Below are 71,776 nucleotides of genomic sequence, written 5' to 3' on the forward strand. Positions count from 1 at the left end.
CTTGGAAACTCACCCAGGCTTTTAATTAGGGAATTCAATATTGTTTAAGCACACTTCAAAGGTTAAGTATGTGATTAAGTGTTTTCTTGAATCACTTACTGGAGACACTTCTCTCTTTCCATGAATACAGAGGCAATCAACTCAGCTTGGATACCTGCATGTAGAAGGCTAGAGCTGCCTGCTCTAATTTACTCCCCAGTGGGTATAGCTATAAAATAAGGTTGGAGAGTTTCCTATTTCCAGAATCCATATGACAAGCTCCGTTAGCCAGTGTCATCCCCTCTAGGTCCAAGTTGCAGGTAAGACCCATGTTCAAACTGTCATTAGATTCTCTTGAGCAGGTTTTGCTGCCCTTTATGTTACAGTTCTGAAGGCTGCAGCAGGCTTCTGCAGCAGGTGCCTTCTGCTTACAAGTCTGTCCCCAGCTAAATGTTGACTCTTAATGTTTGGAACAAAAGCAATTGTGAATGTATTCCCTGCCTGTTCAGAAACTTTCCTGTCTTTCAGAGGGACATACAAAGGCATAGATGAGATTTTCCTGCATTTTCCTACATTTTCTTACATTTTCCTAGACTTAGATTTTTCCTGCTTTACTTGGGCACAGGATGTGTAGTAAGAGCTGGGAGGATTTTCAGGTGGTTTTGTTTTTTATTTATGTGGGTTGGAGGTCTAATTTCCAGCCCTACCCACTCATGACTCCTTATCTTCTTCACCTTTGCTTGTGAACTTTTTATGTTTCTTCCTAGGAAAGGATATTCCTTAGAGTGAATAGTAGCCTTTCAAAGGGGTTTTATTTTGAATTGGGGGATCTAACAGAGGCAATCTGAATGACTTTTGACTTAGGAATAGCAGTTATGGACAAATGCATAGGCAGCCTGGGCTAATAACTAGATGTTAGTCCTTTGGTAGGTAAGAAATGAAACCCCCTGATGAGCAACATGGAATAAGTGCAGTCAAGCCCCTTGCTCCTCCCAATTCCTCCATCCCCATCCAAGCTGTACCATGGCTGCCAGAGTGAGGGTGTGCTTCAGGGCAAGCTCATAGAACAGCTCACATTTTGTTGCTCTACAGCAGGTATGTGATGAAAGAAGAGTGAATGGGATTTTCTGCTCCCCCCATCATGGAGTCGAAAGCTGTTGAGTGAATGCTGCTCATGCAGCCTTGGCAAAGAGGCAAACACCAGGCCAAAACCAAGCAGGTCTGATTTATATCTACCACATTATTCTGACAACTTTATAAGAAGAAATGAGAGGGTAGTACTAGAGCGATATAATATTGGTAATCACACATGAGCTTATGTGAGGTTTTATCTAGAAGCACCTTTGCACATAATATAGAGTAGTTCCAGATGAAAGTAGACCACACAACATAAAATGTTAAATGCACTTTTATTAATGATATTACTTCTTTATATTTATGTTGACTTCAGTTTCAGGTAATCTTTATAGGTTTCCATATTGGGCCCCTGATTTACTCTTCTGGTATATTGTCCAAACTGGAAGGATTTCTTGGCATTCTTTGTTTCCTCTTCCTGAACACTGCTAATTCATGGAACATTCTGCAGTATCACAATGTCAGGAAACCCTTACTGTACACCAGAAATTTGGCCTGGGATGACTAAAGAGTCTTTCTTGTGATTGTTGAGAAAGACTGATGCCTTTTTAAATGGAAAATAAGGTGTATTTTAAAATGCCCAAAACATACATGTAGACAGATTATTTTCAACTACATATAATACAGCTGAATAAAACTGAGCAGGTGTTCAGTTTCAGAAGTCTCTCAGGTGAATAGAAATTTACTAAGTAATTTATATTAAATGGCAGGTCGCATACACCTGATTCATTCTCCTACATTATTCAGCTTTTGTATATCAGGCGTTCAGCGATGTGATGTTACCCAATGGGACTCCTCCTGATTTGGACCTATGTGGCTCTTATGCTGAGCTGTTGAACATTTTATTGAATTGCTCAGGAAAATGCCTATAATCACAGTATCACAGTATCACAGTATGCTAGAGATTGGAAGGGACCTCAAAAGATCATCTAGTCCAATCCCCCTGCCGGAGCAGGAACACCTAGATAATGTTACACAAGAATGTGTCCAGGAGGGTTTTGAATGTCTCCAGGGAAGGAGACTCCACAACCTCCTTGGGCAGCCTGTTCCAGTGTTCTTAATATAGCACTCAATATGTTCAGTTGATGTTGCTGTCATTTTAAAGAGTGGGCTGAAATTTGACAACATAAATTCCTCATATCTTTTCCCAGGAAAGTAAAAATCTGTCTCAATTTCAGTGGTTCAGAATCTGGTCTATCAAAAAAGTCTTGTGGTTCCCAGGGGGCTTAGCCCATTCTCTGATTTATGGGGTTAACTCCCTTACAGTTTGATTTAAAATATTGTTAGAATGGGCTGCGTGAAGGTTTCAAATGATTCATTATTAGAGTAATACTGCTCTTTTTTTTTTGCAGAAAAATGGCCAACTGTTATTCCCATTCCTCTGAAGTTCTTAAGAGTTACAGCCTCTTCCTGGCATAATTTGGAAAACAGTGCTGATTCGCTCCATTTTAGAAGTAGCTTAAAGCACGATGGGAAAACGTTACATACCACATCTCCTTTCAGCGAAATTGTAATTGCTGCTTTGTAACACTTAAAAAGCACAAAACTAGTGAGAATCCTGCAATCATAGTCTTTGTTCTTGCATAGAAACACAATCAACTGTCTCAAGAGGAAAAAAGATGAAAGCAAAGTCTGGGAAAAATGCTGCCCTACCATACTGGTGTTTGTGTGTTTCTGATGATGGGAAAAATTCTCTGTTTTGAAACCAACAGCAAGTGGAGCACTACTATTCTCCTTCTACATTTGCTCCTGAAGTGTGATAAAAGAGTGCTCTTGAAGTGTGACAAAAGAGATCAGTAAAGGATTTTTCTGCTTCTCTTTGTATTTGTTTTATGTGTGCTCGATGCCTGTTTATCAGTATCATGCTGAATCCCAAATTTCTGACCATGAGCTGAACTGTATTTTTGCTCAAGAACAAAACAGCGCGTCAGTGCCTGAGAGTCTGGGTTACAGAAGGCTGCAAGCATTGCCTAGAATAAGAGGTTTAGGACTTGATGCATTGTTTTTAAGAGAGAAAATGGCATTTTTAGATGAGACACCATTGTAATATTTCTGGAATAAACTCTTTGGGGTAAATTTTTTGGTGGCTGCTGGGTGGTAGAAGACATCCTGGCACAGTCTCACCCTCCCGCCAGCTCCCTACTGCTTGCATCTGCCCATGGACCGGCTCCTGTAAAGCCCTTCCCTTTTTCTAGTCAACAGAGATGGACCTGGTCAACTTAATTGGTTTAAAGAGCAGATTTTTGTTAACCTGACCCATTCTCTGAGAAACAAATCATGGAGCAATGCCACAAGCAGCTGAGTGGAGAGAACAGAAACTGGTTTCCACATGGAGATGTGTGGAAGGAGCAGAGGAGATGGGAAGCTCTAAAAGCCAAGCTGCTATGATGCTAACTAACTCTGTCGCTCAGCAGGTCTTATTAGCCTGGGCACAATGCCATGCAGCTGAGGGGACAATGTGCAGTCAGCAGTGGCTCTGGGATCTCTGTAGCATGCCCTGCTGTGTAGTGTAGACGTCTACTTTATGTTTTCTTCAGATCATTCATGCTACAATTGTTTTTAAGAGGCCAAGAAAGCCTCAGACTTGACAAGATGCACAGAGCTGGAGTCCAAAATGAAATTATTAGCTCATCTAATGTGGGGTTCTGTATATCTCAGGATATTAAATTTCACCTATTTATTTTTTGCAAGCTGGAACTGATCCAAAGCCTACTTGCAGCCTCTGGACTTACTCCAGCAAATTCAATGGGTTCTGATTCAGGCTTTGAATCAAGCCTTAACTTTACACATTTTTGATTATTGAAAAGACTCTAATCCCCTCCTGCCTCCATGTGTGCTGATACAGAGACCTCATTTTCCATTGGTTAACGCTGGAATTTGTCACTCTGCAGGAAACATGCAACATTTTAAATCAAAGCAGTCACCCAGTGTATTTTTCTAATAGATTCTGTGGGTATGTGAGCGGAGCCATGTGGCACAGACCCAGGGTGCAGTTGACGTAAATTATTTCTGAAACTCAATGAGCTGTGAGCACAGAAACAGAAGTATCAAAACTTACACTTCAAAATACAGGTCTTTGCCACTGGAGTCACCGACAGTGCCCCAGAGGTGGAGGGTGACTCAGACAAGCACAGAGGTGGACCAGCACCCCTGTCCAGGTACGCAGTCCCAAAGCTTTGTGGAAAAAAATCTGTCTGATTGCTGAAGGAAAGCAGGTGCTTCCCTGACACCATTCACTAAAAGTAATGAGTGGAAAACAGAAAGTCTGGTCCAAGGCAAAATGTTTTTGTTTATGGAAGCAGCAGAGAAGTAGGGGAGAAGGAGAGATGACAAGGCAAACTCACAAAGCAAGGGTGGCATTTGCCCTGTGAGCCTGATCGAACAAGCAAATATTTCCCTCCACCTTGGGGAAATCTTCGTTCTCTGTCTCTCAGCAACCAAAAGGCAACAAGTATACACAAGTGAGAGGAGGTTGGCACAGCACCAGCCTCTATATACAATTATTTGAAGAAACTTGTGAGTGCTGAAGAGAGAGAACCCCCTGAGGGTAAGCAATGATGGCAGCTGTGTGCAGGGTTACTTAAGAAATACCCACAAACTTTGTTCCCTTCATAATTTCAAAAAGGAAATAGATCTGATGCGTTGAAAGAAGAGTGCAAGGGTTAATCATTTTACAGATATAAATAACATGAGGTCCAGATCACTCTGCAAATACAGCTTCCAACTATGCCATTCCTTCACTTGTGGTAGTGTAATAAGACAATTCAGTACATCGCCAAGGTATTTGAGATATGCTGTCATCTCCAGCCAGCTTCTGAAGGGTTCCGTGGTGAGAAGGAAGACTTCACAAACTGATGCACTAACAATGTGCTGAGCTGCTCTCAGAGGAGTGTGCCAGGTCTCAGTGAAGTTAACAGGTTGCAGTCTTGGCTCTGTTCCCAGTCTTTTTTCTGTCTCCTCTCTCAGCATTTTAACTCAATTCTGGTCATATCTACCAGCTGATAGCTGCAAGTTCCGGAAAAGAGAAATTTTTCTGATGACCTGACCAGTAACCTTACAAATCCTGAGCAATCACTGAGCTTCAAATAATCCAGTTAATGAACTATAAGTGCTATAAATCCTTTCTTTTTATTTAGGACCTTGAAACATCATAATAAAGAGATTTATTCCTTTCTGCACTGCAGTGGTTTGTGGGGTGTCATAATTCAGCACTAATTCTCAGCATGGGCAAATCTCTGCCTCTTCTCCACATCTAAAAGCTCTGGCAAATCAGACTGAAGCTGCTGCCACCACTAGCAAGGGAAGAATTGGTGTGTATATAGTGGAGGATACTGGTATAGGAGATGCCTCCTCCTCATGCCTCATATCTGGGGATGGGATATAGCACTTTTGAGGCCTCCTTGCCTTTGCTGTCCTATCCCTCTGGCAAAATACATGCTTTTCAGGATTATATGGAGCCTGCTCCTCTGAGACTAGAGCAATGAAAGGTCTTCCACCTCCCAGGTGAAGCTAGGCATAGCTCTGTCCTCACTGCTCTTGGGCTGCTGCAGGGCTCCTGGTGACCAGCCCACCATTTTGGAGGACTATTTCTAACCTCGTCCTGTTAACATGTGCTAAAAATCTGCTGAGGTACAAAGTGCAACTGGAAAAATTTAGAGACGTTGGGAGCTATTAAACATGAAGGAACTTCTTCTGAGATGCAAATCATTGCAGGCTAGACTGGTGATTTGAGAAAGTAACATTATGCATTTGCCTCTACTTCTGTGTTACTCATTACTGGCCATGGTCAGAGACAAGATAGGCTTGTGGTCTGACTCAGTACAGCTGTTCTGACAGCCTTATCTTGGACACAAATCCTAGATTTTTCCTTTTCTGATTTCTTTTTAATATAATGTTTTGAGAAACTTCTAATGTAACTGAAATATCTCCTCGTCAAACCCAGTGTGTCTGCTTGCAGAGTTCCCTGGTGCAGAACCAGCATCACTTTGCATGCAGAGCCCCACTCAGTGCTTGTGGTCCAGCGGCACTCACTGCTCAGTAGCTCCTCCATCTGAGCTGAAACTGGGCCAGAGCAGCTTCACCTCCACATGGCAGCTGAGCCAGAGCTGAGCTCTGCTGACTGCCTCTGAGACTGAGGTCTGAGAGAGGAGCTAGGAACAAGGACACAGCCACTGATGTTGTCTGTCACACTAGTGTGACTGCAGGCTCTGGGACAGGCTTTACATATATTTACATATATGGATGTATGTGTGTAAAAAGCATCCATCATGGCAGAGCCCTGATCTTGAATAGTACTTATTGACTAAAAAATAAATGACAAAATATTAAGAGCAAACAAACAAGTCTTGGAAATAAAACCAAGTGTGAAGGGAAAATGTAGAGAAATTAAGAAAGTTGCCAGAAAAAAGTACACTGGCATATACAAGTGCATAAAAAAAGTGCATTAATAAATTGCTTCTGTACGTAGCTTACTCATACGGTTCCCCATGGTTTATTTTTCTATTAAGTTATTCTAGACAGTAAATCAAGTTGTTTTTGACAGTTCCTGGATTAGTTAGAGAAGGAAATAACAGATTATGGTAATCTTTCTCTAGAAGAGGTGCCTTTTAAAGTTATGTATGGTGCTCCAGAAATGCTGCAATGCCCTTCTGTTATGAGAAAAAAGAGCTATGCTTTACGATGAAAACACTGGAGGAGCATTGCACAACTTTGCTGGTTTATAGGAATCTGTCAGGTCATGTTAATGTAGCAGTATTCTTGAAACTGAAGCTTAAGGTGACACTGCCAACTTGAACCTGTGCCTGTGCCTGCAAATCGGGTAATTATCAAAGTGGCAAGTAATATGCAATATGCTAAACAAACCTGGCATATTTTTTCTTCTTCTGAGCTATTCAGATTTTTTTTTTTTTTTTTGCTAAAAAGACCTTTGTGACAATATAAAACTGAAAGATTAGCAAAACAAGCTAGTAAGAACAAATAATGTGACAAAACCAGTTCAAAGGCAGTTCAAAAGGAATGCTAGAGATAGCATTTCAAAACTGTGCTATTTGGACTTGACTTCTTTTAGAGTTTTTCTCAACTAGAAATCATAACAACCTGATAGGGATCAAAGTTTGTAATGAAGCAAACGTTATGCTGTGATACAACTTTTTGATCTACAGCACCACATCCTTTAGAAAAATGAGTGACCTCTGCGCCTCAAAATCCTTTTGATATGAGTATAGGAGATGAAAAATCTTTCAAAAAGGCTGTTTTTTTGTTCAAAGCAGTTTTCAAGTGAAGTAAAAATCAGCCTAAATACTCTGTGTAGTCACATTTTTCTAAGTTTTTCTTGTATGTTGTGTTGTGTTACTGCAAAACCCACATCACTCATTTTCTTGAGGCAGCATCCCATGCACTTATCAATATTTTCATAAAATTAGGCATTTTTTCAAACTCTCCTGTCTTTTGATGTACCATAGGGACACTTAGGATGACAGTCACTGTGCCTGTTGAACTCATACCCATCCACATCATCTCTAACCAGATGGTACTCATGGAAAAAAGGGAGGAGCTGGAAAGGAGCTGTTTACATTTCGATGGTCCTGTTACTGTTTTTCACTACTGTTTGTTCTCAAAATCATTTAGAGAAATATTGGATCCTTAAATTGACCAAACCCATCACAATTTCATTCCCCTTCAAGCATATACATAGCATATATATATATATCTTCTGACTTAGTCCAGAACTGCAGCAACCACATGCTCTGCTTATGCCACCAACACAGCTCAAGCCTCAGCACTGGTTTTGTCACAAAGGGGTAAGCATTGCCCTTTTCTTTCTCTTGACTCAATTTTTGTTTGTCCCTGGTCCAGTAAATGGGAATGTGTTTCTGTCTGAAAACAGACAAACGGAGGAAGTCTCAGATGTGGCTGTCTGTTGCAATCGTTTGAAAGCGAGTCAGAACAACTGCATCACTGCACAAAGTAGTAAACAAGCGCAACCGGAGTAGGAGTTGAGATAACCCTGGTGTTTGGTGTCAGCTCTTGAGCTGGGGAGAGTCACCATACAGCAGGGACATTTGTCATCATTCTCTCTTTTTGCTTTGAGAAAAAAAATGGAAAAAGGAAACTCATAAAGAGACATGGGAGATAAGAACCTGTCAGTGTTTTAAATAGATTTTTCTAGTTTACAATTTGGGTCTTCTTAATTTTTTCAAAAAATAAGAGTTTTCTTGGAGAAAATTAAAACAACTCCCACAAGCTCCTGTTACAATTTTCCAATAAAAAGCAGTGACTTGTTTTGGCTGGCTGAAGCTTTTTCATTTATGTTAGCAGCTGCCAGAAGCCCATTTAGAGAACATGTTTTGCACTGTTAACCAGAGAGGGATTTTGGATGAAAGACGCCTTACTGAGCTACATCCACCATCCTGAGTTTCTTCTATAGTGATGCTGAAAGCGAACTTCTGATATGAGGTGATGTAAATACAGTTATAGCACGTTGAAGTTTTTTAACCACCTTAAAATGAGTTTTGGGAACACGGATCTTCACCAAGGCTCCAGGTAGTATGGCCAAGCAAAAAGATGTTTTTATATATGATATCCAGAGGTATGGGTTTTGACCAAATGCCTACGGAGTCTCTGATTAATTCTCATGTAGTTAGTACAATGATTCATATTTTTTTATGTCTGGGAAAGAGCAATGCTTGCCAAAACATGCTATTATGTCTAATTATTTTTCAATATTAAAAGTTACTGTAGTAATGTCACTAGTGAGTAGTTACTCACTACTTACTTTAGTTATCTTAAACCAGTGTAAACCAAGAGAAACCCCACACACTTCAGCATGCTTGACTACTCTGCTGCACCATCCCTGTGCTTCTGGGATGTTATCATCATCAGAATTTGCTGACAGGAGGGAGAAGAAGGCATGGTGGTGGATTACCTGCCTACAGCAGGCATAGGCATTCTGATGAATTTAAGATTTTTATTGACCCAGTTGTCCTCAGGACCTCTAAATTCTGATAGCTGTCTGGTGATTGCAGAAGATTCTTTATCTGTATCCTTCCTCCACATGATAGCAGCAAATCCAGTGTGTCCTCCAGATGCAGTGTACAACCTCTTTGAAGAGCACCAGATGTTGCTACTGTGATGCACTTTGTACTTGGAGAGCATCAGTCCAGTTGCTCTGCACGGAGCAAGGGATTGGCTCAGTCCACCAGTTCAGAAGCAGGGGCCAGGGAATTTCTGCACTTTTTTTGGAGTATGTTTGCCTCTGCCCATGGCAGGGGGGTTGGAACTAGATGATCTTAAGGTCCTTTCCAACCCTAACTGTTCTATGATGCTATGATTCTATGCGTGTTAGGCAGATACCCACTGCCTGTGAAAAGAAAGTAGAATAATAGAAGACACTATGGAAAAGAAGGAAAGAAGCAGTAACTGAAGGCAGCCCTTGCAGGGCTGTGGAATGATTTCATGAAGCTCTGAATCTACTTTCTGAAATCCACACCCCTTCAGGGTCGTGAGCTGGCACATTTGGTTGGCTTCAGACAGCAAAGGATCTCCTGGCCCCACCACTCTGTGCATTGCCACTGAGGGGCAGCCTGTGTGTCCTAGCAGCTCTGAACCACCAGCTCTGCACACAGTGCAATCCCGTTGTGTTTCTTCCAGAGGCGCCTCTAACTCCACAGGGACAGGAGTTAATTTTGGACAGCATGCAAGAGTGCTTGAAATGCCTGTGTAGATCCTGCTGCTCTGTTGTGAGAGGTTGAGGAATCTAAGGGAATGGTCAACTTCTTGAGATTTAGGAAACAGTCTGGCATTTAAACTAGAGTAAAAACAAATGTTCCCTGCAAGAGCAGATGAGGATGCTGTGTTTCACTTCCTGGAATTTAGGGCTGGCAAAGACGGAAGCCTTTTAATTCATATCATATCAAGGTCTTCTGCACATTCCTTCTGAATGGGAGATGCTGGAAGTGGAAAGTTGGCTCTGGTTTTTATGTTTTTTCCAAAACAAAGGCCTTTCGGTGGTATTCTTAACATAGATTGAATGGGTGAAACAAAACCACCAGAAATTTTTCTTAGAACCTCACCTGAAGGACACTGATTTTCCTGAGAGACATCTAACAGAACTGTGTATATACAGCTTGTTACATATAACATTGTCTTCAGAGGTTTTCTGTTTTACCATTTAAATTTTCCAAAAGTGAAGAACGTCATTGGTGATCACTGTGACTCCAAAGAAAACAGGCTGCTCCTCTTGGTCCTGTTCTTTGCTCAGTGTAACTTTGTGGATTTCAACAGCTATCCCTCATTTACACCAGCGAAGTCACTCCATCTGCGAAATGACTGATCCTTTTCGCCTATACAACTGGCACTAAACATGAGCTCATCCATTTAATTTACTTGGTCAAACCCAGTCTCCTGGACTATAACTTTAACAGGTATTTCATGTGTGATATGCATAGTCTCAAAAGGTTTCCAGGCTAATACGAATGGAAATGGTATGCAGTCTAAACTTACTTATACCTTTGTAGCCTTGTAGCTGCTTAAGGTGAATTGCTAACGAACAGGGACAAAACAGTCACTTTTGGAACATTTTAACATCTGTAGAGATCTGAAAGCTTTTCTCCCTGAAGAATACTTCACCACAGCCTACTTTTCGTTTGATTTCTGTGGTTTCTGCTTTCTGCTGTGGCTCCTGGAGATGATGCAGGAGTCACAGAGCCAGCAAAGCTGTGGAGCTGGGCAGAAGGAGCCTGTGGTGTCTGTGCTTATAGCTGCTGCTCACTTTATTTTTGCTTCTGGGTGGGAAGCCAATAGTTGGTTTTAATCCCAATTTGAATGTGTCTCAGGGTCTGGCTCTCTTCTTGTGTAACACTGCAAAGCTGAGGTATTCTGGGACACTTTTACTAACCATGGCAGAGATGCATTCCTGAAGACTGAAGCAAGGGTGTTTTTCAGTGCAGGGCCACATGTTTGAATGATTCCAGCTGGGAAACCCAGTCTCTCTGGTGGTCTGATGGAGCCCAGGTTTACTGACCTTCATATAACTGCCACCCACTGCAGTAAGACCCCCCCTCCATGCCACACACATCCCCCTTGCTCTGTGTACCCCAGTGATCTAGGACTTCATACTTGCTTCTCCTGGGTTTGGGCAGGCAGAGCAGTTTAGATGCAAGGATGGCAGTGAGAAGCAGGAAGGAAATGAAGCTACCGACTAATGACAGTTTTCTTCACTCAAACTCCAGTAGATCTTTGAGAAATCCAACATGTTTTTTTGAAAGCAAATTTGTTACATCCTTAATTCCAAATAATTCCCGCTGCTGAAATCCTCTGATGTGATCCTGCTTCTCTCCTACTCTTCAGAATAATTGAGGGGTGATGCTTACACAAGGTGACTGCCTACCCTAGGTCCTCTTGTCCCCCTTATCTCCATTCAGGTGCTAATGATGGTTTAAACCAATGTTTGTTATTCACAAGCCTAAAGCAAAGCTAGGCAGAAGGTCTGTAGACAGTACAGGAGCTAGCTATTTTCAACTCCCCTTCTCTCCTAAGTCAACATTGGGATAGGCAGCAGTGAAAAAACCCAACATACGGAGAAGGAATTTGAAGGCGGGAGAGCTTCAGAAGCCATCAGAACAAGCAGCCCCACAGGGCAAAGGGCAGCGGGAGAGGCATTGGCAGGTGCTAAGTGGGCTGGGGACCATTTGTCTCCCAGAAAAAAGAAAGGCGCTGGACTCATCAGATGTTTACAATGGCTTCTGTCCACTCAAACTGTCTAACTACCTATAAATTTTCACCTCCTGTAAGCAGAACTGTGTGTCTCCAACTTCCCTGTTAACAGCAGAGTGCACGGTTATACATCCAATAACTGTTTTGATCAGCCCTCATCTGTACAGCTGCTGATGTTTCTGTAGTAAAGCTTTCCCTCAAACCCTTCTTGTCAAGTTGACTAAATCCTACTTATGTTTTGGTAAAGAATAATCAGAACAGGCTTTGCAGGTTCATCCAGACCACCAGAGACTCTGCTTGCAGCTTTCTGAATGAAAGTTTCCCAGTAAAATTTCATAGAGGCAAGGATTTAAATAATACCTTTTTCTTAGGGTAGTGTAAAGCACATTGGGAGAAAAATAACTGAGAAGAGAAAACATAAGTTTGGTGATGGATAGGAATTGCAAGAATTTATTTGGATTTACTTTGGCTCTGCAAATGTTTTCTCCCATCACAAAGAAAGAGGGGAAAGAAATTCTGTATTCTTTTGACAATGAGGAGAGCACATTTGTATTCCATTTGATTATGAAAATAGAAAATAGGGATGAACTGACTTGTTCCTACTCTATTCCTTCCTTGTGGTGTCCTTGACTGATGGACAAAGAGAACCTGCAAAGAGCACTGTTCTGGTTTGGCTGGCTTTGTATCTTTGCCAGTATTCTTTCAGCCCTTAGCCTGTTAACGTGGGACAAAGGAAGCAAAACATGAAAGGGAATAAGGATGAGGAAGGTGAGCGATTATCCCACGATTCCCTTTCTCTGAAAGGAACTCCAAATGGGTAAAATCAGAATGGGCCCCACCTTCCAAGCTCTTGCAGTACAGGTCCTTCAAGTGTCGTAAGTGTGGGCTCTCCCCTGTTTGCTTCCTGAATCTCTTTGATGCACCTGCACAGGGCAGAGGAAGGATGGTGGATAAGCTCAGCAAGGCAGGAGGTTAGGGCATGATGTGTATCTCACTGCTCCCTAACTCTACAAACCTGCTGACAAACAGCTTAAAAGATTGCTCTGTGAAAGAGTCAGCTGTACCGTGATGTCTTTCTTCACTGATTCAGCAAGGAGTCCTCCAGCAAAAAGAAGGCGGACAAGGTTTAATTTTTCTGTACTTTTGAAATAAAAAACAAGTTTTGACTCCTCTTACATCCCAATACCGCGTAAAAGGAGCAAAACACATTTTCCGAGTGTATATTCTCCATACACGACAAGGAATCAAAGACAGCTGTTTCTCCCCTCCTTTTCGCCCTACCCTAAAGAAAGATCCGTTTAACCTGTGATGAAAGTCTGGGACCACTCAAGACAATGACAAACATCCTTCTGATTTTGTTAGGGTTGAATGCCAAACCTGGGAAAATTGGCCAACATCTTCTTACCAATTGCAATCAAATTATGGTGAAACAGTTTCTGTCAGAGACATGGGCCTAACAAATAAAGTGAAATCAGACACAGAAGCTATCAAAGGACATCTTGCCCTCTGATTCATGGGAGCTAGAAAAATGTGCAGTAATTTATGGATCTTCAGTTTTCAGCATTTCTTTAGGGACTCCTTTCATAGTTTGCTTCCCAGGCATACTAAGCAACTGCCTTTTGAAAATTGCTCCCTCTTAGCGTGCTGAGTTTAGTAGTCAGATAACAAGATTTGCACCATGAAAAAAAATCTTGACAAGAAAGATATAAATCCAGGTTCATTGCAACGCCTGTGTTGTGGCTAGGACAGTGAAATTCCCCAGCAAGAGGAAGCTTGCTACTGCCACAGAAGAAGTAGTACCATTTTAATGGATATTTTGTTTGTTCTTTGGACAATGTCCTGCAAAATGATAAGTTTCTGCGCATAACGTATGTTAAACACAGTTGGTTATCAAGGGTTAACTTGCTGAGTGGAACCAAAGTGAAAGTTTTAAAATACTGCTGCCATGGAGAACAAATGCCTTCAAAGCCCCTATAGCATATGTTATTTAAAAGAGCACTGAAACAATGTCCTGGTTTTAATTATTTTTCTTCACAGTACTTCTCTAACTTTACTGCCAAAGAAAAGACTCTCAGAGCCAATTTTTAATCTTAATTATACCAGGCTGAATCTGGAATATTTCTAAATTAGTTACACCAGATTTACACAAATCAGGATCTGGCCCAGTTTCCACATTAGTCTCTTTCTCAAAATATAATTTAGCTTGAAAAACAAGGTACCTGACTAAACCAGCCAGCACTCCAAGGTTCAAAACCTACCTACATGCTGCCGTATGCCCTGTTCTGGAGCTACACCAGAGCTTCTTTGTCTGAGCTAAGTCTCAGCTGTAGGTTCACATCCATGGCTGCAGGGAAGGCTCCTATATCTGCATTTTCCTCTTATCTCAGTTTCTCATTTCTCCCTCTGCAACCTCCTTGCTCAAATGAAGTGCGTATAACGGAGTTCTCTAAAGGACTGTCAACAGCAGAAGGCAAATAAACACGTAACTGAAGCAGAAAGGGCTCCCTGCAGAATTAGATGATGTGCAGACTGGGACCTGGCGACCCCAGACAAAAGGAAAAGCACAAACAGTCTTTTGTAGAAGCGACAGAAAAGAGGAACAGTTTCCCCTGGCTTCTCAGTGGGTCAGTCCCTCCTGTCTCTCAGTGAAAGAAAGAAAACTGAACACGTGGACTTCACGCACTGGCACTCTTGGTATGGCTCTAGGTGTGACTGGTGCCTGCTTGATTCCTTTCATCACAGATTAGGGTTGCAGAAATAACTTCAGGCTCATGTTTGCATACAGGAAGCACGAAGCGCCACAAGAAGAATGACAATGTGATTCACACCTCCTGCCAAAGCACCTCCAGGACAACCTTGGTAAATAAAAGTAAAATGAATGACTGACTGCAGTAACTAAGAGGAACAACTAAACCTTTTTCCAGGTCTGGAGCTTTTTGCTGACTGTGCCAACATGGATGCTGGTTCTTGGAATCCCTAGTGGTGGATTAGGGCTGGACCTGTTTTGGAAAGTATTGGGTGAAACATGTAACCTACAATGTCTCCACACAACCCCCTGTTCTGCAGGCTCTTAGGAGGCATTGAAGGCTTTCCCTCTTCTTTATCCTTGGGCTATTTGTAATCTCTTCATGCCACAGGAATAGAGGGATAGTGGTTTTATTTTTGATGGCAGTTTGGAGCATGAAACATCCAGGGAGGAGGGTCATCATTCTAGAAAGTCAATTACCATTCAGAACCCTTGGGCACAGCTCCAGTTATTCTCTAGAAAACCATCCGGAAGGGATGTGTTGTTGATCACCAAGCATCAGAAGAAAACCTGTTGTGGTGGAGCTCAGGAATTCAGGGTAGTCAGTGAGCAGACATGTTGAGTCTCTCCTGAGTTTGGGACTTTGCCATGATCAGCCTACCTTGGCCTTTCTGCCCCCATGGGAGGGATGTATGGTGAAGACGCTCAGCCCAGGCACTTGTGTGAGACTGACACTGACACAGACTAGGGATGGCCCATGCCCGTCATGTCCAGGGTGGGCTCCACATCAGCCAGTTGCCCTGTGCAGAACTGAGGGCAGGATCCCCAAGCACAGCAGCCTGAGGGGACAAAGCTGGTACTAAAAGTAAATAGACGCAGAACCGAAGCAGCCTGGTCTGGCTCTGTTTTTGTCCTGCTGTAATCCATTAATTGCTGCAGCTTGAAAGAACAAAGGCAGAGATAATGGTCTCGGGAGTTATGAGCCGAAATCAAACCTGGGCTGAATCAGCAGAGGAGGTCCTTTGATTTCAGAGGGAAAACTCCTTTGTGGCACGGGAGGAATCGCTCTCTTTGGTTTACTTACAGCACGCCACATCCCCCTAGCTGCTGAGCCCTGCCCACGGCAGCCCGGGAGGGCTGGACCTGCGGGGATGGAGCCTGGAGCAGTCGGATTCTGGGGGACGGCAGGAGGTCCCCGCTTCACCACCCTCCCCGGACCCGGTAGATGCCTTAATTAACCACGTTGACACCGAAGGATGGCGAGCCGCGCCGCTCCCGCGGGCTCCGGTGCCCTCTAGCGTCGCGGGCGGCGTCGGCGCTGCCCTGGCACCCCAATCCGCAGCGAGGGGCACTCCGAGGCCTCCCTGTCCCGTCGGTGCCGTGGCGCACCAGGGATCTCCCTCCGGGGACTGGGGGCGGGGGCATAGCGCCTAAGGCGCCGGTGAAGGGTTACCGGAAGGAGCCACCCGTTATCCCCTTGCCTTACCTCACCCCTAACTACTTCTGGACCAGAGCAGCCTGTTTATTCTGCTCCAGTCAAAAAGTCCGGGTGGGAACACAAGGGAAAACAAAGCCTGTTTTTCAAAAACTAAGGCTTCCGCGGCTGTTCTGGCATCTTTTAATGTCAAGAGCCAAACGCAACAATGAAAGCAAAACAGCCCGACGTCGTGGCAGCAGCGGCCTCAGCAGGAAAAACGACGGGCAAAGGAAACTACCTTAACCAAACATGTGGGAATCAAAATAGAGCTTAGTGAGGGCAGGCTGGGCAACGTTAATTTCTTTTGTCTGGCTCCCTGTTCTCCCGCTGACACGGGATCCCTGCTATTCAGAGCCAAATTCTGTTGAACAAACAAAATGAGAGAATCTGGTGTTGTGGAAGGAGGGAAAGGGAAAAAAAACTGGTAGGACTGCAGATGCACACAGGACCCTCCTGCGGGCAGCGCACATCTCTCTGAGGGGCTGCGGGGCTTCGCGGTCCCCTGACTTGCTCCCCTTCTGCCTCAGGAAGCCTCACCACTGTGCTCTTCTCCCTTCGGAATAGATGGGAGCACAGATTTATAGCACCACATGACGAGAGGCCTCTCTGCTTTCTCTCTCTAGCAGGGGTTTGAGGGGTATCTGTTCCAGGTTGTAGCTGCTCTTTACCATATAAGAGGAGTTCTAGGTTTGCAGGTAGAAAGCGTGAGCAGGCGGCAGCCGGCCCCCGCACAGTGCATCGCTGCTGCAACGTGGGCAACCTAATCAAACACAGACCTGCCTTCTCACTGAGACAAAAGGCTGCGGCCCCACGGCGGGGCTTCTCGAGGGCCAGAGCCGGGCACCCCCTCTCGCAGGCCCCCGCCCCTCATCAGGCCGCTCGGGGGTCCTTATGAACCACCTATTAGGCTGCTGAATAGCCTGAGCCAGCAGAAAGCTGCCCGGGTTACCCCTGGGAGAGAGCCGCAGGAAAGGGCTCGTTACTAGCAGCAAATTGGGGCTCCTCCGGGGGAGGGAAGGGTCCGGGAGCTGGGCGAACAGGCCTGCAAAAACCCTCCCCGTCGGATCCTGCTGCCCGGACCCTGGAGGCGCTGAGGGACCGGGGAGGGACTCCTGTTGGGGGGTTAGGGGAGAAGGTCGGGAGCATTAACAGGCGAGAGCGGCTCTATCCCGGGCGCTGCAGTGTTTCTTAAGATGTGCAGCTTCCATCTGTTGCCGCGTAAACAAGCGCTAGTGGGATGCCTTGTGCTCCAGCCCTTCGGGGGAGGGGAAGGCGGGAGGAGAGGGGGCCGCAGTGGTAGAACTCCCCCCACCCCCAGCCTGTCCTCTAGCTAACCCCAAGTCCCCCGCGCCTCCCTGGACGGGACCCCCAGCGCCACACGGGGCGGGGGGCAGGGCTCAGCAGCCGTCCTGGAGGGTTTATTTTAACTACCACCTCCTCTGAGCGGGACCAATCCACAGGCACCGCCGGCTCTGCGGAGGTAGATCTGGCAGGCGGCTCCCCGGATCCGGGCCCTTAGCGCGGGGAAATCACGTCGGGGAAGGTGTCACTAGTCCCTGGCCCTAGGGACACCGCCGTCCCGGTGCCCGCAACGCCAGCCTGGCCTGGCCGGGCAGGAAGCTTTGCCAGTGTCCCAGTGTGCAATTTTTATATTTTCGCTGGCTCCTGTGAGATCCCACGTGGAAGCCGTTAACGACAGCTCGATAATGATCACGACAAAGGCATTATTCAAATGAGGCAGGTAATTGTAACCAGAAAGCGCTTCCTCCCCTTCCCTTTTGCTCCTTTCTTTTGTCAAGAGTAACTCCCGCATTGCATCCCAACCCGACGGTGCTTCGCCAGAAATCACCTCCACCGCCCCGCACGTTAAACCAGACATGATCACGCCGGTAAATCGCGGCCCGAGACCGGCAGGATCCTCTCGGAGCTCGCAGGCAGTCGCTGCCGCCGGTCTGAACCGCACGTCTTAGTGGGGTTTTAATCTGCCAGAGCCCACAGCTCCGACCCAAGTCACGACAGGGCTTCTCCTTCCACAAACTCGGGGGTTCAGGCTGGGTAGGCTAGCTCGCCCCCCAGGTAGAGAGCTCCAGTGTGCGGTGGTGGGTGGGTTGTGTTTTTTCCCTCCTTTTTTTTTTTGCCATGCTTTTGATTCACTGGGAGCCTGTTGTTTATTCACAAGCATTACGGTATCCTGTTAGCATTCCGACCAGGGGCTGCTCACAGATCTGACTCCAATGATTTCCTGGACGAACATGTGGAAGCAATAGCGGGGCTGAGAACTCACCCGAGCCGAGGATGCACTAGCGGAGGGTGCGCAAAGGGCCGGGGCCGCCGCCGGGACCCGGCCAGCCCAGCCTAGCCCTCTGCTCACGGGAGTAGGTTCTCCTTTATGCCCCCATTTCCTTCGGGGCATCTTTTCTTCAGAGATTTAATTCTCTTAGGAAAGAGAAAACCCATCAGATACTGCCGCTTGACTTCGAGAACAAACTTTTCTTTTGTTTAATACTAAAAATTAAAAAAGAGGTGCGGGGGGTGGGTGCCAGACTGGGGAGGGGAGGAAGTGGGAGCAGCCGGGGAGCAGCTCCCGGGCCGGTGCCCTCCCCAGGAGGCAGGCGAGCAGCGTATCCCTCCCTGCTCCTTTCCTGGGGCTGCACTGCCCCCTCTCCCGCGGCCGCCGCATAGCCCCGCCGGCCGCGCTCGCCCTTCCGCACCGAGCATGCAGCAGCAGGGCTGCCAGGGCAGCTGCTCCGGCCACCCCTTATCGCCAGCTGATAGCGAGGGCCAACAAAGCAGAGATACCCGGTGCTGGCTCCCCTGCGGGGATCAAAGCTCCGTCTGGAGCGCTTCAAATCGGAGGGACTCGGACGTGCGCTGCCCTCGCTTCCTCAGGCATCGCCGGCACTCGCCCTGTACTGGATGGGACATCCAAGGGGTTTCTTTGCTCTGGGCAAAGCAAAAGTAGAACGAAAAGAGAGAGCTTTCTCGATCCCGTCGGAGCAGCGGGGTTTGGGAGGGTTGGCTCCTGACGAAGGTTACCTTTCGTTGTATCTTTCATTCATAAGTGTTAGTGAATCGTCTCTCACCCTCTCCCTCAGTGCCTCCTGCTCCTGGCGGGCTCACGGCCGTCCATCCAGTTCTCTAGCCCAAGCCCAAGCTCAGTGTTGTACAAAGGACACGAGGAAGCCGCAAATTCGTTTCCAGATCAAACTCCCCATCCATAACCTCACACTGTGCCCGTGGACACCGAGCCCTGCGCCCCAGACCCCGTCCTGGAGGGTCTGAGGAGGGAAGGCTCATTCATGAAATTGGGAGCACTCGGAGTTTTCATGGAAGTTTTGGGGGTTGGTTCTATTTTTTATTATTATTTTGTATTTTCTCCCCTGCAGAGCAAGCCCCTCCGCTCCCCCCTGCCTCCCCCTCGCCCCTGCCATATGGCCAGCCTCCCCCTCCCCTGCGAGGCTGGTGAAATCTGGAGGCAGAGACTGCCCCCCCCTGCCTGCGTAAGAGCCTCCCGTCGGCGCGCCCGCCTCCGGCCGCCGGGCTGGGGGCGCCGGGAGAGCCAGGGCGGCTCTTATTCTGAAGGGGCAGGAGGGGGGCTTCATTTCCTGACAGCTATTTACTTAAAGCAAATGATTAGTTTTGGAAGGATGGACTATAACATTGAATCAATTACGGGACGCGGTTTGTGAGACCATTACAGTCGGATCGGGAGGGAGGGCGAGCGGGAGGGAAAGAGCGCGGCTGAGCGGGGAAAGTCACAAAAGACGTGGACATATTTTGGATATTTTACAATCTGCAGGATTGGGGTTGAGGATTATAAAGGAGAAGGTAAGAGGTGAGGGGCAGTTTCCCCACCTTTTCCTTTCTTTCTTTCACGTTTTCTCCCGCTTTTTTCCTCTCCTCATTTATTCCTTTCCCCTTTATTTACTTGTTGCTGTTTCTTTCGGTTTGTGCTTATTCTTTTTCTTTCATTTCCCCCCTTTTTCCCTGTGTTATGAGCCGGGCGGGGGGCTCCTTCCCGCGGGACGGAGGGGAGCTGGGAGCCGGGAGCGGGCGCTGCGCGGGCCGTCGGGGCGCGGCGGCGAGCAGCGCGGGCAGCACTAATGACAAACACATTGGAGCGGCGGGGCCACCGCGCCGCATTCCCGCCGCGGGGGCGGGAGCGACTCGCCGGGGCTCCGCGGGCAGCGGCAGTGCCTGCCCGAGGGGGATCCGGGGGGATGCGCACCGACAGAGTGAGTGGCTCCCCTTCTTCCCGCATCCCTCGCTTCCTTCACCCCGCTGTTTGCCCCCGTCCCTTCCCCCACCCTTTGTTTTTCACCACCTTGCCCTCCCCACTTCATTTCCCCTGACCCGGTGGGAGCTGAAAATGCCCCTATATCCCAGGTGGGGATATGCACTCAACCCCCCAAGGCAAGCCGATCTCTATCCCTGCGTGTCCCGTCTTTTTTACACGTCTCGGTGGAAGGGAAGATGCTGAATTTAGGCAGGACGGGTACCTGGAGCTTTTCCAGTTTACAGCCTCTTCTCGCCACCGGAACGGCAGCCCTGCCGCAGCCCCGCCGGACTGCCCGAGCCCACTGCCTCCTGTCCCAGGGAGGGCAAAAGCTTCGCTGCCGCCGTTTGGACTTTGTCAAGCGCGGCAAACTTGCCAGCCCCTGCCAGGCTGGAGTCCCCTGGAAAAGTCCTAGGAGCAAGTAGGAAATGGTTTTTTGGCTGTCCGCGGCATTGCTCAACATTTTTGGACGCGGATCCGCAGCCCAGGAGCCGTTCCAGAGAACAGGACTTGGACAGCTTTTTCTGGAGCCAGCAGCGACAAATCAAGCGAGGCAGCAGCAGCAGGAGCTCCGGGGTGCAGCCGCCGGAGACGTGGCTTGTCCACATCCCCGTGGGAGGCGGCTGCGGCGCAGCGGAGGGGCGATGCCCTGGTACCCCCCGCGCCAGGGGCACGTTTCCAACTCCCTTCGAGGGCATTTTCGGAGCGTATCTTGCAAATGTTCCAGCTCCCGGACACTCCTCCGGTGCCCAGGGCTGCACGCCCGGGGCGGACAGGGCATCGCCTCAGCTCGCATGGGGCCCGGCGGACCCGTCCTTAGCGCTTCGGGCACGTCGCTCTTCCTCGGTCCAAGCAGCTGCCAGCAGGGGCACACCGTTTGTTCGCTGCCGAGACTCCCGCCCCTCTCCGGACCCTGCGCCTTAGGGGTCCGTGCCTCACCTGACGGAAAAAGCTGCAGAAGGAGCACCGGGTGGCAGCTCCAGCAGAATTAGCCAGCCCCGGAGGGAAACACGGCTTCGCTCTGCATCTCCCCTACCCCGCTTTTCAGTTTTCTGGCTACTTCGCATTAAAACAAAAAAAAAAAGAAAAGAAAAGAAAAAAAAGAAAAAAAATATCGCTCCTTGGCAAGGGCTTTCCTATTGTTTCCCAGACAAGCAGCGAGGTGGCCAGGAGTTGCCATCTCTGCCAGGTTTGCTCGTTGTCCCGGGCAGCCTTTCGTTCTCAGCAGCTACAACCGCCGGGCTCTGCCTCGGGGACCTGGACCAAGGAGGAGCCTCTCCCCAGGGGGTTCCTTTCGGGCTCCCCGCAGACAGAACGGGTTTGGCAAGCGCCTGCAGCCTGATGAGGGCTAGAGAGTGTAAACGTAACCCCCCCAGCCCCATCCCACCCTGGTCCCGCTGGTTATAAGCTACCCGCTCTCTCCCCGACGGGGTGCACCGGGAAAGGGAGGTGGCTTGTTATGCTCTTGGCATCTCCCGGGGCTGATGCAGAGCCCAGTTGGGGTCCCGGCTCGGCTGCCTTAACTCTGTGTCTCTAGATGGGGCAAGAGAACGGATCAAAGCAAGGAGACAGGCATCAAAGGTTCTTCTGTCATCGGCTGATCAAAATCCGAACTGTGGCGGTCCGACTTTTAACTCTGGATCTGGAAACGCTAGGGAAAGATCTCCCAGCAAGGGACTTCGGGTTTAGCTTCTAGTTAACAAAGACCATTTTAGAAAGGCTCTCAGCTAAACAGCGGTTTAGCCAACCTCAAAGCTTGGGGGGGGGGGGGGGGGAAGTTTGGAGAAAAATGAGACTGCACAAAGCAGTGGGATTTGGGATTCCACAAGCAAACCAGCTCTCCCAGCCTGCAGGGGCTCTCATACTGTTTCAAAATGACACCCCTTGTTGTGGTACCCTTATCCAGGCACCAAGGGGCAGGAGGTGTGCCAGTCTGGCTGCCGCTGGGCACTGAGGCCATCCTCAGTGTTATTTGCTTGTTGATGTATGGGAAATCATGCGGCTGTGAGAGCAATATATAGGTATTAGGTTTCAAGAAAGCAGGAAGTAATAAATATTTTAATAAAATACCTCTCAGCAGTACTACAGTATCAAGCTAGTTTTCGAGGACAATGTACATAGGCAGAAAAAGCCTTGCACACTCCAGACTTTGCTGGTTACTTCCAGCAGTACCAGTTCATCTAAAAAAGGGTGAAAAATATAACCTTAGACAATCCTCTCCTCAATTGCATCCTTAGATTATTATGGCCATAATGGCACTATTTCTACATCTGAACTCTGAAAATTTTGATAAAAGATGTTTGTTTTGCTTATTTTAAAGACCAAGGAATGAATTCTGAGAGGCTGTTTCTTCTGGTGGAGAAACAATCCTTTCTCTCCTTTCTCTCCCTCTTGCCTTGCCCTCCTGCTTGACTCATCTCTCTCGAGCCAATAAAGCTTTGCAAAGGCACCCAAGGGAAAGGCTTGCAGCAGCTATGCTTCCTAACTCTTGCGATCAACAGAGGTAGATTGTTTTTTTCATGCAATGCTTCTGAGCATTGAGTTGACATCTGAAGTGCTCTTTGATTTGATCCTGAGAACCTAAGCGAGATGTATTCCTTACAAGTGCTAGTCTGTTTGTTTGCTTAGACAGCCTGGAAAATCCTTTTTGGACTAAGTGGGAAAATTTAGGCTTTGCAAATTTCCTCCCACATTAGCTCCTAGACTGGTGGAGTCTGTCCTTGACGGTTAGGCTGAAGAATGGGGCTGACTAGAAGGCTCATTGGGTATCAGCCATCAATGTGTGTCCTGCAGAGCATGAAGCACTATGCAAGACCCCAGCACAGGGCTAACCTTGGTCCTGGTGTGTAATTTTTCCTGCTTGTAGCCTGTGGTGGATGCAAATAATTGCAAAGTGATGTGGAACAAGCCCCGCTTTAGGAGGGTATTTAAGCCATGAAGACATTTTCTTTTGTTGTTTGAGCCCTTCTCCAGGAGGGAGAGGAAACCTTCGGACTGATCTGTTAGTGCTGCAGGGCAGCCCTGCTTTTGCAGAGAACTGAGTTTGCAGTTTTGGAACTGAGAACCAAGAAGTGTTCATGAGGTCCTGTCTGAACATTGACATTCAGCTGGTGACAACCACCACAAAGAGGGAATGTTCACCTCTTTTCTTGGGCTGGCCTTAGCTCTTCCTGGAAAAGATCAGTCTTCCCAGAAGGACAGGCTGCCACTCTGACAAAATCACCACTGAAATTATCCAGCCCTTTCATAACAAGGATAATCACATCATTACGTGCCAAGATTTGCAATCTAACCACAGTCCTATCACTTATGTAAATATAGAGTAATAGGGACCAGTTCGGTTTTATTATTATTTCTAAAATGGTGAACTGGCATGAAGTTAAAATATGAGAAATTCGAATTTTAAGTTGATCCAGGAGACCCAGTTTGGATTCCATCTGATACGTTGGAGAGTAGCGCTGCCTTCTGCTCAACGTTGGTTCATTGCTGTGGATCAACATTGCCATCCTGTGGCCAAGAGGGTGAACTGCTGGGTAGCTGGCCGGGAAACAGTCTGGTAGTCTCCATTCTGGTGGTAGGTGGGCTAGTTTTCCGTCTTGAAAGCGGTCTTTGATTGATTTACAGCAGTATGAAAAGAATATATGCAGTTTACTCTTCATGTTGCATCGCCGTGCTTTCTCTCTAGATCACGTAGAACAATCACCCAGGAATATCTAGTTTTTTGTTTCTAAACCTATATGTCCCTTGGTTTTCTGGATATTGATTTTGTATTCTGTGGTGTGGTCAATGGTAGGAGGCCAGCGCTTGGCAGTGAGTGCTTGAGATTGACTCCTTACTGATAACAGTTCTTCAGATGTTATTTGCCTGTTTTTTTTTATCACTTAACTGCCCAAGAAAGATACTAGGATTTCAGACAGATCCTTTCAAAACCCAGCAGTTAAAGTAGATGCAATGACTGTTTTACCCTGGACAATCAGCATTCCCTGTAGAGAGTTTGGCAAACCCCTCATAGCATCATCTAGCTTTCGCTATACAGGACTGTTTCTATTTAGCTAGCAATGTTTAAGGTATGCAAGGAATTCAGGTTGGCTCGATCTTACACTGTATATGTGCTGTTACTACTGTGCTTCAGCTTGCATAGATCTACTGGCTTCAGTGAGGCTACACCAATTTATGAGTTGATAGAGTGGTGTTAGGAACTGATCTTGATGTATTTATTCAGGGCTGAGATTTGTGTCCTGTAGAACAAAGAGGGCTGCTCTGCCATAATGAAGGTAAAGAAGACATGTAAGTACATACAAAAAATTAGATGATCATAAACAAATAAAGCCATGATAAGTGTGCCTGTTTGATGGTGTGGGAAAGAGTAAAGTCTCTTTTGCCCAGAAGTATGGACTTGTACGTGTGTTAAACCTTGATTCCAGCACTGGCATGTGAGGATATGCTGGTGATGGAACTCCAGCAAGTTTAACTCAGATGTAACTAAATCCATTTCAAATAGTTTTTTAATATGGATGATGGTGAATCCTTAGTACATTATTCTGTCTTTCACAGTGAGGAAGAGTTGCTCTGGGGCTTGATGAGATTAACAGGTCATTAAGGAAAGACCAAAGCTCAGGGTTGTGAAAGAACAGTGAAACCAGAACAAATAGCCAGATGGAAAAAGCAAATTTAGTTAAGTTCTTGTGTTTTGAAACTGCAAGTTTCAAATTGCCTGACCAGTTTGGTGGCCTTCTATAATGGGGCTACAGAACTGATGGATAGGGGCAAAAAAACCCCCTACCTGGACTAGTGCAAAGCATTTGAGACAGTCCGAATGACATCCTTGTCTCTAAACTGGAGAGACATCAATTTGATGGATGGACCACCTGGTGGATAAAGAGTTGGCTGGATGGCTGCATGCAGAGAGTTGTGGTCAATGGTTCAATGTCCAACAGGAGACCAGTAACAAGTGGTGTCCCTCAGGGATCGGTGTTGTTCAAGATCTTTGTCGGTGACATGGACAGTGGGATTGAGTGCGCCCTCAGCAAGTTTGCCGATGACACCAAGCTGTGTGGTTTGATTGGTACACTGGAGGGAAGGAATGCCATCCAGAGGGACCTCGACAGGCTTGTGAGGTGGGCTGATGCCAACCTCATGAAGTTTAACCATGCCAAGTGCAAGGTCCTACATCTGGGTTGGAGCAATCCCAGGCACAGCTACAGGTTGGGCAGAGAAGAGATTCAGAGCAGCCCTGTGGAGAAGGACTTGGGGGTGTTGGTCGATGAGAAAATGAACATGAGCCGGCAGTGTGTGCTCGCAGCCCAGAAAGCCAACGGTATGCTGGGCTGCATCAAAAGGAGCGTGACCAGCAGGTTGAAGGAGGTGATCCTGCCCCTCTACTCTGCTCTCGTGAGACCTCACTTGGAGTATTGTGTGCAGTTCTGGTGTCCTCAACATCAAAAGGACATGGAACAAGTCCAGAGAAGGGCCAGGAGGATGATCAGGGGACTGGAGCACCTCCCGTGTGAAGACAGGCTGAGGAAGTTGAGGCTGTTCAGCCTGGAGAAGAGAAGGCTGCGTGGAGACCTCATAGCAGCCTTCCAGTATCTGAAAGGGGCCTATAGGGATGCTGGGGAGGGACTCTTCATTAGGGACTGTAGTGACAGGACAAGGGGTAATGGGTTTAAACTTAAACAGGGGAAGTTTAGGTTAGACATAAGGAAGAAGTTCTTTACTGTGAGGATGGTGAGGCACTGGAACTGCTTGCCCAAAGACATGGTGAATGCTCCATCCCTGGCTGTGTTCAAGGACAGGTTGGACAGAGCCTTTGACAACATAGTCTAGGGTGAGGTGTCCCTGCCCATGGCAGGGGGTTTGGAACTGGAGGATCTTAGGGTCCTTTCCAACATAAACCATTCTACGACTGAGGCACCCAGCTCTTATTGATTTCTATGGCAGCCCACGCAAGACAGCAAATTCAAAGCAGCACTTTGGAAATGTCATCACCTATACTTACACCAGTATCAGACTGAAGCGAGCTTCAGTCCTCACTTACACAGAGCTCTGCAACAGTGCAGGTCCACTTCAGCAGAACTTCTGCAGACTGGTCTGCAAGATAGGAACTGGCTTTGTTTTTAGTCCGTCTGTGCTGCATCACTTGTTCTGAATAGTCTGGAAAAACAACACAAAAAAAGGGGGAGAGATCTGCCTTTCAGAGAGAAAGGGCAGAAGGAAACTTGGCAGACAGTGAGGTAGCATTGTCTTGCAGACCTTAGGAGTCTAGGAGTCAGATCAATAAAGCAAACCATAGTAAGTCGTTAAAGATGTACAGTGGGTTACTTTATCAGAAAGAAATGCAGGAAATAAATGTGATAAAAATGAGCAAGGAGGCTGAGGGACTGCTTTGATATTCGAGAGTCTGTTATCAATGAGAGACAGATACATAAAAACATGGTAATTATGGCAAATTGAAGAATCAGGCAAAATGCCTTGTCTCTGCTAGAATGCTGTCAGCTGAATTTCTGAAGTTGTTTGTACGTGTTTTTGAGGCTGGTAGTTTGTAAATCTTCTAATCCTGTTTCTGAGACCTTTATGTTTGATTTGAGTATCAAATACTTTTCACTTTGCAAAGGTCCACTGTCTGCTCCACATATTGTGGAAGGAAAGCAGGACTAGTTCAGAAACACTCCTTGGCATGTTGTAAGCATTTATTTCCCATATGTCACTGGCATAGTTGTAATATCTAGATGCACCTACGTGCTTTCCTATCTCAGCATCAGGAGCTGAACACCAGAGGGTGAATAGAAACCCTCCAGAACCTTTGAAAAGAGGTCCCTGTCTTGGCACATCATCCTTTATTTTACTCCTCAATCTGTGTTTCAGATTAGGGTCTCTTATGTGCAGTCTTTTTCCAATCTATATCGGCTTTGGGCCAGGCCCAGTTACTATTAAAGTCACCAACAAAACATCCATTGATTTCAGTGGGAGCAGCTGTTGCAGGAGCTTCTCCTTTGAAAATTATCTAGCAGGCTGCTCTAGGGTTTTCAGTAGAAATGCTGTTAGGTGGCACAAAAATTACATAGATGCTTATTGCAATTGTTGCCTCTTCAAGACTGATGATTTAGGATTATGTGTTTGAAAGCTGAAATTATCGAGTATGATCTATGAGTCTCAGCACTGTTAGGGAGAAGAGATGCTCTGTGACTGGCAGTGCTAGCCTATAGTCTGTCATGGATTTATTTCATTAGAAAAAATTGGCATATGTTTTAAATAGCATGCCTCTCAATCAAGTGAATTCTTGCTAAATAAGCAATAAACACTATTGTAGTGCATTGTGTTCAGTAAGCTATATATATACATATGTACAATGGCAAAACAAAAATATCACTCGGGATTGTACTATTTGTAATGAAAGCAGCTTTAAAATATGCTTTTTCTCCCATAAAAGCTGCTTGCAGCTAAAAGGTCAGAACCCACTGTATGTAAAGCCACTGCATCCTCACTGGTTCCTGTGAGGGTGCTGCCTTTGTGCAGGGGTCTTTCTGTGGGCTCAGTCCTGGACACTGGAGCAGACATCAGAGCTGCCTACAGGCTGTTTGGAAGAGGGGTGCACCAGGGCTTGGCTTCTGACACTGCCAGCAGACAGAAGGGGTTATGGTGCTTTAGGTGCATTCCTCATGCTGGTGATATGTCTGTGGCCACACATACCTCATGGGAGGTGGTGGCATGAGTCTCAACAGGCTGTGGGTGTGAGAAAGGGTCCTCAGGCTGTTTCTGTCTGCTGCACCATGCAGAATGACAGGAACCTGTGCTAAGGGCACTGTGGAAGAGGGGTCCTGCAAACTCTTGTACCATAATCAATTTGTTAACTGCCCCTCTCTTGCCTTCTCCTTTCTGTTTCAGTTGTTGGTAGCTATGGGTACTTACCCTCGGATGCTCCTGATCCTAGGATGTTTTCTCACAGGTAATGGTACTCAGTCCTCTAAGCTTCTTCACCCCTATTCCTTCATAAATTCAGATTTAAGCTTGCTTTCATTGTGTCCGCAATAACAAGTGCCAAATGGTGTCCAGCTGGCTACAGAGTCGATTTTTCTGCCTTCCCCTTCAGTAGGCTAAGACAAGACCTATCAAGAAAGCAGTACTTCTGCTAGCCCATGCCTGACACTGTGGCACCCTGACAGCTGCTCTAACCTCCCTCCTGTAAGGAAAGTGAGCCTGTCTTTCTCCAGCTGCACCAACCCTGCCCCACTGGGGTTTCTCCAGCATTGTGGTGCAGACAAGGCTGCCTGTGTGGGCTCTCCGCATCCTCCTACGCCACACCACCTAGCCACACTCACTGGGGCTGCCTGATGAGGCTCCCAACATCTGCCAAGTGAATGGTGCTGGGAGGGAAGTGCAGGGTTTGCCACAGGGAGCCAAATATAGAAAGGGCCTGGAGACTGAGATAACATGTGCAGGAGTAAGAAACTGGTTTCAAAGACAGTCTGGGTTCCTGCTGCTGGTTTATTGCACAGAGCCCACTTTCACACAGTGGGTCTAAGTGGCTGTTTATTGTGGACTACCCTATCTGTTTTGTTCAGGCCATTTGACAGACTGAAACAACAAATCTTGTTCTTGGGTGAACTCCCTATTTTTTTTAGGGTGTGGATTCTTTGATTTTCCTTCTGGGAGTTGGACCCACACCAGCCCACATACAAATTATGCAGGCTTGCAAATCTGAGCCTGTAACTGGAGATTGCCTCTGAAAACTAGTGCTGTCTACAACATCTAGTTCAGTGAATTACAGTTTTATTTGGCTATAAACCTGCACATTTTTGGCTAGAGGTAGACCTGATGGACAAATTTTCAGTGTAAGGCCCTGCTCTGGCCCTTTGCAGGAATAGAAGCCAGATGTAAAATGCTGGTGTTGGTCTAGGGAAGGGCTTTCTAACTTTCAGTTGTGAGCTTACTCTAATGCTGACAGAACTGCTGTTTTCCTGACCACTGCTGTAAGGAGTTGTAAGACGCTGGTGGCCCAGCAGCCAGGGTGTGGGATCACTGGTCTGCAGCAGATCCCTGCTCACATCTGGGGCTGGGAAGATGAGGTGTGGATTTTGAGCCATCTCTAACTTTACCTCTGTCTTACACCTCCTGATTTGACAAACAGAAGTCAGCAAGCAAACACTTAGCATTTCAAAAGGGAAGCCTTTTGCCATCCATTGAGCAAAGCTCAGGCTTTTAACAAGGGTAAATTTCCTTCGGCATGTCTGAAACGGTCAGAAAAACAGCTGTCCTGGATCTGCTCTGCTTTACTTCACATCCCTGTGCTGGGACTATTCTGTGTGTTCATATGTTATTTATTCGTGTCTTTTTGCAGGACCATCCCTAACATTTTGCCAGCTTCCTCTGCCGACTATTGTTCCCAATTGGAATGAAATGGTTGTACAATTGAATTCCAATTTCACACTCAAATGCTCTGGAGACAGTGAAGTGAGCTGGCAGTACCCAGTGACTGAGGGAAGCCACAAGATAGACATTAGACATGAAGAAAACAACAGTGGCCTCTTTGTGACGGTGCTTGAAGTAGGAAATGCCTCGGCTGCTCATACGGGCTTGTATGTTTGCTATTATAACCACACTCAAGTGGAGGATGGGGAAGTGGAAGGGAAGGACATCTACATCTATGTGCCTGGTAAGTGGAGTATGTCACAGCTGTACCCCAAGGTTTGGATGGGAGAACTGAACATGGATGCCTAAAAGAGACCTATTGCTGATGGCAATTAGCTGTCAGAGGAAATAAATGACCCCAGGGCCATTTCCTAACGTGTAAATCAAAACCAGTCTCCGTGAATCTATGGACCTGTTCCTTTTTCTGTTGGTTTTCACTTGTTTGGTAACAGTTTTAGTTCTGAAGAAGAGGGGTGAATTCACACTTAACAGCTGAGGTCTTTTGCCAACCAGGGGCTGGGTAGTAGACACTGGTGTCCAGGTCAGCTCAGCTGTGAGAGCATGTCCAGCCTTCAGGTTTGTCTGGCCTCTACGTGGAGATTAATGTCAATGCCAGTCCTTTCAGAGGTGACTTGGGTGGATGTTTTGAGACTGTACTGACCGAACCAGTGCCATGTCTGACACTGAAGCAGTTGTGTGAACTGAGACTGGAAAAGCTCATGTGTGCACAGGGCCTGGGAAGTGTAAAGCAAACGAGATGTCTTGGGGGTGGCTGTCACAAGAGAGGGAGAAACACAAAGGAGGGAGAAACAAGAAGTGTTGTTATTGCTGGTCAGTCTGATGCAACATTAAAAACATGGTGCTACCATGCAGTGCCCTGTAATTTTCAAAGCGAACATTGCCTTCCCAGGCCCTGTGCTGCCTTTCTCTTTAGTGGTGGAAAACCTTTTGGACCTGAAAGAAATGCCATCCCTTCTTTTTGGAAGTGCTTATCCCAAGCTGTGCTTTCCAACCCCCTTGTTCTGACTGGAAATCTGTTTAAAGGCATTCCATGCTATCCGTGGAATGAATTGTCATAGCTGAGATGAGCACCATAGGCTGAGCCACAAACAACTGCCTTTGTAAAGCCCTTTCTCAGCATTGGCTGGGGTTCAGGGGATGAGTGGCACAACTGCAAGGCCATGAAGATCGAGCCAGTAGATTTGCAGTAAATATTTTGAACAGGAATAAAAGAGAGATGAAGACATTCAAATTCATCCTGCAAAATAGCTGTATGTTGTGAAGGAGATAATGTCTGCAACTACAAGGAAAACTGTGGGAGAGGAAAAAGTCAGGAAGCAATAACAGAACTTGTTTTAAAGGCTATTTTGCAGTGGCATGAAGTTTTTGCAGTTTACAGTATGTGATTCAAGGACAGTGATTCTTCCAAGACTACTTCTCCATTTCCCACAAGAAATGTAAAAGCATTTGAATTCATTCTTGAAGCAAAAAGTTTCAGTAGAGGCTGCAGGCCTTGGCACATGTATCTGAATTTCCAAACAGCGCTAAGCAAATCACCAGAAGATGTTATTGGTGTTACTCAGTCTTGTAATTCTCTCAGTGAAGGAATATAAAGGCAAGAGATGGAAGATTTATTCTAGAGGGCATTTTGGTTTGGTTTTCAAAAGCCTCTAGACATCAGGCTACCAGATTTGCAGGGCAGAGACACCCTGTAATTTTTTCCACTCGCTAACTATCAAGCTGTCATAAATGCAGAAACATATCCTTTTCTTCAAATTATAGAGAATGTTTCTGTTTCCACTATAAACTTCGTCTCTGCAATTGTTTTTCCTGCAATGAATTAGGAGGGCAATGGGTGGCAGCAACCCACTTTATCCAAGGAGGATTACATTGAGACTTCATACAATATCCTATTTTCACTAACAGCACACAGAAGACCAAACTAGGTGAATCCTGTTTCTGTTTTAAATTACAGTGGGAAAACGAATACATGGAGTTGGCAGCATCTTTGGGACAGAACACTGTGTTTGGAATATTGCTACAAAGAGCCTGCCAGTGCAGCAGAAAGACTATTGTTGGAGGGATTTGAATTGCTATTTATTAATTTTTATTATAAAGCTTTGCACAGAAGCTCCAGGCTAGCAGGGATTATTTGTTTATTCTGAATGGCCAAATGGAGACAATTTGAGGGCTATGCTTTCTAAGTTGGCTATGTTATCCAATTATGTTTCTAACTCAGACTTTAGATTGGCTGGGTAGGAAAGTTGGCATGTATTTTTGTTGACTTTAAAAGAAGTAAAACTACCAGGTGTTTGTTTGCTTTTTTTCTGGTTGAATACCATGTTTTGAAAACCACATGCTGTGACCATAATTAACTATGTTTCATAACTGTGGTGCTGGACATGTTAGAAATGAGTGAAGATAAGTACCTTAAACTATCTAATTGAGATGTGGTTTTAATGGTGTTCAGCATAAACATGAAGTTGATTTCTACTTTTTGACGTGAAAGTGTTTGGATTTTTTCCTTAATTTTATTTTTTCCCCCAATTACGTATTGGTCAGGAGACACCTACTATTACTAAAGGGAAAAAAAACCCAAACCCTTAACTGAAGAAGATGAGTGATTTGTGCCAATAATTGGCAGGATCTGTAATGATTTTTTTTTGCGTGTGCAGTGAATGTTGCGCCTAAGTGCAAAATAATGTGTTGTAAAAATAACATGTTTAAATCTGAATTTTTCCCTGAAATCTTTGCTGTACATATATCTTGATAGAGTTATCTATGATAAAGTGAATTCATTTTTACATTAGTCCCCAGAAATTGCATGGAAGTTTTCATACTTAGAAGTGATTTTCTTGCTTTGTTTGTCACTTGAAATCCTTTTGCCTTTATTGTCAGAATACGTCAGAAGCAGGTCTGAGGGGATTAATAATATTTAGCACTTTGGGGGGGAGGGATCTTTTCTGTTTTTCATTCTGCATCCTGAATTGTCACAACAGAGCCCAATCCCTTTCCTGCTTTGTGCTTAGGTCAAATGTCTCTCTGCATGTCATATCAAAGAGCAAAAATGAGATACTGCATGGAATCACCATGCCCTACACTTAATCTCTGAAAAAGTGGGCTAATGAACTATTATTTTCAATTCTGATCTGTAAGTGGTCATTGATACTCAATTCTTGCACATGGACTTACTACAAACAAGACAGTGTAAAATTTCCTCTTGTTTTTTTACAGACCCAGACATGCCTTTTGTCCCTTCTATACCAGAAGACCAGTTCATCTTAGTAGAAGAAGGTGATCCCACCGTTATCCCCTGTCGGACAAGTGCCCCAAATGCTGAAGTGACTTTAATTAACAGTTTAGACAAGGCTGTCTATGCTTTCTATGACAGCAAACAAGGCTTCATAGGGAATTTCCCTGCAGGCTCATATACATGCAAAACAACAGTTAAAGGTGTGGAGTTCAAGTCCGATGAGTTCCTCATCTATATTTTAAGAGGTATTTATTTTTGTTCTTTTTTTAAAAAAAAGAAGTAATGTGTTCAGCCCACTTCTTTCCTCACACTGTAAGAGCCATATTAACATAAGCATCACAGGGTTATATTGAACATTTCCCCAGTGATGAGCTCCTTGCTCCTCCAGCAGCATTCCCAGTTACTTGGCTGCTAATTTGCTTAGAGGTTACACAATGTTGATGAGAATAAACTGTCCTTAGCTTTATCTCCTCTCCTAAATGGTTATAAGAAAAGTCTTCTGTAATGCATGTATTTTCATCTTGTTTGCTGAAATGTAATTTAAAAGACTGGTGTTTCCCAGGGGCTTCAAATCATAGGACTTTGGGTAGTCTGAAAACCAGTGTGATTCAAGTATTTTGAAAACAAGGTTTTTATTGGCCAGCAAGGCAGTCACTGATTTGCAAAATGGGAAATTGTTTTTATACTGAATGACTTTTCACAGGGGAATTTGAGTTAGGAACTTCTAATTGAAATTTTATGCATGGATCCTTTCTTTGTGAGATTGAACTCAATGCCCGTACATTTCATGCTTTAAGCACAAATTGTTTAAATGAGTATAAATAAGCAGAACTTTCACTGAGTTTTCCAGGTAATTCCTCAGTAGGGGAAGTGAAATGGAGCTCTCACCCTTGAAATTGCACCATGTGAAAACTGCATAATTTATAAAACCAAATCTGCTCTCCTCTTCTTCTAGCTACTTCACAGTTGCCGGTTGAAATTGAAGCGCTTAAAACTGTCTACAAAACAGGCGAGACCATTGTGGTAACTTGTGTGGTCTTTGACAATGAGGTGGTTAATTTGCAGTGGAATTATCCTGGGAAAGTGGTAAATATCTCTTTTTATCTATCTATCTATCTATCTATCTATCTATCTATCTATCTATCTATCTATCTATCTATGTACCTAATCTACTTCTTTTTCTTTGAATGTTTGTAGCTACTTATTGGGAAAGAAGGTGGTGGTGTAAAATATTCTTATTTTCTCTGAATGAGAACAGCTGAGGAGAGAAAACAAAACAATTTACTCTACTTTTAGGTTGCCACAAAAGAAATACAGTCCCAAAAGTTAGTTTTTGTTGTTGGCAAGTATGCAAACCATGAGAGGATGGTGAGGTATCACCAGGAGTCCATCCTCTGAGGGAAGAATGCTGTCTCTCACGTCTTGTGCTCTTTCAAAAAAAAAAGAAATGTGGAAATAGAAAGGCCTAGGAATGTGGGACATCTGCATACAGCTCTGCTGCTGAAGGTCTGAACCTCTAAAACAGCTCTCTTAAAACCTGGTTCTTGGGCTTAAAAAGGAACGAAGATGAATCAAGTCCATAGTCTTAATTGTTCCTCATTATGCAGGTGTAAATTAAAATTACTCTTACAGTCAGTGTAGTTACTCACTAATGAGAACTGTCTAGCAAGAAAACCTTAAAACTTTTGGAAATTTTCAAACTGGTTTAATGTGCTTCTGCACTGAGAATTTTTATTCAGTGAAACTTGGTTAGTTCTGGTCAATGGAGAATTTCAGAGTATCCATGTAAAAAGTCTTGTCGTTACTGAAGGAATACGATAGTTGAAGTGTACCTACTTGTGAACCCAAACCCCAGCTGTTATTTAAGTAGGTTAAGAGACAAAGACGAAAAATTATATGAGAAGGTTTATTTTTCTATTTTTCATGTTACACATCATAATCTCTGCTATGCGCCACCTTTCAAAACTAGCCCTGGTGTATTTTTTGTTCCAACCTCTCATGATAACATGGTCAACAATTCTCACCATCCTTTTACTTGCAGAAGTCTTCTCCTTGCCAGTAAATTACTCTTGTTTTCAGAGCAGGCAGAACATAGAATCAAGCATTGATAATTTTTTTTTGGGGGGGGGGGGGATAAAAATTCACCTGACTTCATGGGAACTGACTGATGAAAAGCCAAGTGGATTTTGTGTTTGAGGAGAAGGTAGCGCATAAACAGTAAAATGCTCTTTCAAGCTGCTCATGCACATTCAAAAATAATTAGTTTTGAGTGCGCAAAATACGAGATCTCAGCCTCCTCACCCTTCTGTGCCTGCTCACGAAAGGATGTATTTTTATAGTGCACTTTTTGTGCCTGTGGCTCAAAAATTCATCTCTGACAGAGTAAACAAGCTTCTGCCATACAGAGTGTATGTAGATCGTTACTTTCACTCATATCATCATAGATCCTCAATGGTGTCCTTTCAGCTCATTTATTTAGGTAATTTTTTTTCCCTTCTCCGAACTACAGAAAGAAAAAGGTCTGATAAAACTTGACGATATCAAAGTCCCATCGCAGAAACTGGTTTACACCTTGACCATTCCTGAGGCATCAGTGAAAGACACAGGGGATTATGAATGCACTGCTCGGCATGCAACCAAGGAGGTTAAGGAAAATAAGAAAGTAGTCATTACAGTTCATGGTACAGTCTGAATTTAATGTCCAAAAATTATTAACACATCGGAAAACACTGTTTTTGATAAATGCTGCAGTGTTGCTTTACACAAGGCTTTTTCATTTGCAGACAAAGGCTTTGTTCATCTGGACCCTCAGTTTAGCCCTCTGGAAGCTGTCAATCTACATGAAGTCAAAAACTTTGTTGTTGATGTGCAGGCATACCCAGCACCAAAAATGTACTGGTTGAAGGATAACGTGACTCTGATTGAAAATCTCACTGAGATTGTTACTAGTTCCAACAGAGTCCAGGAAACAAGGTAAAAATAATCTTCTGACTCTTACTTTTCTATGTTGACTTGAGTTTCTTCCCCAGAAACCTGGGCACTGCTCCTTCTCTCTTCTTTCCATCTGTCTGTCTCTTCTTCCTCGGGTAATGTCTTTGTTTTCTTCTCAAACAGGTGATGCCTAATCTGCCTCTGCCTTCATAACATCAACCTCTCCAAACCATAGATATCTTCATTTTTGAGTACTAAGCCTTTTCAGTTCCTCCAACATGTCTCCACATCAACAATTTGTAGCTGTTTCCAGTAATATCAGAGGCTTTGTCAGATCCCTGCATAAATAACTGTGCCCACTTGTTTCTCAGTTGTATGTTAGTAGTTATTTACTGCTTGAGTAGTGACTTCAGTTAAAGGCGTGCTGGAAATGCTGAATGTCACTACATTATAGTCTTTACATACCCAGATTACATATTGCACTAAAGTGATTTTTTTCTTGTGCCTGCTTTAAAAATACAAACAAAAACTTTTGTTTCTGCAGATTTCAGAGTATATTAAAATTGATCCGGGCCAAGGAAGAAGACAGTGGATACTATACTTTGGTTGCCGAAAATGAAGATGAGATTAAAAGATATACCTTCTCCTTGCTGATACAAGGTAAGGACCCCCAGACCCTTGCCCATCAGAATTTATGGCACAGAGCAAAGACTTGATCTACTTACACAGTGGATTGCCTAGAGCATGGAGATAAGAAGGTGTGAAATAAGAAGGGGTGTCTGGAGGAGTGCATGTGGTGCTGAGGCACTGGAGCTCTCCTACCCCCATCCTGGCTTTCACTTCTGCACTGGCCTTGAGCCAAAAAGAAACTTTATCCTCCCGCCTAAGTTATTCCAGCTGACAGTGGGGATGATAGCTCATTTAGTATGACATGAAGACGTGGCATAACCGCAGCACTTCCTTTCCATGGCTCTAGGCTAGGATGCACTCTGTCCTACAGGAGATATGGACCTCCTGGACGAGTCTGGGACTCTAGCTGCTCCTAAGCTGTTCTGCTTTATTTGAAATTTCAGGCTGGTTTTTTTTAGACCCTGACAAATATTCTAACAAATTCCTGACTCCTTCCCAGTTCCAGCCCTGATCTTAGACCTCGTGGATGATCACCATGGCTCTGCGGGTGGGCAGACGGTGAGGTGCTTGGCAGAGGGGACCCCGCTTCCTGATGTGGAATGGCTGGTTTGCAAGGACATTAAAAAGTAAGAGGAGCAGGTGCTTTCTTATCTAAAATATGACTTGTGGTGTCCTCAATTAGTGTAATGTTACAGTTACAGTACCGTGCCTTCCTCATCAAGCACCAGTAAGCTCTAAATATTTTTTTCTCTTTAGACATATGCTGTTCACATTTCAAGAGAAGCTGTCAGTGCCCTTCTATTGCTTCCTGTAGGAAAAGACATAATGCATTAATTCAGGAGGTTTCTCTCATATAAGCTTTGTATTCAATAAGGGAACTCAGCAGATTTCACAGTCCCAGTCTGAGTAAGGATCCTGAGATGTAGCTATCCCTCCCTTCAGGGAGTTCTTATCATTTCACAGATAGCTCAGTCTGCCTCATTAACACTCTTGCATGCTTCTATTTTTTTTTTTTTCCACTTGTAATTATCTCTTTATTAATTATAATCTTCACCTTCAAAGTATTTTAAACGTGGAGTAATTGCTCCAATTCTTGCTAGTTCTAGGCTGTCTCTTTCAGCTGCTACTGGGAGGCTGCTTTTTACCTGGGAGGTTATCCACCAGGGAGAGGGAGACCATGCACGGAAAAAGGCTAGGAACCACGGACACCTTCCAGCTATGTTCTGCTCTCATTGTGATAAAATCTCTTATTGCCTGGTGGGACGGTTGTACTCCTAGCCCTGCCTCAGGGAGTCTTGTACAGCATTAAGGATCCAGTACTATAACTCTATGGGATACATAAAGGCATCAATATCTGCCTAAACCAGGTCTTCTGGTCTGCAGTCAAGCCCTCAAAGTGGCAGCAGTAATGAGGATCAGAAGGCAAATTATTCTGAGGGAAGAAAGGTGCAGGCTTTACACAAAAGTTGTCTTAAGCATTTCTGGTCTTTAAAAAGATTGCTGTCAGAAGGTAGTTATAGGGAAAGGTGATTCTTGCTCTTGACTCTATCTGTACTGATGCCCAACACTCGTTTCCTTTGTTATTCTTCTCTACAGGTGCAGCAATGATACCTCATGGGCTCTTTTGACTAACAATATCTCCGATATACATATGGAAGCCCACCTGGATGAGAAAAACATGGTGGAAAGCCAGGTGACCTTCCAGAAGGTAGAGGAGACCCTGGCTGTGCGATGCGTGGCAAGGAACGACCTTGGTGCTGTTACTCGGGAACTGAAGCTTGTGGCTCCCAGTGAGTTCACTTTGTCCTTCTGTGAAGTTACAGCAGCCAGTTTGACCCCTCTCTAACACATCCTAGTTCAGCCTTAGCAGATAAAAATACAAATTGTTGCAGATAAAAGTAACTGGAAATGGATTTTTTTCCACCCTGGGGCATCTGAGTATGAGGCATTCTACAGGTCTCTAAAGTGCATCTGTTGTTCACTTGTTCTGTGGTTCCATGATCCATTTTATCATTTTATGGCCACTGGCTACGGGGCATTCTTCTGGATGATCTCTTCATTTGATTTTGAAACAGGAAGGCAGAGCAGCTCTGGGCTTGGGAAGACTTCACAGTCACCAGCCTCAGGAACTGCTCCTGTCACATTTGCAGAACATGGGAACTGCAGTGGTAGGGGAGGTGGGTGCCTTATGTGTGTGCCACGTTCCCTGTGGCTCAGGAGAAAAATGTGGTCTGTCTTTTCCTCCACAGCCTTGCGATCAGAACTGACAGTGGCTGCTGCAGTCTTAGTGCTGTTAGTGATTGTGATTATTTCGCTGATTGTCTTGGTCATCATATGGAAACAGGTAATGTAGAAAAAATTTTTTAGTTCAGCACTTGAGTTCTGCTGGGTTTTGATCTGCTCTGAGGTCAGGCACAGGACTAACGGTTGGTTTTGCATTCGAATGTGCTTTGCAGAAGCCGAGGTATGAGATAAGATGGAGAGTCATTGAGTCTATCAGCCCTGATGGCCATGAATACATTTATGTGGATCCAATGCAACTGCCTTATGACTCCAGATGGGAGTTTCCTCGAGATGGGTTAGTGCTTGGTAAGTTTCCTCTACAGGCCTAATATCATCCTACTCCAGGAAGAAAGACAATTCAGGACAACTCTGAGGTCTCTGCTACTAGGATTTGCGATGTTAGATACGACCATGAAGTCCAGAGCCTCTCTGTACCTGTCTGTTCTCAGTCCTTCTCCTGCATCCTCTTCTCCTATACAGTGGTGTCAGCCTTGAGCTCCCTGCGCTAGTGTCTCCCATTCCTCAGTTCCAGCTCTCCTCCACGTACTTTGTGTGCAGCGCCCACCCCCACATGGCTCTGGGGGCCTCTCCCAGCATTAAATGCCCTCTTCAGCATTCACTTCTGCTAAGGCACTCACAGGAAGTGCATCAGCATTTTTAATTTGCAAGACATTTATATACTTGTGTGCAGAGGCCGAGGGAAATCTGCAGGAAGTTATGTAGTTTTATTAAAAGTAAGTTTTAAATTATTACTCAGCACTGTGCCCATAGGAGTGCTGAGTAACTGCATAACTTATTTTTGTGGGTACTGTCCTTCTTCCTTCCCCTTCTGTTTTCTTGCTTTGTTATTCCTCCTTTGGAGTTCATACAGAATTCGGTTACAATTGTTTCTTCAGGGCCAGCCCAATCTGTCACTTGTATCAATCGAAAGTGTAATGGTTATAAACAATTTTAAGGTTCCATCCAGTCACTGCTTTAAACATACAAGCTTTCCCTCTCTTGGAGGTATCTGTGCACCAAGTTATATCATCAAACACAGAAAAAGAAGACAAAATATATTTGCTATTTGATATATTTTAAGGAAAATAGTCTCCTGGTGTAGTTCCCCTTCCCCATTACAGAGAAAGAATTGATGTTAATTCTTGAAAAAAGCAGCACAAAAAAATCTGGTTCAGGAATGATGTCCTTTAATTAAATTCATATTGCTAACTGAAAACTAGAGAAGGGTGAATATTTAATGGAAATATTTTATGACCCGGACTTTAATTATATGCCTAAATAGAATTTGTCATATCTGAGTTGTTAACAGACCACCACTGTGACTTTATCTCCCTCTGACTCATTAGCACCAGACTGCCCCTATGCCTTCCTGTTTACAAGTATATTCAGGATAGTCAGTGCTTTAAAAACTAATGCTACATGTCCTTTTGACAACCTGGATTGTACAACCATTCTTCATGACACAGTTTACATTTACCCACTGTCAGTTTTGCCATGTGAAATGTTTGCTGGTGTTTTTTTGTTTGTGGGGCTGATAATTCTGGTTTGTGTGGGTTTTCTCTTGTCAAAGTGGGAGATTACACCAAAGTAATTACACCTTCAGCTCAGGGAGGCTCGGAAGCAGGATACAAACCCATTTGGCTCAGCCAGACAAGCATTTCCCATCCTTGCTGTGTAAGCCAGCTGGCATTTATTTGTTTTTCTATCTAGTAGTGCCTGGAGTGCAATGCTGTGTTGAATGCCAACTTTGAACATTGGCTGGATGGAGTTTCAATTGGTAAATTTGGGTTACACTGCAAATTTTCCTTTGCTATCGCCCCTCCCCAATGCATGTAGTGTACTGCAGTTGAAAGCACTCATCAGCCAGTGCAAGACTAGGGGATGAGTAACAGAGTGAAAAATGTGATAACAGTGCGCTGTTTGAACGCCACTGCTTTCTCCTGGCTCTGCTGAGAAGTGGTTTGGTCCCAGCAGGACCTGGACCTCCTCCTTTGGCTGAGATGGCAGAGGGCACAGCCTTTTGAGGAGCAGAGTCCAAGTGCTGGTGTTTTTCAGGATCTTGGGGTGGCTGTAGAGAGAGGGCAGAAATGCTCCCATAAGGCACCCATTTGTTCTGACAGATGTAAGAAAATGGAATGCTGGTCTGACACAGAATCAGATTCATCCGTGTTTGCAAAAGGCGAGTTAAGATTCAAGATGCACAGCATTTAGGGACGTGATACGTAATTTCTCATGAGTCTAGACACTGGACGGAGATTTTGAGGCTTGTCACTTGTTTGGCTTTCAAAATAGACCAAGAAAGTTATAGTTTAATTTGGGCTAGCCTAATCATCCCAGTTCAACTTTAGTCAAAGAAACACCCGGTTGAAGAGGCTGTGTCTGGAACAAATTGACAGGCTTCACCTTTGTATTTGTGTCCCCTCGAGCAGAATAGCTCCTCTCTGACAGGCTCAGCAGATGGGTACAGAGGCTGAAATAGTTCTCACACCCAGGTGCTGTTTCCCTACTAGTTGGAGCAGCCTTGAGCTGCTGCTGTTGTTTGCACAGTCCCTCTGTGGCAGAGAAGCAGCTCCGCTCCTCTGGTGAACAGATCACAGTGGTGCCATTAGACTAAGAAAAGTAAACACACGCTATCATTCTGGGCTCTATTGAGGACATCAAGAATGCTGTGGCATTACAGATGCCTCCAGCTCTTGAACAGTCAGCTCCCACCTGACTCCAAATTTCAAGTGTAAAACATATGAGGCTTAAGCTATGTCTGTGGAGAGGGGTGAAAAGGGGAAATAGCAGTGACTGTTCCCTGCCATACCGGAAGCGCTCTCACTGCCTCCGTGTGCAACCCGGCTCAGCAGAGGTGATGGAGAGGGAGATGTGTGCCTTGTGCTCAGCTGACAATATGGTTTGGGGAGGAATTGGCTTGTGAAGACAAGAAGATCAAGGAGCATCAGCAAATGCCATTGCATTCTGAAGGGCTGCATCCTGCCATATGGCTCCCAGACCTTTGGTCTGAAAAATTTCTGGGGCCAAATTTCAGTCTCAGGTTGTTTGAATTAGTCTGAAATTTAGAGGGCAGCTTTCTCACATCCTGATTGGGAAGAAAAATGTTTGGAGCACAGGAATCTTGAAAAGAAATCGCATAGTTTTTATGTGCATGACAAACTACACTGTCATAGCCTTGGAGAGGCTTGGAGAGGTTCCTCAGTGGTAACCCAGCTAAGCACTTTTAACCATTTCTTGTGCTTGTTAATGATGTAGATATTGTTTGGCTGAAAATATTTTAAAAAGCATATATACAATAAAAGTGGGGGCTGTAACTAGAGGATAACACAAACATACAACCTTGCATGTCAGATAACACCTTCAGAAGCATAAAATATGGCCAGTTCAAGCTGCAAATGAACATCAAAGACAAAAAGCCATCTATTTCCATAGTAAAAGTCACTACTTATTTTTTTTCTGTTCTGGAAGTTAAAAAGTAACATAGCATAAGATAGAGAGCTTATGAGGAATATGGAGATATCCTGGCATCTGGAGCTCATATATGGGTTTGTTCACTGAGTAAGTGTTGCCTTCATGAACTTGCTTTTCAATACAGAAACTATGAAACATAATATTTTTGAGTATGGGTGTGCAGCTCATATTTCTCTAAAGGCTAACTCAATCTGCATGCAGTTCTTCTGCACAGTGTATCCATATCAGGAGACAGGAAATGATAATCCCAAATTTTTGTCTAAATTGATCTGTGGGAAGAATAAGCTGTGTATAAACATTAGCCGTTTCATTACAGCCCTTGGAAATTCACAATAAAATTTATTCCAGCATATGAAGCACACTTGCACATTAAACTTCAGAGAAGTTTCCCCTCATATGTGATCAACATGTATTTCAGCTTCTTGCAGATTACTGAGGGTGCCTCTTGCCTATTTCTACATGTGCTGTTGATGTGATTTACTCTATCTTACTGCTAGATGCATCCAGGCTTGATATAACAGCCCAAAACTACAGCTAAGGAGTCCAATTCAGATTTCTAAGTAAAGGACACAACTGTATTGCAGTCTGGTGCTGACTGAGGCAGAGAGGTCAACTTAAACCTAGAAGAGTCAATGATTAGAAAGGATAAAGCGAGTGTGGCAGGACACAGTACAAGATTAATTTAAATGAGTTGTGCTCTCATGTACAGGCAGATGTACTCCTGATGTTTGCTTGCTTGCTTTTATTTAAGACTTGTACTTAATGATAGCGTTTCATATTTGCTTTTTCTGCTTAACAATGGTAATAACAGTAATACCAGTCTGGCTAAGTGTGTGTGCTCTTTCCAGAGTACATTTGTATTTCTCTACAACCAGTAGCAGGAAACGAGGTGAATTGCTGTTACCTTCTGAAATAAATAATGGTTTCCCTTGTGTTCAGGTCGAATCCTTGGTTCTGGTGCATTTGGAAAAGTAGTCGAGGGGACTGCATATGGATTGAGTCGCTCTCAACCAGTGATGAAAGTAGCTGTGAAAATGCTGAAACGTAAGTTGTCACAGTTCCATTTCCCAAGGTAGGTAGGGCACGTTTCCACAGGGTTATTGAAGCATTGCTTGTGTATAAATAGGTTCCCCATATCTGAAGTTGAAAATGAACTATGGAATGACTAAAGTTTAAAATTATACTTTAGATTGCTTCATGGTATTTCAACATTGAAAGTGCCCGGGCTTCTGAAAACATCCAAAGTTTGGTTTTAGCTGTATGGACCATAGCAGACATAAAAACTCAGCAAGTTCAGAAAACGATAAAATAAACATGGATATTTGTGAACAAATGGAAGCTACACAATAAGGGAGCAATAGGCAGGTCTTGTGTGAGGATCTTCAGCTGACTGAAGATTCCCCGGTTCATGACAGCAGAGAATCTGATGCAGTGATTTCTTGAGAAACCTTGAGGAGCTTGCTTGTGTTGAAATGAGCACCTTGTAAAGTGCCTCTGTGCCACCTGGGCAACCCACTGTACCCCTGCAAAGGGACAAACAGAGTGGTTCAGCTACTGAGCTGCATCAAGTGATTAGTGATTTGTGACTCCTCTCCAAGCCTAAGAAAGCCTTCTGTCGAGTAAAAGACAGTCTTCTTCAAGAAACCATGGTAGCAATGTTCTAATGAGGCAAGCAAGGAGAAATCGTTTGTTACTGTGAAAAAGGTGGTTGCTCTCACTGAGTGGCTGGTGTGTTTTATTTCTACAGCTACAGCTAGATCCAGTGAGAAACAGGCACTCATGTCTGAACTGAAGATAATGACACATCTTGGCCCTCACCTGAATATTGTGAATCTGCTTGGAGCTTGTACAAAATCAGGTGGGTTTGGCTGACAGAATGGAGGTGTGCTGTGGAGCCATCATTCACTGTTGAACAAGCACACACATTTCAAGTAAAGGATTTAACAATAAATATAAACAAATAAAAGGTTTCACAAACCTGCTTGATATTTGGCAGTAGGTGCAGTCATAACTTAGTAAATAAAAATGTACTAGCCCACAATACTTTTTATGTTTTATATTTTATTTTCTACTGGGTTTAGAGTTTTTTTTTATTATTATTTTAATGCATTATTTTGCTTTATTTCATCAGGTCCTATTTACATCATTACTGAATACTGCTTTTATGGTGATTTGGTGAACTATCTGCATAAGAACAGGGACAATTTCCTGAACCGACACCCAGAGAAGCCAAAGAAAGATTTGGATATCTTTGGGATGAACTCAGCTGATGAAAGCACAAGAAGGTGGGGAAAAAAAAGTATGAACTACAACACAAGGAAATGTCATTACTAACACTTAACTCCATTTGTTTCATTCATTGTTTCAAAGCCCTCCATAATTATTCTCATTAGGCTTTTATTTACCAGGTTTCATAGACCTAGAAAGATTTCAACACTTTTTTTTCAGTCTCCCTGACATGTGTCTTGGATCCATGTTTCCCCTGTGTAGAATGCCTTCAATCCCAGGATTGCCATTGGTTCTCCATTGACATCCTGAGGTCCCAAAAACAAATCCTATTAATAAAGCATGGCCCAAAGGTTTTACAGAAAAGAGGAACCTTTTGCCCTTACCCAATTTTAAAAAGTAAAGTGCAACTATCTGTTTTCCTTGTTTCCCTGCTTGGGGAATCTCTACTGTCTAAAACTCCTTCCCTTCAAGCAACCTGACAGAGCTTGTTCTCCAAGCTCAAGTACTCTCCTTTATCTATCAATGGCTTTGCCAGTCTGAAGAGTTTCCTTCTGGTTAATGTTCATCCCACAGCTTTTTCCAGATGATGAAGGAAGCTTGTCATCATACATTCAGCAATAAAGCAATGTCATAAAATTAGCCAGGATTTAGAAAGTGAATGGAGATTCCTTCAAAAAATCACTCAGGCAAATAGCTCAACTGACTCAGTAGCTCAGTACAGCCAGGACAATTCACCTGAGTGTGGGTTTGTGCAGAAGGACTGGATTAGATGCAAACTGTCTGGGTGAATAAATTACATCTATCATTTGGAATACCTTTAACTAAAAGCCCAAGTAATAGTAATACTTGAATTCAGTGGGATTTTCAGATGTTAGACAATATATGCTTGCATACCTGACTCTTTTCAAAAGGGCAGGTCAAAACACTTGACTACGGTAATACCTGGTGACATGTACTAATATGTGATAATACACAGTTATGTTACAGTACACGATCATCATGTATTCCCTACCAGGAAACCAGCTCTTGTATTTCACAGCAATACAATTGTACACTGTAAGAGAACTGTTAGATCTACAGGATGCTGTGGCAGGGAAGTTACCTTGACACCCCTCACTGATACACCTTTCTTTTTTTTTTTCCTATTTCAGTTATGTGATATTATCATTTGAAAACACTGGAGAATACATGGACATGAAACAGGCTGATACCACTCAGTACGTGCCAATGTTGGAAAGGAAGGAGGGATCTAAATACTCTGATATTCAGAGATCTGTGTATGATAGGCCTGCTTCATATAAGAAGAAATCTATGTCAGGTAATATAGAATTTTCTCTTTTGATACATCATTAATACAAATAGTTCTTACATACATGCATAGCTTGTTTTTGCTCTCTGTAGACATAAGCTCTTCATCTGTGTTCTGCAAGTGTGCAAACTATATGAGCTATAAAATAAAAACTTATGCTTGTGTTCTTCTTTATGCTCTGGGAATAGAAATTCATGCTCCTGGAGCAAAAGGGATCCTGTCGGATATTTGCTTCTACGCTGAAGTGCTCTGCAACAGGGCTGTAGGCATTCTTTGGAGGTAGTGATTCTATCAGTCGTGTAGTTTGCAAGATTTTGAGCAATAGCAATGAACAACAGTGATAGTAATTTGTAATGTTCTGTTTCTACTTATATTTCACGTTAACTGACACTTACCAAATGCAGAACACTCCCAAATACTTTCCTGGATTATGTAATGAAGATAATGAATTCATCTTATTCCCTGGTCCTGTTCTCAGAAACCAAATATGCTTTGCTTTAAAAATAGGCACTGTCCTTTCTGCCTCTAGGCCTCAGAAGCTGAACTATATCCAGTCCCAGATCTACATCTCAGACTAATGTACTCATATTGTGCCCTAGGACAGTTGGAGTAAATGAATCACTGAATTCTGAATGCTTTTTTTCCTGACATCTTTCATAAAAAAATAAGAACTGTTACTATAGAATTCCTGACCCTTCCTGCTGGTATTGGATTAGTCCCCGTGAATACTTGCCGGGAAACATAACAGTATTCAGCAAAAGTAAATGGATAAGAATGTACATGCATGCACAAAAACCTGATGAAGGCACCACCTCTAAATAAATGTTTTTGTACCACATGCTGAGAGTTGTAAACAACCTCTATAACACTTCCACGAGTCTTTTAACTTCACTTTTTCCTGCACTTCTCTGAGGAAAAAAATACAGAAGGAGAAAACTCAAAACCTATATTTAATACTGGTTGTTTTTAAAAATGCAGTATGTGTCAGTGACTGATGCAGACATTAAAAGTGGTTAGTTATTATGAAAAGACTGGTTTGGTCATGGTACTCTGTTAAAATCATCGGCTTAGAATCATGATGGGTAGGGGGAAATGGGTGCTGCATTCCCACTCTGAAGCACAAACACATTCTCTCTTCTTCAGTAGAATCAGAAGTCAAAAACCTTCTTTCAGATGACAGTTCGGAGGGTCTCAGCCTACTGGATTTGCTGAGCTTCACCTACCAGGTTGCACGGGGAATGGAATTCCTGGCTTCTAAAAATGTAAGTAAATAGAAAATCGAACAAAACTGACGAAAGTGCAAACAGGTCTTTGCCTCCAACTCTGGTTTTTAATTTAGCTTCTGAAAACACCACATAATATAATATTCTTTTTGGTGGCATAGACAGCTTTCTTACTTGCTTGGCAACTGGCATCACCATGGTTAGAAAAATCAAAGCAGCAGCCAATCCTCTTCTGTTGTTGCAGCCATGACATTCATGGAATCAGGGTGCCAGAGATGGTGGTGGATCTAGGCAGGGTCTGGGTGGAGGGTCCATGCAGCCACAGACCAGCATGGTAAGAAGTGTTGACATATCATTAGTACATGATGGGTAGAAAGGGAAAGGCTGGCATCATTTTGTCTCCTCCCCATTACAATGCATCCGCATGAGCTCTCACTGGCTCTGAGGACTGATGCCTCCCTGCCTCTGTTAGCAGGGCAATACAGGTGCCTGTTCGGTAGAAGACCTTCTTAAGACTGTGCCTAGAAAGTCAATAGGTCTTTTTTCAGGCATCTTTGCAAAGGAAATGGACTTCGTGGAACTAGCACGTCCTTGAACAACTTCATTTCTCTTCATACAGTGTGTGCATCGTGACTTGGCAGCTCGTAATGTCCTCCTGGCTCAAGGAAAAATCGTGAAGATCTGTGACTTTGGGCTGGCTAGAGACATCATGCATGATTCCAACTATGTCTCCAAGGGCAGCGTATGTACTTCTTAATCTCCTGAGCTCTGTTTTAATTGAAATGAGAAGTGCCAATTTTAAATGCTTTTCGATGTTCTTGCCATTCAGTGCTGGTTACACTAATTGACTGTTGGGATAAACGCTCCTGAGAACAATTTTTCTTCAGTTTGTTAATTCCTGTAACTTTTATAATTCCACTTTGAGGCCGAAAAGTACTTGGCCACACTTCGTACTTCACAGGCTGATATTTTAACTGTCAAGTTTTGTGACTGGATAAATTAAGGAATTCTCAATATGATATGGAGAGTAGTGACACATCAGTCAATGATATAGACTAGACCAGCAGCGCCAGCTTTAGTATCATATCTTCAATCAGCTTGGTCATTTGCTAGTGATAAAATGAATAAAGTCATTGCTTAATTAGCTTCTGTGGGGAGCAAATAGTAGCATTGCTTATAATCCTGGTACATCTGTGTTATATTGAATTAAAAACAAACACTAACCAGGTTAACACAGCTTTCCTTATTAGAGAGAAGTTAAACCTGGCTACCAAACAACAACTGTAATGGGAAGCACTTCTTTAATGACTAATCTGTGCTGTTTGGGGTTCCTTTCTTTTTGCTCCAGACTTTCCTCCCGGTGAAATGGATGGCACCTGAAAGCATTTTTGACAATCTGTACACAACATTAAGCGATGTCTGGTCTTATGGCATTCTGCTGTGGGAAATATTTTCTCTTGGTATGTACTGTGAACACTTTCTTATGTGTAGTGATTAAGCTTTTTCAGTTCAAGCTGTTCTACATAAAGTATTTAAAATTCTACAGTAAAAATGTATGTGTGAATCAACTGTTAACTATTCTTCTATATGGGGTTTCAGATCTCAGCTTTGGGCGTGAAATGAAATTTCCATACTCTCCCCAAGTTCTCTTTAGATTTTTTTCTGCAAGGTATTTTTTTTTTCTTGCTAGAAAACTTAAAACAATGCATGAAAAGATTTTGTGGAAAAAAAAAGGGTGTGCTGGCTAGAGTGGATTTTCTGGCTAATATGGGAAGGAGCATGTTTCCCCCTTGCAAGAGGGTGCCTGGAGCTGCAGCCCAGCCCAGTGGCTGGTTTGAAACAGTCTCTTCATATATGTTTCTTAGTCCCATTACTGAATGAAAACAAACGTCAATCTTCTGGGATACTGATTTCTCATTTCCAGGTCAGCACTGTTCACACAGTTGGTTTATGGCAGCATAAAGTGGTTATGACAGTGTATGGCAGTTGCAGACAATGTACAGTTCCCAGCTGGAAAGAGCCAGGGAACAGCCTGGCTCTTTCCTCAGCCTCATTAATTAGCCTCCCAGGCAGGTGGCTGGCCTGCTTCAGCAAGTGTGCGTTGCCCAGATCTATTCTCAGCAGAATTAATCACGCCTATATGGCATCTACTACTGCCCTACGGCAACCCCCAGCCTAACGTTATTTTCTAGATTAAGTTGTCATGTAGCTGCTTCTCAGAAAACAGCAGTTCCACCATTTATAGTATTGATTACTGTAATCTCTGGGCATCATAGCATGCTGTAATAACCATTCCCTGGCATCCCTGAGTGGCATGCGATTGCCATCGGATAGCTCTGGAACTAAGGCACAGTGAAGCCTGGGCTTGACTGCCTTATCATTAAGGAAGATTCTGAAGCCCAGTTTTAGGTGAAAATCCTGCTTTTGAGAGGGCTGAGGTTTCTGGAGTAATATTATAGTGTGCCTCCGCCACCCAAGAAAGATGATCTGTCTTGGAAAGAAAAACAGATGCTCAGCAGTATTTCCTAGGAAGGCCAACTTTGACATCTTGCTGCAACACTGATTTCAGCTTGAATGATCCTTTTACACATCAGTGGCAAGTGGGCTTGAGTGCAATGGTCAGTATGCTATGGCCCCAAATGACCACTTAGCTGAATCAGCTCAGGTGCCACATCCAAACTTTCCAACTACCCATGTAGCTGACAGGTTAGCTGTTGTCTAAAGCTAGTTGCCAGATGAGAAGACTTGGGTATGGAGGGACTGGCTCATAATAAGGCTTTGCCTTTACAACTGGGATGAGACAAGTAACTTGGGCCATGGCACTCTCAGCTGTTGTGCAGGTGCCAAAGGCAGTAAAACCAGATAAAGCAAGTGATTTGCCTAATGTTGCACAGAAAATCGGTGGCAGAGCAGAGCCATGATCCCATATCTGCCAAATGTGAGCTGATGACCTGATGCAGGTATCATCCAACCCCTGTGCACGATAAATATATTCTATAAACACTGTAAAGGTATTTTTTCCTAAGTAGTACCTACTTGAGTCTTTCCTAGCCAGTGTTTTGCATCAAACACTAATGTCCTGAAGACAATAGCTCTGATATGAAGCATTGGCTATGAAAGATTAATTTTGTTGGCACGTCAAATTATGGTGTTAATGTATTTTGACATGAACAGCAAGAGAGTATTTAGAAACTCTGCCAGAGACAGTCAAATACAGAGTAGTATTTTTTCTTCTCTTTAATCTGCAGGTGGCACACCATATCCTGGCATGATGGTCGATTCTACTTTCTACAATAAGATCAAGAGTGGATACCGAATGGCCAAACCTGATCATGCTACTAATGAAGTGTATGTGTGCATTAGGCTTTTCCACACCTGGCTAGTCTCCAGTTTCTGTTTGGTTACTCACTTTCTTTTATCAGTTGGCTAAATTGGTTTCCATCTTATCTGCAGGTATGAGATCATGGTGAAGTGCTGGAACAGTGAGCCAGAAAAAAGACCTTCCTTTTACCATCTGAGTGAAATTGTGGAGAGCTTGTTGCCTGGAGAGTACAAAAAGGTTTGCTCTTTGGAATTTTCCCTGTTTTCTATACATTATTTTAGAGGGAATTGCAAGTGTTCCAACCATGAAAACCATGAGCACTGAACTGGTAAATACCAACCTATGTGAATTATGTGATTTGGACAGGAACATCACATGCTTTTGCATGCAAGCTTACTGAGAGAAGCAATTCTGCAATATTAAAGTTCTGCAGTATTAACTAGGAAGCAGACCTCTCCATTTGTACTTAAAACCTACCAAATCAATTTTTCTACTAGGGGATGGGTTTTATATGTTGTCACTGGATTTTCTAGGCAGTGACTTATCAGCCCGTGTATATAATCTCCCTATCTCCCTCTTTGGACCCTGACACTGGCAGGTTTTCCCCTCATACTTCTAATACCTGTGCTTTGCCTGCCCCATCATTCAGTGTTTCATTTTCCTGCCTGCCTTCACTCCCTTCTCCCTCCCCCACCCTCTTTCATACTTACTAGTCTGCTTTGTGCTGTCACACTCACTCCTGCATCATCTAAAACTTACGTGTCAGTTCTCCCTTCAAATCATTTGAAGATGCTGGATTTCTCTATCCAGTGCTGTTGGCTCATAGGGCAAAACATTTTCCGGGCTAATGAATCACAGCTACCCATCTGAAGAAAGACAGCCTCAGTGAACAGTGTGTAACGAGGGATTTGAAATTAATATTTTCAGAGCTATGAGAAGATTCACCTGGACTTCCTGAAAAGTGATCACCCAGCTGTCACACGCATGAGAGGGGAATGTGACAATGCTTACATTGGTGTCACCTACAAGAATGAAGACAAGCTAAAGGACAGGGAGAGCGGATTTGATGAGCAGAGGCTGAGTGCTGACAGTGGGTACATCATCCCTCTGCCTGACATTGACCCTGTTTCTGAAGATGAGCTTGGCAAAAGGAACAGGCACAGGTAGGTGCAGTTTATAGATCATGCAGCTCATAGTCATCGTTTGAGTTCTTGTTTGACAATGTGAATTAACAATTTTTAGCATCTTACTCCATGAATATTTTCCTCATCTCTGTTGAAACTCCTTGTTGGGAAGCTGCCATGTAAATATGGTAGTATGACTGGCAACAATGTTTTCAATGGGAAAAATGTAATTCCACCTCTTTTGTGACTGCCAGTGGGAGGGGACTGTTGGTAGGGCACTCCTGTATGTCCTGGGGACTCCATTTTTAGCTTGGCCAAGTTGCAGTGGCTGTCTGGTGGCTCTGTGGGCAAATTTTGCAACACATCTTGCCCCTACAGCTCAATGCCCTGGAGCTGCATGTGGGATCTCAAGTGATTGATTTGTTCTATCTGAGACCACTACAAAATCTGGAATAAGTTGTTTTTAATACCAGTCTTCCATGGTATTCTTTTCTTTGACAGCAGGGTATCCAGGACTTTTTACTGCTCCCTTGTCAGTTTGCATGACCGATTCCACTAGCACACTGCACTGTGTAACCTTACTATTACTTTTTTATTTGATTTGTTTGATTCAGCACTGAGTTCATAGTATGCAAATTAACAACCTAGAAACTTCTTTTTTGATATTTTTGCACAATTTTCGAGAAGGGGATGAATAAGTCCCTAAGAATCACTATCCACATTAAGAGTTATTGCCTCTCTCTAGTTGTCTGTTATTTTATTTTCACCTGACCTCCCTAGATGTACCAAAGTGACCTATTGTCACAGCAGCATCATCAAGCTATTTTTCTAACAGAAAGTGCTTGGAGAAACCTATATGCAACCTGCTCCTTTGAATTCTGAGGTGGTTCATTACTTTTGAAATACAAGATGTGTCAGTCATCTAAGATTGTGCTGTGTGTTAGAAAGCATGTGGGGAGGTAGTGTTCAGTCCTGCTAGAGACTGGAGTACTTAACCACATTTGCCGTGTATTTTATTTCTGGGGTGTTTGTCTCTTCCAGTTCCCAGACATCTGAAGAAAGTGCCATTGAAACTGGTTCCAGTAGCTCTACCTTCATCAAGAGAGAGGATGAGACCATTGAGGACATTGACATGATGGATGACATTGGGATCGATTCCTCAGACCTGGTGGAGGACAGCTTCCTGTAACCCCACAGACACCTTCCAGCTCTGCACACAAGGAAGATTGCCATGTCATCTGTAGAATCCTGCTCCACAGAGAAAACCACTTTATTGCAATGCCACAGATGTGAAGAGGTGGATTTGTACAGAGAAACTCCTGGTGGCGGGCAGAGAAATCATCCTATGAGTGAAAGAAAGACATGTCGAAGATGGATTTTTAGTTTTGCTTCTTGCAGTACTTCAGTAGCATCTCAGTGTTTGCCATTTGAACTGGTAGGAGGATGAAGGAAAAGGCCACAAACAGACAAGTTTTGTGTTTCAAGGGCATTCATGTGACTGATGTATCAAATTTCCACTGCAGCAATACTTCACCATTGTAATTATGTAAATAACTGTCTACTCAAGGATTTTCTGAGGTGCACATTGAACATGTGCCATGGATTTTAGAAGAGATCGCTCATGAATTTTGTGTACTTCTTCCCTCAATCTTAATGTCAGCTGCTGTTGAACTATCATGTGAACTGAAGAACGTACTAAAACCACTTTTGGACCAGAAAGGTCTAAAACCACAAGGGACTCACCGGTACTACAAAACATGTTACTTTTTACCATTAACGCAAGTAAATGGGAATAATAATAATAATAATAATAATAATTAAAAACCAGTCTATAATAGGTATTAGAAACCTAGTAAATCTTTATTAACTATAGAAGATAGCTGTTTTCAAGATAATACCACTACTGTTTTCAGTAACACTAAATGTATATTTTACAATTCATTGTCCTTCAGTAAAAACACAGTCTCAAGAAACTTTTTTAAGTACAAGGAAAAAATTTATGACCTGAAAAAGATGGTAACCATTCTGGTTAGCTAAAACTAGTTTAACATGGAGAAAAACCTGCTATTTTGTTTTCTATCATGAGCTAAGTAGCTTTTCTAATCAGCTATACTACAAGCAATTATTGTCCTCTGATTAAATGAGGTTCTAAACATTTAAATGTTAAAAAAAAAGAAAAAGTTATGCCAGATCTCCGAGATGCTGGATAATGGAAGATTATGATAAACCAGCAGCAACATCCCATTGTTATCATTTTATTTCATGGGTACTCAAAAGAAATCTTATCCTGGGGTTAGCTGTGAAGAGTTGGTTTGATCTTTGAACTGTTCAAAGAACAAAGACATCTCTCCCAGTCTGGAACTCAAGTTTAAATAAGCAGAAATAATTCTGCAGCAAATATTCTTGTCTTAGTTTTCAGGTTTAAACAGAAACAGAAAACATTATTATCTTTGCCGACTGTAACTACAAATTGTAATTGCTTCCAAGACTGTTTTTTTTGAAGAAAAAGCATCAAAATGAATGTGCTCTCAGCCTGCAATACTTGTTTTTTTTGACACCACTTATATGAACAAAGTATTACTGTTACTGCTATCACTGTACAATGTGTTAATGAGATATGATGCTTTGGAAGACTCACATGTAAAAAATGGTACATCACTGCGAAGGGCCCCATCCTTTCTGGTGCTCAGCTTTCAAGCTTAATCTTAATTCATTGTGATGAGCGTCTCGTAGGACCTGCTCAGCCTCTGGCCTGACACAACCAATGCAGGTCAAACTCATCCCTGTGTTTCAGTATTTTTCCTAGGAAGTGTAAAAGGTGGACCAGCAGCTACTGACAGAACATGCTGCCACATTAAACTACAGTTTAACTTGACATGGCCCTTAGAAAAGCTACACAACTCACCTTGGTTTCACTTGTGGACAGTTGCGGATCATATGAAAGCAAAACTAATATTGTCAGTGTTACAGGCAAATAATTCTGAGTCTGGGTTTCAAAATGGCACCTGGCTAAGGCCACGTACAAGCATACAACTGATATCAAAACAGGACCTGAAGCAAGGCACCCTCATTTTCAACCCTGATAAAGGACGACAATCAGAAGGAAGCATGAGTGATGGCACATCCGCTATTTCTTGCAGTCAACAAATCAAGACCTGAAATACAAGACCTGAAATACCTGGGAGCTATGCTTTAGCCAGACACATCATTGAACTCTGTACGGGGACAACTGTGAAACATAAAGACTCTTGATGCAACCAGATGAGATAATGGAAAGTCTCCCTCCATCTATAAACTATGAATTGAGAAAACACAAATTATCTATTTGATATCCCAGATATCTGAATGGCCACTTGAGACCACACATGCCTTAATTTGCATATGTAGTCATTACAATTACATGTTCAAATTAGGCAAGCAATTTCACCTGCATTTTTTGCACATGGCCATGGGTTCTTCAGGGTTTGAAAATCAGCTGCCGCATGTTTTATTATACTAGTTACTGGAATCTAAGGACATTTTCATGTAGTCTCCCCTTCCCCTCACTGGTTTCATTCTGTATCTCTCAGTGCATCTCCAGTGGGGCTAGACCCAACCAGTGGAAGTGAACCAGCTGGCTCACTTTCTGATGCATGGTAATGTTGATTCTCCATCTTGTCATGAGTATTGTATAGATTAACTGGATCTGTGCCAGGGTCTAGCTAAACCCAGCTCAGTCCAGGCTTGGAATCAGATAAGATGGCCTGGAAACTGGAATAAGAAGCAGAGGAAGAGAGGGGATTTACTAGAGAGGGAGAGTTGTGAAAGGATGATTTGTTTTGTTTTACACTATTATCAGTATTACAGACTTTTTGTTTTATGGCTTAATTTTTGAGAAGCCACTGGAAGAGATATTCCCAAACCTTTCATTACAGTAATTGTATAATGACAATCAGTGTTAGCCTATGAAACACAGCTTTTGATTTGGAATGGCCAACCAATACCTTAAAGTGTGGTCTCCAACTTGTACAAAACGGTCCTAATACATGATGAAGGACGTGAGATATGGTGATGTTATACATCAATATGTATATAAGTATTTTTATATAGACTTTTAGAATACTGCCAAAACATTTATGACAGCTATATCACTGCCTTTGTTTATAGTTTTTTTTTACTGTGATATATTCCACAGGCACGTTAACTGTTGCACTTTGAATGTCCAAAAGTTATATTTTAGAATAATAAAAAAGGAAGTGTTTCCAAAATGGTGGCTGTTGTGAAATGTTTGAAAAAGGGTGAACTGGCCTGAGAGATAGTAGGCACAAAATGTATTTCAAAAATGCCCCTGTTGATATTTTGTCTTTGAAAAAAGTCCTGTAAATTAAGATCTCTATATTTCAATAAATGATATATAATTTAAGGATATGTGAGGGGTCTATACTCACTTTTTGAGAGATGGTTATAGAGGATCAGTCTTGCTTTGGGCTTTTCTTCCCCCTCAAAAGATTTTGGTTAATTGGGTGCCCTGCAAAGCCATCAGGATGCAATGACAAGCAGGTCCCTGAGTCCTTCTGGTGGTCGTAGCATGGAAGTGCCTGCAGCAAATCATCTGCACAGCGAGTGACATCTGTGGGGAGCTATGCTGTCCCCCAGACTATGGCAGAGGCAGTGCTCCAGCCATGCTCCTGCTGCCCAGAGCAGAGCATGTGCCTCTGAATGAGGTGAAACCCTTCTTGTCGTTGGCACTATGTGTGCTGGGGAGACAGATGCCTGCTGGTCTGCACACACCGAGGAAAAGGGTGACACGGGATGCAAATGGATGTGTTGTGCTGCATGTCTGCAATGTACATTCTCTGCTGTTTCTATCATTACTGTGCAGCAAATGGCTTTATGCAAGGATTGCTTTTAACAAGGCACTGTAAGTGACCTGTGTCAGTCTTTAGCCCAAAGCTTTTCATGATTAGAGGTTTGAAATAGCCATGCTTTCTCTGCCTCTGGTTAAGGGGCTTTTTAAGCCTACACTGAGCTCATCTTCTTTATGAATCAACCAGATTTTTGTCCCATGGTTCTGTGCTTCACATTAATTAATTTTACACAGCGGATGTAACTGAATGTGAAATTGGGAAGAATTGCAAGATTTCAGCCTGAAAACAGAGTTAAACTATCAGTTGCACTTCCTACAGAAGAGCCTGTCCTGGTTTGCCATTGGGAGCCAGGAAAGGCTGGCTGTGGGAAAACCTTGTGAACAGGCAGGTTAGCAAACTCCTGTCCATGGAGAAGTCACTTGATAAAACATACTTAGAGATGAACTCTCCATCTATCATCTCCCTCTCCGTCACCACTTCCTTTCAAAACAAACCTGCTCCTCGCTCCAAACAGCATGCAGCGGTCTGGGCCTTTGTCTTAGATAAGAGTTGGAGAAGATTCCCTCTCATTTTTGTCCTTGACAAAGAGGAATCTTCATCCTACAGCACTGCATGAACACACAACGCTTCCTGCCACCCCAGGGGTTCAGGAAAGAGCTGTGGCAGCACTTGGTCCTTACATCTGTCTTACTCGGTTGCTCGCCTGCTATTCTGGAAGCTCAGCAGCTGCGTGAGACACGAGGACTGATGGACCCCTGATTCCTGATGTGCATGGTAATGGGTGGTGGCACCACAATCCCCCTCTGTACAAAAGCCTTCAGCTGGGTACAGAGCTCAGAATCAGTTCTGCATTCTCTTCTTCCCCTTTGCAGAGCAGGAATGCAATCTTATGAGTATAGGGTATGGCTGTGTGCCTGTGAGCGCGTGTGTTCATGCTGGGGAGCATGGATGGTGAGTATCTCACCGTCCTGCTGAAGTAGATCCGTTTTGGGCAAAAGCGTAACCCTTCTTTCTATTGATAACCGCAGAGTGGGTGTGCAGTGGGAGTCATGCTCATTGTCTTGCTCCCTGTCTCAAGGCCTCTGCAAGTGTTTGGCTGGAAACGTATCCAGGGAGTGCACTGGCACATGGCAGAGGCAGTCTGGCCAGGATAGAGGAGCTGCGGGGAGAGTGGCACTGTGCCTGGAGCAGCAGAGAGGGGAGGGGTCCTAGCCAGGAAAGGGAAGGGAAAAGTAGGGAACGTCTGTCCACATGAGCCTTATGCAGGAGACTTTGGTTTATGCAGGTAACCAGACCTTTGCCTAAGCGTCTGGATTGCTATAAGTGGTACAAAAGGGTAGCAGCAGGTTTATCAGCCACCCTGAGAAGCTCCCAGTGGCTCTGGGAATCTTAGGCTCAGTGCCCTTGCAACTGTTTCAGCAACATGGCTGTCTCCCATCACCTTATCCCCATCGTGAGAGGTTGTGTGGTACGCAGCTCTGTGCAGGCATAATCCCTGGGGAAGATCAGAGGAAAGCTAAGGAAAGTTTTCTGTATGCTCGACACCAAGGAGGGAAAGTCACATCATGGACCTGAGCTGGCCCATGAAGCTGGCAGCTGAAGCAGAGTCTGTACGCTGTGGGGGTCCTATCACCAATGCCTGCAACAACGTGAAGGGCTGGGATCAGCACTTGTTCACCTGACCTCATCTCTGTCCTGAACCCCTTGGCACAACCAGTTTACACGAGACAGAAACACAGCCGGCAGCAGAGGAGGCACCAGCCACTTCCTCTGTTGGTGTTGATGTTCAGTGCCTTTCAAAGTGAAAACTCATCTGACTTTCAACCTCAATTCATCCCCATCCATATAACTGGAGGTAAGGATTTGGGACACTTTTAAAAACTCCTGTGTCTCCTTACATTTGTAAATGCCTACACTGAAATAGAGACAAACTTTTCAGAGTTGGCCACAAGATGGAAGCATCAGACAAAAATCTGTTAAATAGTTCTTTTCCTCATACTTTTTCTGCTTTTGTTTCCACAGCAGCACAGAAATTATGCCACTGCAGAAGCAGAGCAGCTGAATCCTTTACAGCAATAGAAAGTAAGGAATGAATACGATGTCCATCAGCTCTAAACGTTTTGTTAAAGAACTTTGAACCATAGTTTTCCAAGGGATGAGACCTGTGGTAGACACTCCTTTTTAAGAATATGTACTAAGGTCTACTCTTACCAAAGGAAAAACGGAAACATCATGGAAGTCAGTGAAGTTGTCTGGGATTTTTCCAGGCTGTAGTTATCCCTTTTGTATTACAGCATACAGTCCAAATTCTGCAAAGCTGGAAACTTCACTGGCAAATACCATTCTATCCCTGATGGCTCTGAAGGACACTCTGCCTTTTGCCTCAAAAAACTTACCCCTAGTGAAGAAAGGGAATGGTTTAGAAAAAAATCTGATTTTCAGTATGGCAAGCAGTGAGACCTTGGGTGTCCCAGACTCAGCTGAGACTGCATTCATTTCCTCTGCATTCATTCATTTGTTACTTTAATGTTGTGCTGATGTTAGATGAGGAGCCAAAAGCACCCCTGAGCTGAGGGCCAGATTCATGTGTTTTCATGGTATTAAAAAAAATACAGGGTTAGGACCAGTCTAATATATTTAGCCAGACATCCAAACTCTAACCCCTAGAAGGCATGCAGGTTTGAGGGTTAATTTGAATTGTAAGCTATTCCAAATCTGCAGAAATCTGATGTATCGGACATCGCTGTATCCACCCTGCCCTTAGCACTGCTGTGCTCCACCACCAGGAGCATCATCTGCTTTATCATTTCTATATAAAAGTGATGCAAGCTTCATAAGAAGGGCCATGTGATTTATTAGACCAGCTGATACAGCTGGAAGAAAGCAAAAAGAGAAGTAGCTCACATCAGTGCTTGAGGTAGGGTCTGGGTATCTAAAAACTGGGCTGTGTTTTCCAGTCCTACTAATTTGCCTCATAAAAGACATCTCTGCATATTGCTTCTGGGTGGCTGAGACAACAGCCATGGTGCTGCCAACAGCAGAATGTGCCAGCTGATGCCTGAGTCTTAGAAATGTGGATGTAAAGGCAGGTCTAAGCTTTGTAATTGGAGCCACGTTGTCAAGGATAAACCAAGCATGTGTGCAGTACAGAGCAGTGGCTCCCACCTGCAAGTGTATTTGGGTGTATCTGGGTTTATACCAAGCGCATTTGTGAGTTCATTCATTGACTGCTTTCAGCGGTAGAGTTTTGTTTTTCTCACAATCTATTTGACATGCAAAATGATAGGTGCTTTGGTAGGTAAAAATGCTGCTATATTGATGTGGGAACAATGTCAGTGCTTTAAAGCCAATCTTCAATTATAAAAAAAAATCAAGTCTACTGTCATTTAAGCTGGCATGCTGTATGACACAGACCAGAGGGTTTTCCCAGATTAATTCCCATTTGAACCGGAGCCTGTCATCTAGAAAAAAAGCAGTCTTTTCTCATCTCTGTGAATCCTTGTGTAAATATCAGGTTTTGCAGCTGCTTACATGTGAGACAAGTGTTATTAGTTCAACACTCTGGGCATGCACCAAATCAAGACTTATATTTCCACACTGTTTGCTCAGAGGAGCTCAGGAACCCATTAGCCATCATTTCTAGTCTGATCGGGTGGATGAGCAGGGGAGAAGGATTTCATCAACATATTTCAATAGCGTGCAGTATAGTTTCTGGTAGCTGCCTTTGGCGGTTTTGGTTATGAGTGTACAATACTCTGATGCTCTGTGTATGAAATGAGAGTTCCTCTGGCTGGGAGTTAGTGCACGTGGACTGGCCTGAAGGAGGGAAGATGCCTGTAGCCCAAAAAAATGATATAATATTTCTACCCAGCAAGAAAATGTGGGTGAATTTAGTTAAACGTGTTTTCCTTTTCCATCCCAAGACCTTCTCATGCTTTTCCAAGCGGTCCAGGAAGTTTGCTTGGAGCAGAGCGGGAGGGATGGCACTGTGAACCCCTAGGGCTTTGGTCAGATCTGCCCATACTTCACTTTTATGTATGCAAAAGCAGGAATGGATAGAGGACTCTCTATACCAACGTCAGCTATGACATAACATAGCAACAAGGAGGTTTGGGCCACTGCCTTTGGTTGCAAGCACAGGAGACTGTCCATGTTCTGGGCTGGTCAGGAGAAGCTCTCCCTGGCTGTAAGGCTTGGCATGAGTAGTGAGACAATGCTGAAGCATGGCTTATTCTGCTTTTTTCTGCCATCTTGCTAAGACTGCTATTTGTTCAAAGGTGCATTTGCCTGGGCTCTTTTTGCTTTCACCCACCCTTTCCAGCTTCACCTCCCTGGAGAAGCAGGCTGGGAGCTCTGCTGCATCCCTGCCCCACTTCAGACTTGGACAATATCAGTTGCTGCCAAAGGCCAGGGTCAAATGGGTCCAGCGCCACTCCAAGCCACTCCCAAGAGTCTGCCACAGTGAATGCGTTCCTACAGCTCCTCCCTAGATCCTCAGCTGTTCCTCCGGCAATGAGAAACCCTCAGAAATAAATACTGCGAAAAATGTTGAAAATGCTCAAGAGAAACTGCATTTTGGGAGAAAATGCATTTGAAAATGTCAGCATTCTGTAAAAGAAGAAGGAAAAAAATGGTGCGAATATATGTTGCTTTACTGTCAAAAACTGAGCAGCACAAACCTGTCCTGAGCTGCCAAAAATTAAAAACTTTATTTTTTGACGGAATATATCGGTATTCAAATTTTCTCATGAAAATGCCATGTTTGCTATGGGGAACACAGAAATCAAGCTTTTGTTTTTTTTTTTTCCCCCATTGAAATCCAATTTTACCTCCTCCCTCCTGAAAAGGTTCCTCCTTCCCATACTGTGTGTTATGCCAGCTTGTGCTGAGACCACAACTGTGCCACTACAAGGACCTTTCAAAGGAACAGCTGTTAGAGGTGGCCTTACAACTCCAGGGAAGTATTTGTCAGGATTTCTTATCCTGGCAGCTTCCAAACAAAACATGCCAGCAGAGGGTTAGTGCATGAGAGCTGCGGAGGCTGCGGGCAGGGCACTGTCAGTGCCTTGCTGCGGATGAAAGATGCATGTTGTTCCCCTGCTCTGCCCCATGGCAGTTGGGTCTGGGAGTGGCTGAGAGCCTTCTTTCCTGGGAGCATCATTGACGCAAGGGCTCACATGCATGAGTGAGAACACAGCAGTGCTTGTGCACTGGCATATGCCTGCCCGCTTGCCTGCCTGCTGCCTGCCCACCTTTACATCCCAGGAGCAATGAGAAGGAAGGGTCTGAGCCACACCACGGCATTGCAACTTCATGACAGTAAGAGGCACTGCTGGTGTTGCCTGGGTTTTGCCAGCCGTGTGGTCAGGGCTTGTAGAAGACATCACCTAGGTCTGTTGACCTTCCTCGTGTTAATCTTGAGACCATCCCAGCTAGGGGAGCTCTGCTGCACCAGCACTGAATTTTGTCACAATGCTGCTTAGATTGGCATCTTCTCCTTCACTAGTGTGAAGTGGGGGATTTATGAAAGGCTAAGGCCTCAGAAAAGAAAGGCTTTCCTACGTATCTACTGAATGGTGGTGATGTAGATCATGGCAAACCTCTCTTCCTGTCTTCTTATCACTTCAATGTTATGCGTCTTGCCCCAGCAGCATGTCCACCATGCAGTCCTCAGGCTCCTACTGAGGTCCCCCAGCTGCATGTGTACTGCTGTGACCTGTCTGACTCATGCCACGGCAAGAACAATAGCTCTAGCCCAGAGAGATGTCTCCAGCAACAGGAGGTGACACTGGATTGGCTGCTGGTGAGGGAGGGAGGTAGAAGACCCCTATGTGGTTGTATGTGGTGGGAGAGGGAACGGGACCATGTAAGTATTAGGACAGGGTAAATGTAATAAAGATTTATATGCAATCATATAACACAACCTATCATCCTAGCAAGGATCCAATCCTGTCACCATTGTCCAGGACAAAGCACCTCTGTGCTCATTCACACAGGAGCAATGAGCAAGGATCTGGGCAACATCACTAAGTCCAGAAGTGTGGCACTCCTGTAGCACCTAGAGGGACAGTTAAGGATTTACCCTTGAGGAAATCCAGAAAAATATAGAATCATAGAATAGTTAGGATTGGAAAGGACCTAAAAATCATCTAGTTCCACTCCCCTGCCATGGGCAGGGACACCTCACACTAAACCATCTCACCCAAGGCTTTGTCCAACCTGGTCCTGAACACTGCCAGGGATGGAGCATTCACAACCTCCCTGGGCAATCTATTCCAGTGCCTCACCATCCTAACAGGAAAGAACTTCCTTATATCCAATCTAAATTTCCCCTGTTTAAGTTTAAACCCATTACCCCTTGTCCTGTCACTACAGTCCCTAATGAAGAGTCCCTCCCCAGCATCCCTATAGGCCCCCTTCAGATACTGGAAGGCTGCTGTGAGGTCTCCACGCAGCCTTCTCTTCTCCAGGCTGAACAGCCCCAACTTCCTCAGCCTGTCTTCATACGGGAGGTGCTCCAGTCCCCTGATCATCCTTGTGGCCCTCCTCTGGACTTGTTCCAACAGTTCCATGTCCTTTTGATGTTGAGGACACCAGAACTGCTCACAGTACTCCAGGTGAGGTCTCAGGAGAGCAGAGTAGAGGGGCAGGATCACCTCCTTCGACCTGCTGGTCACGTTCCTTTTGATGCAGCCCAGGGTATGGTTGGCTTTCTGGGCTGTGAGCACACACTGAAGCCGGCTCATGTTCATTTTCTCATTTACCAACACCCCCAAGTCCTTCTCCGCAGGGCTGCTCTGAATCTCTTCTCTGCCCAACCTGTAGCTGTGCCTGGGATTGCTCCGACCCAGGTGTAGGACCTTGCACTTGGCATGGTTAAACTCCATAAGGTTGGCATCAGTCCATCTCACGAGTGTGTCGAGGTCCCTCTGGATGGCATTCCTTCCCTCCAGGGTATCAACCAAACCACACAGCTTGGCATCATCGGCAAACTTGTTGAGGGCGCACTCAATCCCACTGTCCATGTCAGCGACAAAGATGTTAAACAAGAGCGGTCACAACACCGATCCCTGAGGGACACCACTTGTTACTGGACATTGAGCCATTGACCACAACTCTTTGTGTGTGGCCATCCATCCAGTTCTTTATCCACCAAAAATAAAAGCAGCCATTTTGTCCTAGTCCTGCACTGAAGGAGGCTTTTTTAGGGCTCAGAGGGTTTTGTGGTTCTGGCTTGAATCTTCTTACTTCTAGGTGTGCTTACCATCACTGAAGGCATCCTCACTGACAGCTCTTTTCTAGGGAGTGTGAGGTGTCCCTGCCCATGGCAGGGGGGTTGGAACTAGGTGATCTAAATGTCCTTTCCAACCCTAACCATTCTATGGTTCTATGATTCTATGAGTGGTCTGAGAGCTTTTATGGCACTGTCTAAAAAGAAGAGGGAATGAGTTAAACTAAAAATATCAGAGTAGTCGTTGACTCATTTTACTTTAGTCAAATTGCTGTCAGAAGGTAATAGCAGGGGTAGTTCCATTACTGCTGTTGGAAACCTGGGCTGGATTCGAACAGTTTACAACTGATCCCCTCATCAACTCCCCAACCACTCATTCCTCTTTTAACTAACTTTTATGTCAAGTAGCCATGCAGCAGCTAGAATACTGACAAATTATGATTTTACAATATTCGTACATTGTTGAACCTGATGTGATGTCATCAGATTGGATTGTTTATATATATATAACCATACTTTCTTCTCTCTTTGCATGGTCAAGCACTCCAAATACTGCTCATCTAGTGCATTGAAATACATTCTCTGCATCTTTCATGAAATGAAAATGATAATTTTCCTTATTTTTTTATTCCATTATAACACCTCCCAGAAAATTTGGGAGTGTTCGGAAGTTTTTCTTTTGCTTTTTTTTTTGTTTGTGATCTGGAAAAAACAAGAGAAGAGATGGTCTAATTAAATAAAAAATACCTCATTTATATAAAACGTTGTATAAATAGCAATGGAAAATCAACTAATATCTATCTTAGGTGACCCACAGCCTAAGCTGTGCTCAAATCTTTTCAGTAGAGCAGGCACATCTTGAGCACATGCTATTTTTGCTAACCGTCTGAATTCTTCTGGCCTTAGTAGTTCTGTGGTTGGAAATGCTCGAAGGCTGGACATAAGCACTAATACTTCAAAACAAAAAAGAATATTAGTTTATTGCAGAAGCTATGCAACTTTTAAACTTTTCACTATGTCACCATCGCTGCATCAAAAGGGTTCTTTAACCTTTGTTTCAAATATAGCCATGTAGTTTCAGCTTATCAACCTTTGCCTGCAACCTCAGTAATTCTGTAGAATAATTCTGCTAAATAAGTAGATGTACAGCTATGCAACTACTCAAAAGGGCCATAGTTTCACTCTGCAGAGAAAACTACATAAAAATTACATAGCTGTTTTGGATGAATTAATAAATGCAAAAGATGAGAGGTAATAAGAGGGTCCTGGGGAGCAAGAGGAGCAGGGACTATCTGCGCAGTGGCTGGGCTTGTCTGTGCCCTCTCGCCAATGTGTTCTGCCCCAGTATAAAACTCCAGGTTAAGCTTCAGCTCTTTTTGCAAAGAAATTGGCAGAAAGACCCTTTAGCATGCAACAAACAGAAAGTGGCAGCTGATAAACACTTGCCTTTTCTGTGTCTCTTCTTAATTCTTCAAACATAGCATTATGGAAGTCACGGAATGGCAATTTCTTTCTTGTCCTTCCTTTCCCTTAAGGTCACATCGCCCCCATGATATGTCAGTGGTCAGTACTTTGGAAAATCAGTTTGACTCCTTCTTCCGTCCCTGCAGGTGCTGTGACTCATCCACCTGAACACTGCTCTGGAGGACACAGATGCTTTGCACAGTGCCCACTATGGTACTAAATCACAGCTCAGTCTTGGATTTAAAATCTGCAGATTTTGAATGAACATATGTGTGAGTGACTGTCCAGGAACACAGCTAGATTGCCTCTTTAAAAAATGAGTATTTTGATGAAAAATCTGCCCATTGGAGAAGAGAAAGAAAAAGCAGAGAAACAGTATTGTCAAAACAGTAAATGGACAATATGCACCAGCCCTCCAATACCATCTTCAGATCCTGAATTCAATCCTTTGTAAATGAAGATCCATTCCTGTCTCTACTTCCAATATATTATCAAAGAGTTAACCAAAATGTTCTCACATGCTGTTTCATCCATATTTATCTTCTGGAACAAGTTTAGAAAGATTCCTACTGAGGTAGAAGGATTTAGACTCAAAGTCTGCCTTGATTACATAGTGTGCAATACAGTCCTCACTGGCTAACCGAATTAGCCCTGGTAGACGTCTAGAGGGCAAAATTATAATGGTGCTCAGGAAAAAGTCTGAAGCATTGATGTACTCATTAACAAAAAATCATAGGCTAATCTTCCAAAGCGTAATTTAAAACCAAGGCAAAACTCTGCATTCTTTCATTTCCACTTGGTGGATTTTCATGTTTTACTTGCTTCGCCTGATGACGTTAGCAATGCACTATGTACAATGAAAGTGAAGCTGGAATCCTAGCAGCTGGTATTTCACATCCATCAGAAAGACGTGGCAAAGCAACCTGATACAGCATATAGCCAGTCCAACTCTCCTTCTGCCAGCACAGAAGTCCCTAGGAATTCGCAGATTTTAGAACTCCTTCTCCAGAACTTCATTCTCTATGAAAACCACAGGCAATCAGCTGATCAAGTAGTATCATGTGCATAGTTACCCATTTTGACAGGAAAAACAAATCCTTCCTCTTGTCTTTTTCTATTGCTAGTAACTACAAAAAAAAAAGAGAATCTCAGAAGCTGTTGCTAAACAGTACAAGAGTTTGCCTTGAGGAGCTTCAATAATTAGCAGTAATTTAAATACAACTGAAAGAAAATTAAAGAGCTGTACTATACTAATAGGAGATCCAGTCACAGCCTTCAGGCTCAAGTATTCACATCCATAAAGCAGAACTGAAAGAGAGCTGTTATTCTATTTATCTCCCCCATTTTCTCAAAGGTCAGGTTTGTACTCTGGCTTGTGTGCAGTCATTAGCATGTAATAACATAACTACCCATATTCCCTTATCAGGCAGAGTTGTTCATCTGCTTTTCGTCTTCTGCAGATTCAGATGGCTGTATGTACACAATCGCAGGTGTACGTGCAGGGTCTGGTTTAGTTCCAACACTTCCTCTTTCATCTCATCCTTTCCTAGGGAGGCAGCAGTGAGAGTTTCATATCTCTGAAGTCCATTTCCCTTAGCTGCTCCCTGTCATTTCCTAGCAGGATTTGTCTGTGTATGTGAAGGCACAGCTGGCAAGGGGTGCTGTTTGTCTTTTTTTTCCTACCGCTACCCTGTCTGCGCACATGGAAGCTGTTAAGGAGGCCACAGGGCTCTTGGTCGCAATGAGGAGCAGTAGAGGAGTGGGATCTCAAACTCTTCCTAGGACACAAACCATCTCCCTGCTTTAAATTTGGTGCTTCCTGGGGTTTTACATATATAATTGTTTTTACTTTTTTTTTTTTTTTAAGAAAGAAAAAAGAGGAATGGAGAACTGAGAAGTAAAACTGTGTGTTTCAGGCTAATGAGAAGAGGCAGAAAAAGATCAGAGACAAGTCCAGGGGTAGGCAAGGTGCTAGAGATCAAATGAACCAGAGTTAAACCCAGCTCAAAATTTGCAGCAAAAGAGGGCTGTGGGTAAGGAGAAGGCAATATAAGGAGGCAAGCTGGTGTTTATACAGCAGCTGTGAAATCAAGGGCAGATACTAATAAACTTCCTTCAATTTATATCACACTGTGGCCATTATTTAACAATAACTTTAAATGGCACCAAAAGCTGAATTAAAAATGTGCTTTTCCAAACTGATTTCACAGAAACTCTCATCCCAGCTGTGATAAAGCTAGCACTCTCTGTTCACCAAGAGAATGAGGACTGGATCTTCTAGGAAGACCACATCTTACCACCGGAATCTACCTTTCTTTGCTAAAGGCATGCTGTCAAAATGATACCTGCTTATTTCCTAAAATGAATCAAAAGTTGCTTGAGGATTACACCTGTCTTTGCCAATTTCTGTCATTAAACAATTTCCTGTCTCCAGTTTTATGTTTTATTTCCTGTTGGTGTCTAAGGGTTGCACGCTGACAGCTGAAGAAAGTGACTGTTGTGAAACACTGGGACTGCCTGTGGGGCCATGGTCAGCAGCAAGACTAACTGGTGGGCCTGGGGTTGTTTTCATCAGTCATTTAGCATGAGAAAAATGTGGCTTTGGTGAATCTGGCACTATTCACTAATTGGGCTGAATGTGCAGATTAACTAAAACACATGCCTATGGTTTGGGACATCCAAGTTCAACTCCGCCATCTGCTCAAAGCCTCATTTTCCTGCAGTCCTGGTTGAGCAGGCTCTGGATTGAGCAGGGCTGGCAGGTGCAGAGTCTCATGCTGAAGCTGTTACGCTTTGCATACAAAGATTAAATATTTACTAGTGCTGATGGTCCCGTGTGTCCCTGCTCCCAGCTGGGTGCCCTACTCACTGCACTGTAATGCTCCCCCTGGAGCAATCCATGTTCAAATGTAACGCGCAAAGTGAGACCACGTCAAGGGGAGAGACTGCAGAAGACTTTCAGTGCTGCACAACAGTTTGCACAGCTAAAACAGTCCCTTGGGGAAGGAATGAAGATATAAATCTCCTTGTACAGAGGGAAGCAGGGCAGAACTGGGGTTTCCTTCACCCTGAATATGTGCTGAGCCTGCAGCTCTGTGGGGTTCCACTTCTGGTGTGGAGGCTTCTGCAGTCTCTGAGCTATGCAAACAAGCGTGAAAGCTGTTCAAGAAGCCTGAGCCTGCAGGGGAGATTTTAAATCCTTTGTGCTAGGGTCCTCACCTGGCAACTTTGGGTGATTTCACTGAATCAGAAGAGCTGGAAACAAGTGGAGTAGATGCTTGGGTAAAGGGATGCAATATCTGGTAGAAGAATATGAACTAGAAATAGCTTTCATCAATTCAGGTGAGGTGCATTAAAATCTTTCCAAGGTCTTGAGACTGCCACAATCAACAACACAGGTGCAGAACTGAGTCTTTCCTTCGAAACCTCACAGGCCATAGTTGGTAAATACAGTTCAGACACAAATACATTTTTAGATGAAGAGTGTTCTTTTAAATCATTTTTTCTCTCTTCTAAGAGTGCCAAGTAGTGTCAGTTTGGAAGTAATTTCTGAAATGTGGACATCTGTCTTCTAGGATCTGTACTAAAAACACCATCTTTTTTCATATGGCTCACCAAACAAGCCATTCATTAGTAACTAGTTTCAATCTGCAATGACTTTGGGTCTGATTCATGGTTTTAACTCTCAAGCTTTTTGCCACTGTCAATGGGGTTTGCCTAAGGGTGTATCTGGGGTGCAGAAGTGAATCTGGTCCTCTTTCTGGTCATACTAATGATTTTCATGTAATATTTCACAGCTCTTCATTGAGTCCCAGAGCTCTTCAAATGTCTGAGAAAGAAAAAGCTGCAGGATAGCATTTACACCATAAAACTACTCTAAAAATAACAGCTAATCTCCTGTTTGAGGTGCTAATTTATAGATTGAAATGCTTTGGAATAAACCCCAAATATTGTAATTATGTGACTTTTTTTTTTCTTGAGGTACATAAGCAACTCTTCTGTCCTTAGCTGAGAAAGTGTGTGCTGTGTTCTACCCCTGAATCTTTTAGCTCTAGCTAGAAGGTATTTCACACTAGTCCACATGAAAGAAAAAGCTTTATATCAGTCTGAAGTAAGGTATAAACAACCTCAGGAAGTCTGGAATATGTTATTGAAACTGTTCTCTAGTATCCTTGTTACAGGGTGTTTTGGCATCACATCCTTTAGTGTAAGCTTATTATGCAAGTCTCTTGTTGGCTAGCTTCTGATCTGTCCCATGATCTCTCATCAGAAAATCACATCCTTTTGTAAGTGGGGTATAAAAAGACAGCGTGCTGCTGTTCATTTAATGATGAATCTGTCTTGCTCTCCTCCTCTTCTAACCCTTCTCTGCTTCTGGTTTTCAACCTGCCTGTGTCTCAGCTATTTTTCCTGGCTTTCTCCATCCCATGCCTTGCATATACCTGTGCTCAAAAATGTGTAGGCTGGCTTTGGGCAGCTCCCTGAGCACAGTGTCAAGCATGTGCTGGCCGTCAGGCCCTGCTGCAGTTGGAGGAGAGGCCATGGCACCCATTGGGAGCACTGCACACAAAAGCTGTGATCAAAAATACTAACATTACCATAGAGGAACTACTTTGCTCCCCTGTTATAGGGCACAAACTGAGCTTCCCAAGCAGATGGCCCTATCATCACACTGTCTCATTGCAGGCATGCTGCTGTGTTCAGGTTTTGCAGTGAATTGACATGGCAGTGCCTAAACTTCAGCAGAAAACAGGGGGTGTTTAAACACCAAAAGGGGAATGGGACACATAGATACTTGTGCTTCCAGCTTCCAGTCAGTACCTCTGCCTCTTACCTCGCATTTGACATATTAAACTAAAGAATGTCACAGGCAGACCCTCTATCTAAAGGATTCTGAAGTTCAACCAAAACATCAGTCTTGGATAATGCTTTGAGATCCTGTAGCTGTGGATGCAACAAGCATTGTATTTGTTATTGCTAAGGAGGTATAAGTATATGCAGTTACAGGAAAACACAAAACTATGGAAACATGAATATGAAGCATTTACAGTCTTGTATGAGCACTGGTACTTATTTTCTTTGACAGTGTAACTTAAAATGAGTAGGTCAGTGTGTTCCTAGAATGATATGATGCCTCATTTGCTCTCAAGAGAAGTTTTCAAAAGTCTTCAGACTTGTCACGGGGCTGTAGTAATTTGTCTCTTTAAAAGACCCTTCCCCTTGTCCTTTTATCAGTTGTGCTGAGCAGACTAAAGGTCGTAAATCACCCTGAAGGTTAAGTAACAGGGCTGAAAACAGCTGGGTGATGGGGATGGCAGAGCACTGCCACTGCCAAAGCAAATCAGCGTGGACTTGTGGTGAAGTTATCTGAAGTGCCCAGAAGCCTCAGAATCAGCATGAGTTCAGGCTCCTTCAGGGCTTCCTGAACTGCCTATCAGTCCATCAGGCAGCGCTGGTGGTTGTGCCATGGGTGCTAGGGCTTGTGGGGCACTGGGGGTGGCCGCAGGAGGAAGAGGAGGAAGTCAGGGGCCAAGCAAAACTTCAGAAATCTTCCTGTGGTTTCTAAGGCATTACTAAAATTTGACAGGCTTGTGCAGGAGTACCAGGAATAAATACCTTGGTGGCAATGAGAATGGGTGGTAATGATGAGTCCCAGTATTTGCAGATACTTATTCCAAAATTGCTTTGGAGGTGGAACCAGTCCCAAATATTTCTTTGATCTTTACCCAGAGGTACGTTTAACACACCATTTTGGAAGGGTAGTTAAGTGGATGAAAGATGCTGTGTCAGGGTCTTTATTAACAAAGCCGTGAAGTGAGGGATGAAAAGCAGGAGCACAGAACCCTGAACTCTGCAGTGGGATGGGTGGTGCGGCTGGGGAGGAGCATGGGTGGTTGTGGTGGCCAGGAGGGAGATCAGCAGCATGCATCACTGTAGGAAGCAGAGAAAGCCTACTTGAGGAATGTGCTGGCAGAGGGAGAGATGGCGCAGCACTCAGATATCTAGTCTACCCTCCTGGCAAGTTGAAGCCCATTGGTAAAAGCTGCTACGGTTGTTATGCGCTATAGCCTTGAGCCATCTATTGTCCCTCAGAAATTAAGTATGTGTTAATGATATCAGTAAATACTTTCTTTTATGTAAACCAGACTCTTTTTCTGCTTTCTCTGTCTCGGCTTCACAATCACTGAAAAAGGCAGGTCTGGATCTACTTATTTGCTTATCTGAACTGCTTTTGCTGCTTTTGCTACCCCTGCTATAAATTTCCTAGGAAACCACCCTGCAAAGCTTCGGTAGGAATTCAAACCCTTTTGGCTGATGGCACCATAAATAACAAATTTCTTCAAGGTCAGTCACATCAGAGGTGTTGTTCAAAGCTTTTAAAATAGCTAGCCTAGTGCTGAGTCAAACATATTTTTCTTGACTTGGTTTGTATTAAAGGTCTGAGCTACAAACCTTACTCAGGCAAAATTCCCGTTTATTTTAACCAGGCACTTGACTCCTGCTGTGTCCTGGTTTTGCTTGCTTTGGTGGAAATCAGCTTGCACAATATCCTGACCTGCACATATAGTGTGACACTAACCTTCTTTAACCAAGTTATCCTCGCTCACCCAGTGCAGGAAGCCCCAACAAATAACACAACACATATGGAAATAGCAGTGAGGGAAGGCTCAGGAAAACCACTTGGCCACAGCCAGCTTCTGAACATTGGGCACAACTGGGTAAGGG

At 44.0% G+C, this 71,776-nt stretch overlaps 1 protein-coding gene across 1 annotated transcript; it reads left to right on the forward strand.

Annotated features, from left to right (window-relative positions):
• Positions 1 to 19,748: 19,748 nt before the first annotated feature.
• Positions 19,749 to 55,915, forward strand: PDGFRA (platelet derived growth factor receptor alpha). The gene is made up of 23 exons (XM_061472621.1): positions 19,749 to 19,877; positions 28,210 to 28,270; positions 29,663 to 29,977; positions 32,968 to 33,231; positions 33,942 to 34,072; positions 35,496 to 35,667; positions 35,770 to 35,959; positions 36,462 to 36,577; positions 37,047 to 37,173; positions 38,144 to 38,337; positions 38,797 to 38,891; positions 39,004 to 39,136; positions 43,241 to 43,345; positions 44,049 to 44,159; positions 44,433 to 44,586; positions 45,682 to 45,848; positions 46,986 to 47,101; positions 47,682 to 47,804; positions 48,411 to 48,522; positions 50,311 to 50,410; positions 50,516 to 50,621; positions 51,312 to 51,547; positions 52,550 to 55,915. The coding sequence occupies exons 2-23, from the start codon at positions 28,222 to 28,224 to the stop codon at positions 52,695 to 52,697; spliced, it is 3,264 nt and encodes a 1,087-aa protein (XP_061328605.1). The 5' UTR covers positions 19,749 to 19,877; positions 28,210 to 28,221; the 3' UTR covers positions 52,698 to 55,915.
• The last annotated feature ends 15,861 nt before the right edge of the window (positions 55,916 to 71,776 follow it).

This window comes from Pezoporus flaviventris, unplaced genomic scaffold (genome assembly GCF_033815535.1).
Source record: "Pezoporus flaviventris isolate CSIRO_AGI_PZ_B2104156 unplaced genomic scaffold, CSIRO_AGI_Pfla_v1 ptg000002l, whole genome shotgun sequence".
Lineage (NCBI taxonomy): Eukaryota > Metazoa > Chordata > Aves > Psittaciformes > Psittacidae > Pezoporus > Pezoporus flaviventris.

Bases quoted from the DNA above. Each gene is read 5' to 3' on its own strand.
- PDGFRA (XM_061472621.1), top strand. From the start codon at position 28,222: ATGGGTACTTACCCTCGGATGCTCCTGATCCTAGGATGTTTTCTCACA. The intron at 29,978-32,967 runs GTAAGTGGAGTA...GTTTTTTTACAG, and splicing joins CATCTACATCTATGTGCCTG to ACCCAGACATGCCTTTTGTC. The intron at 36,578-37,046 runs GTAAGGACCCCC...ACTCCTTCCCAG, and splicing joins CTTCTCCTTGCTGATACAAG to TTCCAGCCCTGATCTTAGAC.